Source organism: Amblyomma americanum, chromosome 1 (genome assembly GCF_052857255.1).
Source record: "Amblyomma americanum isolate KBUSLIRL-KWMA chromosome 1, ASM5285725v1, whole genome shotgun sequence".
In the NCBI taxonomy this organism is placed as follows: Eukaryota; Metazoa; Arthropoda; class Arachnida; order Ixodida; family Ixodidae; genus Amblyomma; species Amblyomma americanum.
In genome coordinates, this window is record NC_135497.1 from 213,730,070 (window position 1) to 213,802,158 (window position 72,089).

General features: G+C 46.6%; 1 protein-coding gene and 2 long non-coding RNA genes across 3 annotated transcripts; all 3 read right to left on the reverse strand.

Annotated features, from left to right (window-relative positions):
* Positions 1–14,815: 14,815 nt before the first annotated feature.
* Positions 14,816–17,148, reverse strand: LOC144115675 (uncharacterized). The gene is made up of 2 exons (XM_077650139.1): positions 16,917–17,148; positions 14,816–15,175 (listed from the first exon to the last, which is right to left on the reverse strand). The coding sequence occupies exons 1-2, from the start codon at positions 16,926–16,928 to the stop codon at positions 14,816–14,818; spliced, it is 372 nt and encodes a 123-aa protein (XP_077506265.1). The 5' UTR covers positions 16,929–17,148.
* Positions 17,149–18,729: 1,581 nt separating this feature from the next.
* Positions 18,730–20,746, reverse strand: LOC144095006 (uncharacterized). The gene is made up of 2 exons (XR_013306657.1): positions 20,631–20,746; positions 18,730–19,038 (listed from the first exon to the last, which is right to left on the reverse strand). It is a non-coding gene; the product is annotated as an uncharacterized LOC144095006 (long non-coding RNA).
* Positions 20,747–36,103: 15,357 nt separating this feature from the next.
* LOC144095020 (uncharacterized) lies at positions 36,104–38,197 on the reverse strand. The gene is made up of 2 exons (XR_013306669.1): positions 38,120–38,197; positions 36,104–36,511 (listed from the first exon to the last, which is right to left on the reverse strand). It is a non-coding gene; the product is annotated as an uncharacterized LOC144095020 (long non-coding RNA).
* Positions 38,198–72,089: the final 33,892 nt, after the last annotated feature.

The window sequence follows — 72,089 nt, forward strand, 5'->3', positions numbered from 1 at the left end:
CTGTTAAATTCTTATTTAAATGGTCGTCAACAGTATGTTTACCTCAATGGTTTCTCGTCAATTGTAAAACCAATAACATCAGGAGTACCACAGGAAAGTATACTTGGTCCCTTTTTATTTAATATCTATTTAAATTACACTGTCCATATTGACCCGAGCATTAAATATATAATTTATGCCGATGATACGACTATGCTTTTCTCTGCTGTGTATCCTAATGATTTGATCACTAAAGCAAACGACTCATTAGCACGGCTACATGATTGGGCAAAGGCTAACGCGTTAAAAATAAACACGTCAAGACAAAGGCCATACTTTTTCGTCCCAGAAATAAGAACGTTTTTATTAATACAGATTTGTTGTTAGGGAACTCAAAAATAGAAATACTTCATGCTTTCAAGACTCTTGGTGTAGCTATTAATAAAAACCTGTCGTGGGTTGATCACGTGGAACATGTTGTTTTCAAGCTTTCAAGCATCGTAGAGTTACATACATTAATAAAGAGTTGTTGCCATTAAAGGTTAAGGTCATTCTTTACAATGAATTATTTGACTCTCACATTAATTATTCTCACTTAGTTTGGGAGAGTACTACTGCTACAAATTTGAGAAAAGTCCTTACATTGCAGAAACGAATGTTCCGACACATTTTTGATGTTCCACTGGATCACCCAATTTCACCTTTATACGTAAAATTAGGGATTATAAAAATTACTCAACTCTACTTTTACCGCCTGTGCTTAACTTACAAAAAATGTGTAAAACAAAACAAACTTTCTTTCTTCCTTAGCTTTCTTATCAAAGAGAACGCCTTCGCATGATACACGTTGTCCGGAAATTTGGAACATTGAGAGGTGCAGAACAAACTACGGAAAGCAAAGGATTAAACAAAAACTGCCAGAATTATTGAATATTTGTTATAGACACACCATACATCCCGAAAAAGCATCAATGAAAGACCTAAAATTGTTTTTTTCGGGATTAAATCTATTTTCTTGAAGATCATTTATCTTCATCCTACTATATCTTAATTGATATTTTTTTTATGCCTTTACAATGTTTCCCGTGCTCCTCTTGTATGTAATGGCTTGAAATATACCCCTTTCTACGTGTAAGTATGCATTTGTAGTTTTGTGTATCCTTAGAGCCATGTGAATGCGACATATCTTCAATAGCACTACAATTATCTCAGTATACATGTACAAATAGGCCTCACTGTGTTGTTTCTTTTGTTTCATGATAACTTGTTTTATTACGTGTTATTTTCATTTCTCATGATCGTTATGACTGCTCTTAGTTTTGAAATGTTCTGCCGTCCGCTTAGCTCTGCCTTTGTGGAAGCAATTGTGCATATTATATGGGGGGGGGGGGGGGGCGGGAGCCTGTCAAGCTGTCCAGCTTTTTTCCCCAACCTCCCCCACCTTGTTGATGGAAATAAAGGCTACTACTACTGTTGTTGTTGTTGTTGTTGTTGTTGTTGTTGTTGTTGTTGTACTTAGCTACATAGAATGGCTAAATGGGGAGACTTTTTGATTCGGAAGGTGACGTCAGCGAATCAATTTTGGCCAGTAACCCGATGCTTGTCTGGGAAGTTTCTTCTACGTGCCAACAGATAAGAGGAACCGCTTGGAGAATCATAACTGTAATGTTTTAATTTCCAGAAAGGGCTACAAGCTTTTTTTCTTTCTGAGGAAGCAATTTTTATTAACAGATAAGCGGTAGCGAGGCAACAACAGCTGGTTTAAACGTCCAATTTAGAAATTTAACCCACCTGTAATCGCATTTTCATGCTGAAAAGAACCGCGCAACATTTCTGATATCGTACTGGCAAACGCTCTGTTAAAACGGCAAGAAAAAGGCACAATACGAGAATGCAGCAGGCTAGAACTTCGTTCCGCGGTTGCCTAGCCTCTCTTAACTGAAACGTGATCATGGTTGCATGGCTAAATCCTGAATTATTTCACAACTGCAACGTTAAACTGAACGCAGCGCATGCACTTATGGGTGTTTTTTTTTTTGACCCAGCCGTCTATCACACTTTTAATATTTACTGGAATAATCGCTCAATTATGTTTTTAGGGTATTAGAAGCTTGCCCGTCATTTTTTGTCAACCTTCCATGCCTCGTGAAAAAAAAATACTAAAAAAATTCTTTCATCTGTATTTGTTTATTCCCGATCCCTCCCATCACTGCAATTTCCTTCCCGTTGGAAAAATGAGCGTCTTCACTCGGTTCATTTTATTGTATTTTACTGAAAATTATGCGTTAGCTCTATTATTATGCATCATTCAAAATTAAGCTAAAGGAAGGTACTATTTTAGAGTTTGCATATCAGATATAAATATTTGGCACTGTGTCGAAATTTTATTTCCACAATACAAGCTTTCATTGAAATTATGGTAAATTGTTAAAACACTACCTTTACACCACGAAAAATAAATATATGTAGAAATTTTTCAAAAAATCAAAATCTGGTTGTTTTGTTGGATAAATAACCTTCAAATTTCTGTGCTCTGTCTTACCAGTATTTTGAGCTATATGTTGGAAGCGTTGTACAAGCATTTTTATTAATTCCAAAGTGTTAGTTATAAAATCATAGAAAATACAAACAAGTCCACTAAAGTAAATGTGCTCCTAAATGATAGACGTGTAAACAGCAAATGATTGCAATACGCAAAAAAAGTAAAATACAACAATTTAGTGAAGACAAAACTAGAGCTTCAAAATATGCGCGAGTATCATAACAGAAAAAAGGATGCCAGATATGTATCAGATGCACAAAATATTTCGAATTAAAGCTGTTTAAGGCTATGTATAAAATCGAGTTTCGCTTCAACATTGAGAACATTCACTGACCAAGGGTCACATATGGCATTAAGCGAAGCAGGTCTTTAATGCTTAAAAACACGCATAAAGCCACCATCATGCACCAAACAGCAATAACATTTCTTGCGAGCTGGAATCAGAGTCAGCATAGATGGCAGTCGTAGGAGCTCGATGGTGTCCTTGCAAATAAACGAGGCGCTGGATGACCCGCCACTGCGCTTGCGACCATTTTTATGGATCATCTGCTTTAGCTCAAAGCTGCTTGCTCAGCATGAGCGTCCAGACATACTTGTTCGTGGAGATTGAAATCATATTGCCTCTAATAAGAAAAACAGCCTTAAAACATGGCTTCTTTTGTCACCAGTGTGACTTCCCTGAATGGTACCATTGGCTTCACTGCACAGCGCCATGCCATGAGGCAGGCAGCAATCACGTATCTCGGGCAAAACGGCTGTCTCTGTAGAGATGGCGGGAAGAAATCCGGGCCACATATGGCTTACACGTGGCAACAAAGGGTCATAATACTGCGAACAGGCGGGGAAAAACGCAGTTAACCAGCAGCAGGCACAAATCAAAACTTCCCGGTTGGCCGCGCTTAATATAGTGTGCTCCTTTCCTGAGGCTATTCATAGCCCTATACTATCAGACATCACTCTGAGGCTCACTGCTACTGGTACCATTGAAAAGCATCACGGCACCGAAGTCGTTTTCAACAGGATGCGTCTATCAGGGAGTTGCTCGCTAAAGAAATTTGCGTGACGCGCTCTTCAATAATAGACGAAAACTCGGCGCTTCGTAACGAAGTTTAAACGTAGCGAAAAGAGCTAACCATTTTGCGCGCTGCGCAATTTTCTTTTTTCTTTTTTTGCAGGCCTTCGCCATCCCTTAAGCCTGTATGTGTTTTCCGCACTTGCAGCACGACTGGCGACGTAATCTGTAGCATCATTAAAGAATAAACCCTGAAGGGCCAGTCTTGCGTGGTACGTGGGGTGATAGAAACCGCCTGCTTGCCTCAACTTATTCGCCTTGGCTTAGCTGACGACATTAACTACTTGTTTTGGGCAGTACACTCGAGCCAACAAGAAAAAAAAATTACGCGATGTGTTATCACGTCAAGCAAGTTTCTAACGCATTCCCGCTTGCACAACCAGGGGCAGCTTTAGTTATCTTTCATAAAACCTAATGAAATGAAAGGGCTGGAGCACGGCTAAATTCCGCAGTAGCGCCTTGTGTAGCTTATTCTACAACATACAGCCACAATCAGGTTCACTTGAGCGTCCCTTTATGATAAGCGCGACACCAATCGTCTCGGCGCCCGTAATTGCGACCGCATTTAAAAGCGGTGGGGGGGGGGGGGGGGGGGGAAGGGGGGGCAATGGTGAATTTCAGCGAGGTGTAGTGCGACAAGGTCATTTTCAGATGTAACTAACAACGCTCCAATAGCGCGAGGTAACGAGCTGTAGTCTTTCGAGCAGTAAGGCGTGCATAAATGTAATCTTTTTCTGTACATATATTTTTTCTTGTTAGCTTGTCCTGGCTATGATAACGCATTGCGGGTTTTCCCGTCCTAAAGTGACCCAGGCTATAAGGGACGTCGTAGCGGAGGACTCCTGAAATTTCGACCACCTGGGGTTCTTTAACGTGCACTGACATCGCACAGTACACGGGCCTCTAGAATTTCGCCTCCATCGAAATGCGACCGCCGCGGCCGGAATCGAGCCCCCGTCTTCCGGGTCGGCAGCCGAGCACCATAACCACTGAGCCACCGCAGCCGCTTGTAATAGTTCAGTATGTACTGTATGCATACCATTCAATGTATACGTATATCTCGTATGTCAGCGGTTTAGGGCACACTAAAGTTTTTGCCTTCAAGCTAGTGGCTTTTATATTTATGATTCCCACGTGAAGGATGAAGAGGAGAAGGAAAGGCGGGAGGTTAACCGTGACAAGAAACCGACTTGCTACCCTGCACTGGAGAAAGCAATGAGATGTTATAAAGGTGAAGGAGAAAAAAGACAAAACAAGAAAATGAAGTCTGAAAGCGATTAGCGGGCGGCAAGGTCAAAGCATATTTAATGCAGACCTTACGAACTCAAGAAACAAGCATTGCCTGGCAGGCCTTCACCGCCGACGATTGCCGCAGCCATTGTCTGAGAATCTTCATCTCCGTCAGCGGGCGTGGATCAAGCACTCCAGTTCTCGGCGTAGAGACTGTCGTAATTTCATCCCTGTGTGCAAGGCATGCGCAAAGAACGTGTGCTATGGTTTCGTCGCGCCTGCAGACCGCGCATGAAGGGACAAAAAAGGAACAGGGATTAGTCATTCCGGCATCAAGGCACAGGCGGCAAAAGCTTCATATCGTGGTAGGCAGGGTGGATGTCGGAGCTCCACATCAGGGTCCAGTTATTGTAGACGTGGGTTCCAAAACTGGCCGGAATATCACACGATTTCGAAACCTACCGGCTGCGTTCGCTCTCAGAATTGGGATGACACACAGTCTCTGTCGGGGTGGGCAGTTCGCGACCCCGTCGGTACGATAGCTGCCTGCAACGCCAATGTGTCTTGGAAGCGAATAAAAGTGCCTGTGTTAACGCTATATGTAGATCTCTATTTCTACGGCGCCGTCATCTTGGCAACGTAACACCATCAGTTGTCTGGGACCATTCCGGATGTCTTAAATCGAGCACCTGTAAGGCTTTATAATGTCGTATTTTTGCACGTGTATTACCTGAAGGTAGGTTGTACTACGATAACAACCGTTTTATTTAATTATCGCAGCCTGTGGCCTGCCTTCTCCGGCAAACGATGAAGCTTGCAGGAAAGCCATCTAGCGCTGCAAGTTTTACTTTGGGAAATTACCTTCCGTTCGTACTAATGAGATAAAGCAGGTGGCTGCAAATGGGTTTCTTATTGGGAACTCAAATCGCAAGTAGCGTTCAAGCACAGATTACTTTATGTAATTCTAAAGTCCAGGCACGTAGCCAGAAATCGGTGACGTCTTGGCCAAAGATTGCCAGACGTATAAGCCACTGGCCAGGAAACAAGGTACACTTCCCTGTCAAGCGCGAGGTGTCACGAGCGAGCTTGATGGTAGTGCGCCCCCCTTAGCAATGCGCGGGCTGACGGGTCAGAAACTGTGAATATTTGCTCGCAGAAAGAAGGAAGGTGATTGCAAAGAAAAAGCCCGTAGCTAGAAATTCGGTCACGTGGGCACTGGTTTTTCCAAAGATGTGCAAGCTGTGTCGAACTGAGGTGCAATAAATCCCCCATGATATCTTCAACCACCCCGACAGTTCGTTTGGAAATGCTGCGGCACAGAACTCAGCGATGCTTAAAGCGAAAAACACCTAGACCTGCAAGACATGAAAATACCATCCCAAAAAATTCGCAATGATTGCATATGAAAGCCCGTGTATTCTGTCGAGGCTACCTTTTTGTCCTTCTACTATTTTTGTTCATTTTCTAATGCTAAGATTTCTTGAATACCATGGATAACCTATCGTCTTACCTACGCAGCCAGCTATGCAGTATACGCCACACGTGGCCATGTGTACAGTGCACACTGATTAAGGCTTGTGGTCTTATTTGTGCAACATGAACTGGTGGGAGAGTAGGTCAGACATAATTCTGAGTGAACCAGCGCAGTGGCACGAGGCCATAAGGAGCATACGGGACGCGACAGAGCGTTGTGCCTCGTTCTGTCTGCTTTTTTTGGCCTCGTGCCGTTGTTGTTGTTCACTGAAAAAATGGTCTTATTTGTTTTCAGGTTAGCTTAGACCTGTACTTTTATCCGGGTGAACGCTTAAATGCGAGCACAAAATTTAGTCCTTGGTAGCCTGGCCTACAGGCCCTAAGTTGCAGTTCTTCATAATACTGTCTCAGGTAGCACCGAACATCGGAATAAGATCATGAAATTTTTGTGTAATTTGCAGTAACGTTACAATAGAACGTTATGTTAATGATAAAAAGTTACAACTTTAAATATCTGGCGGTAAACAGTACCTTAACGTTCAAAACAAACATCATGCTAACGCTGTGTTAAATATGTAACTTTAAGTTGAAGTCATAATTATAACGCACCGTTGGAAATTCTAATTTTTTGTAATGTTCAAGTTACAACTATAAAGCAACACTGCTAATATTTTCAAGCATTTTGTCTCAAAATTTTTCTCACTGTTTGTGCAGCAATGATGTTTTTGAATAGCAGAGCTTTGCATTTAAATATCACAGATGGAGCCTTAGATTGCATGCATAACCCCCAGTCCGCAGTCCCGCACTGACCGACTGTGCACATACGTTTGACGTCATGCTATGCGAAATAAGGTTAGTGTGTGAGTTGCATGTATTGGTAGGGGTGCATTGTAGTGCGAGTAGTCCTTGTTTCCCCTTCTTACATGCAAAGTACCGATTGAGATTGTAGCGGATAGCAATTGGCAGGTCTTGGTCATGCAGGGTTATTTTATCTATTTAACGAAAGTTTCAATGATGTTGTTTGAAAGGTTAACGTTTTAAAAAGGTTATTCCAACGTATATTTTGTAACGCTTCTCATGCATGAGCAAAAAGCACTTTGAAAACAATGCATTAACGTTTGACCAAAACAATAAAGTAATTTAAACGTTTCGGTGCTAGCTGGACCACCGCGAAGCAAAAAAAAAATACTTGATATTTGTCATGTGCACCCACAAAAATGAGGTAACACTTTTCAGAGTGAGGAATGACGTAACTTCCTTCTGTTAAACTTTCAGGGCAGCTGTCAAAAATGGGGCAATAATTTTATAGATCACTTATTGTGTTACCGACCAGCAGCGCTGTTATCAGCCAAAGCGACAGGTCTGGTCTAAATCTATACGCATTTTTGCGTACGCTACAATAGCTGTAAGAGGAGAATATATTTTTGTATGAATAATACGAAACAATGGAGTTGTGACTTTCCCTTCCCTCTCTCTTGGTGTTATTGAGGGGGTGATAAGGTTGATAATGATAAATAATGCAGAACGGCTTCCAGGTTCGAGTTGCGCAACTCGAACCTCGAACTTCGGGGCAGTTAACTATGTACACTAAAAAAACAAATAAAACAACAAAAGAACAACAAGGATAAAACTATATACAGATTATGCAGTTGAGTAAAACGAGCTTTTGGGCTAGTTGGTCGCATTCTTGTATCATAACTGCAGCGAATAAACACGTTCACATAGAGATGGAACACGTCCGTGCGTTTTGTGTTTCTTCTCTGTGTGAATGTACGTGTTTCTTTGCTGCAGTTGTGAGACATTGTATACAGATGACTTCCTCGCAGATACACCTGACGAAACCAGCCCGCGGTTCGCCCCAAACCACCTCTTTTATATATCAACCAGTTTGGTAAATACCAAAATACTCGATAAATCCAAGCTTGGGGAAACGACGAAAGGGCAAATAGAAGATAAGGGGAAGAAAAGTATTTCCCATCCAATACTACGCAAGTAATTTCAATCTCTACAAGCTTAGCGAAACAGCTTCACTTTCCCACGCTTCGGCATAATTACGCTCATAAAAAACAAACATGGTATGTACAGTTTCGTCGAAAACCCGTCAGCGAGGCAGGCCTATTAAATTGTCATTACTCCAAATCTCAAGGACACTTGCGTGCACAGTCGGCGGGCGAGCAACCTGTCCCGCAAAGCGCGTCTCTCGTGTCTCTACTGCCTGTGCGTCCAAATTCAGATGACATGCGCCAACGAGCGGTCATTCACCTGCGAAGCTGTCATAGGAACCGACTTGTTGACGATACTCCATACCGGAACGCCGCGAAAAACAACAACCGCGTGGAGGCGGCACCGTCGAGTAGGGACAAAAGGGCGCAACGCGAATGACCAGTTGCTTCCCGCGCGCGGCAGAGCTTGCGGAGGAGACGTTAGAGAGATTTAGCGTAGCGGAGATGTACTCGCGTAGACCTATACCTGTTTTACGTACGGGAGCTGCTCATGCGTAGTGGCAAGCTTGCAGCCGGGTAAGACCACTGCGCGTGCGCGACAGGCGTACACGCTAGTACGTCTGCGGTATGCTAAGTCTTCCTATTAACGAAGTGTGCCTTCTCCCGGTTTCGTGGCGTAGTGCGCTCCTCTAAGGCGTCTTCATACACCACCGCGCGCACTGAGCATCATTGTCCTCAGCAGCGGCTGCGATTCGTTTCCTTGTTCTGCTGTGCTCAGTTCAGCCGCGGAATCCGCTCCGTCCGTCAGTACTCGGGGCTCAAGGGGGGATCTAGCTGCGTGTACGACAGCTTCCTTCCAAGTGTGCTGCAGAACGTCTTGGAATGAAACACATACACAGCGGTCGCCACAGTTGTAAATGGGGTGCCCTGAATGACGCGCACGACAAACGGCAAATCCTACAATACCGTAATCAACTGCACGATATGTCCTGCCACAAGGCAACTGTGTCATACATTGCAACTTTTCCAATAACGATAAGAAATAAATGCTTGGAAACCGTTGACTACCAAGGAATAGGCGAGAAAAATCAGCAGCCCTGGCGGATTACTCGAGGCAGTTATCATAATCAGGGACTTGATAAGCTCTCGAAATACAAAAAAAAAAGAAACAAGTATCGCGCCGACCTTACAAAAGCCGGCACATTTTATTAGGTATGAAGAGGTTTACAGCTACTATAAACAGTGAGAAGAAAACATAAAGATAATATATATAACCACCTACTTCTAAAATTAGGATCTTCCTGCAGAGACGTGGGTCATAAATGGGCACTTATTCTGTTGTTGTTTCAGTCATTACTCTCAGACCGATTCATGACAGCCTTTTTATAAATATCGTGGGCGCTTTTTTTCCGCACAGTGAGACAGCTTAACTAGCCAGATATGTATAAAAACTATTTGCTTTCGAAAGTTTCAAAATGTCTCGCCTAATAGAGAAAACTGGAAATAAACGGCGCCAATTTAACTCTCTCGACAAGGCAAACGCGAAATTCAGTTAGTGAAACACCGAAATTAGGTTAACCGTTCTATATATAACCTAATTCGCAGACCCTGGCAATGTCAAGAACCCCACGTCTCATTCACGTGCCCGATCGGGCGCACGAGCGTCTATACTGAACGCTCAACAACGCTTAACCTTTAGTGAATTAAACAACGATGTGCAGATTTCATTCGTAACGACCTTCTACCTCATCAAAAATGCACTGCGTATACCGTAGGTTAAGGATCATAGACCACACTGGGTGTACAGTCCGCAGTGTTCAATTCTCTTTAAAAAACAATTACTTCAATATAATGTCCGCAGCCGATACGCAATCCGCAGGAGCGCGTGTACAGTCTACGAACTCGTAAGGTCGGCGAAGTGTCAGCGTGTTTATTTCCAGTTTCTTTTCAGAGTGCACGTTTTTTTTTCTTTCCAGCGCGCCACAAAAAAACTGTCTCAGAACTTCTCCCAGTCAACATTATCCAGGTTGTTGCTGTAAACAAGGTCTATCATTTTTGATGTCGACAAAAGGTTTGACTTCGCTGTCTTCTTGGCTCTCATTATCACCCTCGATAGCAGGCATCTGCACACTTGACTTGACCCTCTTTCTTCATGCGAGGCGAAGCGCACAGCAGCACACTGCTTACAGGCAGTTTGTGACGCCGGCAAGGCTGTGCGGGCTCCTTGTGAAGTTAGGCGCCGGTTACAAGCCACGAATTATTTTGCACTCTGGTCAGTATGGAGAACACGAGCGAAATTTTTTGAATGTAGACTGCTGCTGCGGTCAGTAATCATGCGTAAACCAAAAAAAATTCACAATTTCATGGAAACAAACAGAGCGCAAGTATAGTAGTAAAAAACCTCGTGATAGTGAAATTTACGTTATGCATAGCACTTTCCTTTACGAGAACAAAATAAGAACAAGCTCTTGTATAGTCCACACAGCGCAAACTTTTAACATATAAACATGCCTAGTCTGCCGGCTATATACCGCAAATTACGGAACTCGTGCGGTTTTCATCGCCCGCCGGTGTCGATTAGGTTCTCGTCACAACAGGTGTCATTGTCGTGAGCCTGAGGGCCCACATATTGAGAAACGCCATTTATTAGCGGCGCACTTTTCTACCCATCATTTGTTTCTCAGTCATTTGCGTATCGCGACCGGTAACGCTGTTTATGCCGATTTCGGAGCGATTTCGCGTGGTGCCGAGAGAATGGACGGAGTTTTGCTCCCGTTGTTTCGTCGTACCCTGCCGATGCAAGTGAAATCTCACCTCAGGAATCAGCACCACTCAGCCGCGCTTGGGTGCGCAATGTAATCGATTCATTCGCATTTACCAATAATCTTCCGCCCAGATCTCGAGCTTGCGGCGTTGAAATCTCTTTTCTTTAGAGGGTGCGGCAAGAATTGGAATAATGGGCTCATTGCCCTAGCCGACTTTATCAGCATACCGAAGGCAGAGCCGCCACATTAAACTCCAAAGGGGTTACATTACCAATTAACTTGGGAGTGTTAAGTTTATAACGGTGCCGACGGCTAAAATTTGTGCGACAAGAGTCCCGAACGCTTCAAATGAAAGCCTTTCAGAAACTGATCTCTTGTTCGGGCATACAAAACGTTTGTTGAGCATTTGTCCGTGTTTTTTTTTCGGACACCGAAAAAAACTACCTATTTTTTGCGGGGGCCAGATTCCTGCGATTTCCACGGGTGACCTACCAGCGGGACGCCGATTTTTTCACCGATCTAAACCCAGTAAAAGCCCTGTTTCGGGGGTTCTGACATTATGACAACGTTCTGCCATTAAAAACATTTAGCGTCGCGTATACTGTCAACCGTCACCGCTTGCCGCGACCTCCAACCGCCAACGCGTATGAGTAGATGGCCTGCGCCTGGTCTAAAGCCGCCATCTGCGCATTCTCATTATAAGCTGGGTGTAGACGTCAGCGGTGGCTATAGACAGTATACACGATCCTAAAACTTTCTATTGTCTAGAGAGAAATAGCCATCATTGAGGGCTATATGAGCAGTTTTAATGGCACGTTTATGCACGAGTTATCAAAACTGAGCTGGTTTTCATGCATCAACATTAGAAGCCCCATCGTGAAGAAAAAGTGTCTGACGTCTTCCGGCGTCCAGCATCATTGCCACGAATTCGGGACAAGTGTTTCTAGTTCCTTTGGCTACCAGCACGTGGCGCATGGCTTAGAAATTTGAAAAACAGCACTTTTACGTCATCCGTGTCTTAAGAAAGAAAGAGAATGATCGAGTGGCTGCAGAACAGATAGTGATAGGCTGCTAATCATAGCAGCACTGGCTGACCGCTGTCCCCTATTGCTGGCAATGAGGGTTGTGCACATTTGCCACCTGCCGCGGTTGGCAGGGGGCAAAGTGGGGAGGGAGAAATCTCCCTCATCACTTCTAGTAGAGAGGAGAGAGCGCTGCGAGGTGGCTGCCACGGGAAGAACCCCCAAAAATGACTAAAGTTGATAATGACACGAGTAATAATACCACGAATGACTCAGAAAACGTGAAAATGACTAATAACGGCTCAACAGAAATGAAAATGACTAAGCATGAAGCAAAAAAATTGAAAACATGACTACGAATTACTCAGCACAGAGCCCAGCAGAGTACCTCAGAAATTTCCAGAAGACATAGATGGCAAAGAGAAGTACACGTGGAAAAGTGTATAAGAAAATATTAAGAAAGCCTAAAAAGTACAAGTGAAGCCATTAAAATCAGGGACAAGACCTAATACTAACGCAGTGTCATCGCCTGGTGATAATAATTATAAACGCCCCCGTACTTTTATTCGGTTGTTACGTGTCTCCGTACGGACGTACACGTTAAGTTCATCGCGTACACCTTAAGCAGGTACACCTTATTCATCGCACAGGCTCGTACGACAATCTTGATATCCGAGCTGCGCTACCCCTTCTTCATGCAATCTTCCGCACACGTGGCATACCAGCAAGCTGGCTCTTAACGTAGAGGTCATCTGTCTTTGAGAGCTGGTGCGCTGCTTGCCAAATTTTGTGCCTACGAATTATTCCAAATTTCTTAGATGGCCTAAAATCTTTAAAAAAAGAAGAGCCTTTCGAGTAAAATGCAGCTAGCAGTAGATTGGCATGACCTTTGGCGGCTGAACCTGCAGACGTGGGATCAAGTCTCGGCTGATAAAGACGAAACGCAGAAGACCCGCTTGTGCTATGCGAAGTCGGCACATGTTAAAGTGCAGCAGGTCGAGACTAATCTGAAGGCTTTCACTTCGGCGCCACTTTATCTCTTCCCCCTCCCCCTTCTTCCGCTCCCTCCTTCATCACTTCCGTCATAGCGCGGTTTAAGTGTCCACCGGTGAGTGAGACAGTTACTGCGCTTTTCCTATCCTTGCAGCCAGTTACTATTGTTCACATTGCCTTCGTTCGATAAACACGCGACAAAGCGCAAAACATCCATCGCCAACATTCTTTCCGTCCGAACTCGTGTTTTCTTTTATCACTTCGTAATGACCAGCTCATGACTATGACTCGCCCCGCAATAACCAGCGCGTGCAATTATATACCTGTTTGAAGAACTGCTTGCCGACAGCGCTACTGTTAATCGACATAAATACACTGAATGAATATACTGACTACAACAAGATCATGTAGTTCAAGTTCGCGCAACACTGCCGCTTCTTAATTGCAAGAACTTACTAGAATAGAAAGAATGCAAAACAGAGGAACTCTCGTCGTTTGTAGGAAGTAGAGATGGCTACCAAGTATACTGGTTTTGCTCAAGCAGCAGTCACTCTCGCACGAATAGAGCAAAACCCGGAAGCAATAAACACAGAAATCGGCAACCGTGAGCGGCACGAGGCTTAAGGAAACCACTCTTGTGCATATCCTTTGCACCACCGAGTGAGATCTGATGCGATAGTTGTCGCCTTAAGCACTCTGCAGGAGAAATCCACTTCTGTAATACGCGTGAAGCCTCGCTATCATGCCGACGTCATTTTTACTTTGGCGCGAAAGTCGTTGTAGGTTGCCTCTTTCAATGCGTGTCAGTGGCGCAGGACCCATGGCGTGACCGCCCTGCTGGTTATTTTTATGTCTGTGTGTGTGCTTGGAGTACCGATGTGAGGCGGATAGTTCCAACCCAGCCAATTCGCCCTCCGTGTGAGTCGTTTTCTTTTTCTTCAAGGCGGCAAGAGGAAGAACAGAATATGCTGGCTGCAGGCGCTGTTAGCCTTACGGAGACTGCCGGCAAATGCCCCACCCGGCTGTGTGTGTACGCAGGCGGCAGTGCACGTAGGCATGTACGCGCGTCTGTTAGAGGAAATTGAAGGAACAACGGCGCAACTACAACGGCACAGTAAAAGGACAACACATGCGTGCACTACCATCTTTTGTCCTTTACTTTTTGTGCTGTCCTTTTCTTGTGCCGTTGTCGTTGTGCCGCCGTTCATTACATCATGCACCAACTCGCCCCACAGGCCGTTAATCTTTGTTAGAGTGTACGCTTGCATTCTTCTTTCACCATTTCTTCCCCCGTCACCGATATGATCTAAAATTTTCTCTCTTTCTCTAGAATATCTCACCGTAATGACATTCATATTACCGATCAAAATTTTATATCTTCCGCCACGCACGGTGTGTAAGGCATCATGACAAAAACGGCCCCGAAGGATATGGCTATTAAGCCCTTATTATACTTATTATGAGCGTTGTCTAGCTAGTGTGGTCTTTTTCGAAGGTCCGCAATTGGAAGCAGTGAAATATTTTTTTTGCGCGTGCAGTGCTGTATAGCTAAGAAAAATATAAATGGAAGGGATATTCTAACCTAGTGTCCGCGCATGCTTTTTGCGAAGGCAGCGTCTTGGAGACATCTTGTAGGGGTAGCGCAAGCATAGTGTTGAACAATAAAAACTCCGAGGGCCGATATTGTGCGGAACAGGACATTTATTGTTACTGTTCTTTCACACTGGTTTATTGTAGTGATATGATATGGGAATGAAAAGTTCAATGAATGGCGGGATACTCTGGCTCGGTGTTCATCAATATTTTCCATAACCACCGTAGCCACCATACCCACCGTAGCCACCGTATCCACCATAGCCACCATAGCCGCCATAACCTCCATAGCCTCCATAGCCTCCATAGCCTCCATAGCCTCCATATCCACCATATCCTCCATAGCCAATTCCAATTATCTTGCCAAATCCGCCTCCGTATCCTCCAAAGCCTCCATAGCCTCCATATCCTCCGTATCCGAGGCCACGTCCGTAGCCGCCGTATCCATAGCCGCCGCCGTAGCCGCCGCCGTAGCCGCCGCCGTAGCCGCCGTAGCCTCCATAGCCGCCCACGAAGCCAGCATTAACAGCCGCGGCCAGAAGCAAGATGCTTGCGAAGATTGCCTGAAAAAAAAAAACAGTACCGCTGACGCTACACAGCTTTCACGTTTTTTTTCTGCGCTTTGCCTTCTGTTTGTTATCGTATAAATGATGTATAAAAGAGCTATGGTATAAATGATGCGAGGTCACGTTGAAAAACTGCGATTAGACTGGACGCAGGAAGAAACCGAAGCAGTATCCGCGTTTGTGTAGAGTTTCGCGATCCTTCGCACGTCCTGTGTTTCCAGGCTGTTTTCTTAAATAAAAAAACGAAACTCAGTTTGCAGTAACCGGTTTTATGAAATCTCTACCGGCCGGGAAATACAGAAGCGAGACCTGTTTGTACATAAATAGATCATAACCACTGACGTATATAAAGTCTGCGAGAACATGACGTGCTTGACTGCTTAAAAAAGTATATAGTGAAGTATACGCTTCGTTAAAGGAAACATTTTTATTTGACTCAACGTTTGGACCGGGGGACCAGATCGCTCCTCCAATCGTAGGCATTGCACAATTTTTAAAAATAGGCTTTTTGAGTTAGAAGAGCTCTTTTTTCGGCATAGCATTGTCAGTGGTGTAGTACATCAGAATACAACTGAGACGTGCTAACTGGCAGGTTGGTTAACTAATATTGAATAGATAACCTTTAACTAAGACTGTTAGGCTCCTTGATTATTGAGAGGCGTGTACCACGCCGCAATTAATATCCATATCAGGTTTTAGAATTTCGAAAGCCCGGTTACCCTCGGCGCTATGGCCCAAAACATTTTGGCTATTTCGACGAGTTACGTATACTGCAGAGGTTGCTTTGCCTGCAAGCTTCTCGAAAGCGTGTGTATTTTGGCGCGATACAGCCAAAATTTGTTGGGCCACGGCGTCAAAGGTAACCGCGTTTTCGAAATTCCAAAAACTGTTAAGGGGAATTGCTTACGGTGGGCTACACGCCTCTCAACAATTAAGAACCCTAACCGTAATAGTTAAAAGTTAACTATTCAATATTAGTTAACCATCCTGCTAGTTAGCATGTCTTAGCCATATTCTCATACATGTATTATACCGCTGACAATGCTATGTCGAAAAAAGCGCTCATCTAACTCAAAAAGCCTATTCCTGAATAACGTGCAAACTCTCAGGTGAAACACCCAGTATACATAGCTTTCCCAAGAGGATCATATCGACCTATATGTTTGTCGGTTGTATTTACAAATACTTCAACGAGACGAAGGTATACCGCAGTGTTCAAGCTGCTGAGTTGGTGCAATTGTCACTTCTTGCGAATACGAATGAGATTTATTTTCGCACCATCGCGATAACATGTGAAGCTGAGATTCGCGAAATGAGAGGTGAAGCTTGCACGGCATTCATGAATATGGGGGATTTTTGGCGGAAAAGCATGAGCGTTAGCAGCATTACGCTGAGGTCTCATAAGGTTCCAACGCTGAATGGCTTTACGGGATATTTTTTTTTTGCCTATTGTATTGCAAGCGATATTTCGGGACACACGGATTTACGCTCACTTTAGTTCGGACAACTGGGTGTAGCACAGGTAAAAAAGCACAGTAAATCCATGCGGAGCAATTATTGACGTAAAAACTCGGACCGCGTAGATCATACAACCTTTCTGCTCCTGTTAAAAAGTTTCACAGCTGCATGCTTCTCGTGCATGTCTCAAGCCTCCTATTTAGGCGCGGGCGGTAGTCAGGAACACGAAAGCGCTGGACCAGAGCAGTGCTGTGCGCGGCGCTGCCCGCGTGCTACTCACCAGAGTATTCATGGTGCTGCTGCGTTCTTTGCTCGCTGCGAAGCTCAGACGATGTTCTTCGCCGTTGCGGAGTCCCGGCTTTTATAGCCAAGTATCTTCCAGTCTCCTGACACGCTTCCGTTATCGCCCAAGTGCGCACCATGGGCGCGGCGACGGCAAGTTTGAATGTCGCGTTCTCTTTCGGAAGGATTCGGGCCGCAGCGATCGAAAACAGGGGCCCTTACCTGTCGCCGGTGAGTTTTTGTGTTCCCTTTTCTTCTTTCACGTCGGCTTCCTACTTTTGCCCCGCCGGTGGGTCAAAGAACAGCCTCGGGTGGCTACAGGCGCCACCCCTTTGACACAGGACGGGCGCCGGCCGCCGCTCCTAATTGGCCCGCGTGGCCGGGCTCGCGCTCGCTCCCCCTTCTTCCCGGCTACGTGCGCGCACGCGTAAGGGATATTTTGTAACGGTGCTGTCGCTACTTTCGCTATAGGGGGCCCGCTGCTCGGGCTGCGTGCAGTGCGCTGGATGAATGACTGCGGCTTTCTAACGCGCAGCACAGAGGGATAGGAGGCGTAGTGACGCTTATTTCGATACGCAGATCTTCCTATGCAAACAGGCTGGACGAAATCGCTCGCTCTGTACACGATGTTTAGCCACTTATGACCCAATGGTGTTCTTCGTAATCACTAGAATATGGTACGCCTTAGAGCCCTAGAATATGCTACGCCTTTCCTGCCGCGCATTTCATGCTTACACCGCCTCTTGACGACGCGACAGTCAGCAATTTTTAAGAGCATTAGCTGTTACTCATCACGCTTCGAGATATCGTGGGGTCTGCTACCACCGTGAGGTCAAAGCGCCATCTGTGGCTGCAACTCGAAAACAGCGCACTTGCCGCGTGCCAATGATGACGTCACGGTCCAATATAGTGGATAGAGGTGGAACAATGTGAGTATGACGTCAGGAGACGAAATGGCGGCATAGTTTCAGTTTCTCGAATCCAACATGGCGGCCATGAAATTGGTTGTTCCCTTTCATCTCTCCCCCCTCACCAAAAATATCCTAAAATGGGTAACGGGACCGCTATACATGTATACATTCATTCCGGTATATAACAGCGTGCACCCATCCGGGGACAGTTGCGCAACCGAATTTGGTAGGCAAATAAAACCCTATGGGTTGTGGTATACAAATAAAACCACAGTTAAATAATAGGTAAACATTGTATACATGCAAATACTAATTGAAGCGTTGCCATATCGCACTGCAAGCCAAATGCTAACCCCACCTTGACCCCCCAAACGAAGCAAATTCCGTTTTGGACGTATCATGAGGGGGCGCAATTCAACAATGGGTAGACGTGCATCGTAATTTCTGTGACAGATGACACTAGGCTGTGATCGTTCCGCTAGGCGGCGTGCGTGCACGCGTAGCCGAGCATGGTGGAAATCCACCCCGTTTCAAGGGGTTTTACATTCCGTTTCTCGAGACGAGCGGCGCGTTCTTCTTCGCTTTCTTCGTCTAGTAAACCAAACAGCTAACGCTCGTTACTTCAACGTCTTTCAGACGGTGGCGACATTTCTGTGGCCAATCGGGTCCCGAACCACGTCCACTATTCACTAACGCCTTGTCACTGCTTTACCGAAGGTGCTTTTCCAAAACGCTGAAAAGTTAACGTCTTGCGCTGTTTTCAACTCATAGCCTAACGATTTAAATTTTGAAGTAGTTAAATAGCGTTCGTCATAGCTGTTTTCTTTATCTAAGCATATACTTTTGCATACTATTTTGTCACTTTCTTCCTTTTTAATCACTGTGAAGCGCAAAGCTTACTCATAACTGTCAACAATATCTTTATTGATGATGGTTCACACTGATCTGTTGGGCTTCTGGTCGGAAATGCCCATGCTTTTAGTCTCTGCTCGCTTTTCTTCAGTACTTGAATCCAAGGCCGCCGTATCCAAGACCGTAGCCGTAGCCCAAACCGTGGCCGTAGCCGAGGCCATAGCCTCCATATCCGAGACCATAGCCGAGGCCATACCCACCGTAGCCCACTCCGTAGCCGAGGCCGTAGCCGCCGTAGCCACCGAAGAAGCCGGCGCTTACGAGTGCGACCAGCGCAGAAAGGGTAACGAGGATGGCCTGGATGGAACAGAAGTCGCATCAGCGCCACTCACAAGGCCACCTTGCAAAGCAAATAACGCGACATAATTGCAAGCACACCGTTCCTGGCACAGCACCTTACTGACCCTCTTGAACTGCTACTGAGTCTGAAATGACTGTTCTCCGCCTGCAAAAGGAGCGTTCTTCTGCTAAGTTGCATCTACGAAGAGCACAAGTGTAGCATCGCCTACTGAGCTTCCTGAGGTTTCGTACAAGTTTCCAGTAATTACATGTGCAGTAGCTGAGCGTTCGGAAATATTGTACCGTATTTGAAAAAACTACAATAGGCTCAGTTACGTGCGCTGTACTGGCACTCGTTTTCATGCGAGAAAATGTAGTGTCAAGTTGAGCAAATACATAAAGCGTCACTTCAGCCGGGCAATGCTACACGCTGAGAGAAAGCGCTATTTGTAGTTCGCGCCAGAAAGCGATAAGTAAAACTGGCGTTACTGAAAGGTCCTTACACTTTGCAGTAGTTCATGACTGATTGTTATGGCTTTTATGCGCGTTTTGAAAGGCTTTTCTTTGTAAATGAGCGCGTTTACCGGAAATGAGCGCATTTACCGCTGTTTTGCCGCATCATGGAATGGAAATGGACAAAACAAGTAACGAACTCACTAAAAATCACTGTCTACGCGCTATGGGCCGGAGTGCCCTGTCAACGTGACGCGAGTAGATTGTTAGCCTCTGCTCTAGCAAATCAATATCATTAATACATGCGTCCTCAATTTTAGTTCTGTGGGACTGTGTTCAGTTGTTTTCTTAAAGCCTTGCCATCGAAGCTAAGTGAAGTGAGTTGACCGAATGCGCTTTCTGGCGGCTGAAGCTGACTGAAGTCTGAGGCGAGCAGCATTGAAGCTTCTGACTGCGACTGGCTGCGAACAATGTCCAGTATCTAACCTTTTTTCGCCCTTATGGAGCTCGGATATGTTCGAACATTGAGGGAAGTGTTGAGAATCAAGGTAAAATATGCTGCTCATACATGAGGACTACTACAGCTCCATGAGGCGTATAACCAGTCACCAGCCCAGTTTGCTTTCCCCCTCAAACTACATCCCTCTGAACGGAACTAACTGAAAATGTCGCTCGCTCCAAATGACTCTCGCTTTTCCGTTTGACCGCCACTAAAGGCTTTGAAGTTCTAAGCATCAATGAGTGTCAGAAATGTAAGTATCAGCAATTAAGGCGCGTTGTTCATCGTCCGCGGTGCTTTCGTGCGGTAAAATAAAATGTTTCTTCAATTCCGAACAGCCCAATGCACTTATTCAACAATGCGGATACACGTTAACCGCAAAATTACGCAAGTTCGTTCCAGGGCTCTGCGCAAAAAGAATGGTTAGCGTGTTTGGTGCCCCACAGTGTTCCTAAACAGCCGACTGGATGTATATGTTAACAAGGAGGTTTTCTAAGCAACAAAATACGCTGAATTTGAGGAGTGGGGAGGAGGCATGAACCTGCTATATACTAACGACCATTTGAAATAGAGCTACGAGCAACTTGCAAAAAAGGCATTCGCTCCGCAATAGAAAACATTGTAACTAACTCTGTGACTGTAGCTTGCGCCTACTCACAATGGTCTTCATGGCGACGGGATTGGCGCTTCAGCTGGTCTCGTGGAACAGTTGAATTATGCTTCCCCTCGGGCACCGCGGGCTTATATAAGCAGCTGAAAGCAGGTGACTTGAAAAGGACTAGGCGTGCCAGCTGCCAAGCGACGCGACAAAGCGGCCAAGATCTATCGCTTTCAGTACGGGTCACCAGCTATGATCCGTGCTCGGCGCACTGAGAAAGATCCCTCGGGGCGATACCACCGGAGGTTGTTCGCTTGCAGTCCTACAGGTTTGGTTTTCAAAACGCCCTAATTTGCTTACTGTTGACATTATCTCAGCTTTCGGGCTTTTGAAAGCTTCTCTCACGAGCAGTCAGTTGAAGGAGAGATTGCTACAGCTTAGGTTTGTTATAGTTAAGCGTGTGTGGCACAATAAAAGCGAACGACAGAGAGCAACCGAAGCATTCAGCTTTCATCACGCGTTAAACTTTGGAGCGAAAGCAAAAAAAAAAAGGCATGCGCCGCGGCGTTGAATAAAACACGCAGAAAATGTAGGCGAGCCTTGCAGCTGATGGTCGCTGCTTTGAGTGGCCTCATTACGTGTGAAAAACCTCAGCAGTTCAAGCAGTGCGATTTGTAAAAAAAGAAAAGGAGCCCAAAAACAATACAGCCACGATTCGTACTGATTTTGTATAGACGTCGAGGACGAGAGAGAACTATTCTTACTCTTTATACGTATAATACTTGCAGAACTGGCATAATCACCCGTATTGTATGTTGGAACTAAGCGTGGGCCTGCAGGCCTGCGAGGATATCTAACTGTGGCCATAAAAGTGGTCAGCTTTGTCAGTTTTTACAGCACTGGGTATAAGGCTGTTCGGATGTGCCGCATTTCATTTCTCTTGGTTATCCACTGATAAGCTTCATGTTGCAACGGCAGTTTCTGGGAGCCTTCTCTTCATAAAGGGACACTGAGGAAAACTTCATCCAATTTTTGTTCCTGGGCTGTTTTTTTTGTGTGTAAGCTTTCGTATGTCCGGCAGCAAAAGACTCGCTTACTGCTGAGAAAACTGCATCTAAGAATTCCTCCCTTACTGGTTTCAAACATGTGACATCAAAAGCGAAAAGGCCTGCGTGGTCGTCGTTTGGGGGTGAATGGCGATGGTTCCTAGCCTCTGGGATCCGTATCCTCAAGAAATGGCGACACCTGTATTTCGTTCTTCTGTTCTCTAGCTTACAAAATCCCCATTTTCAGCGATCCTGGTCTCTGTTATTACAAAGCGGTAGCCTATGTATGCAAGCGAACTCCAATTTGTCCTCAGTGCCCTTTTAACGGTAGTTAGCAATGCACGACAGAGAAAGAAAGCAACAACCGACTAAACGAACGCTTAAACCTGACTTCAGTTCGCGGTTTAAAACAAATCACAGCAAGCATGAGAGTAATGAGAACTTTCGCACTAACGTATATTTCTCAATGTTCGCATATTCTCGGTATATGCTTGAGAAAATTGAACATGCAATGGGTGCAATGAAAAGAAAAGATCATGCTTTCGAAACCAATGTTATTCAGCCGAAATTCGTGTGAGAACCTTCAAGGTCGTTTTTACCGCGTCATTCAGGCGGCGCGCAGAGACGGCTCATGACGGCATGTAGAAATCCTTGGATAAGTGGTGACATTAGACAGTTTTAGCTGTGCGTACGCAAGTGCTTGCGTACGCAAAGAGCTACGGCGCTGCGTGCGTTACGCTGTCCGCTCCGAAGTATAGTTTTAGCTGACCGTGCCGTAGCGTCCCTCAGGCACACGTGGCGCCATCTAGTGACAAGAAGTCAAACCACATCAACGCTCGGTTGAAGAAAATTTCATCCGTGATTACTGATAACTACTGTGAGTGCATTGGGAGCCTTTTTTGTTCCAAGAAGAAAAACTATGAAAACCGAAGAAAATGCAAGATCTGGCTAAAAGTTAGAAAACTGCTTCGCCAGGTGTCGTTGCTACGAGGAAAACACACCGAATATAGTTAGGCCTAGGAGCTTGAAGATCGCCAAATTATCTGAAAAACAGGGGCTAGTTATCGCTTATACCGCTACGTGTGGGCAAGATTAGGCGAAATAAAAGCGAACCGCTACCATTTTGGCGAGCTATTGCGTCGGAGAATCCAGCGGCGACATGTATTTATTCCGAAGCGGGCGAGCAGGGCGCCGCCATCTTGTCAATGTTAGCGTACGCAAGCCACGCAAGCGCCGCAACGCAAACTCCGCTGGCTAGCGTACGCAAGGCTACCGTACGCAAGACGCAAGGCTTGCGCTTGCGTTCTGCGCATGCGCACTACCGTCCCCGCAAACTCCTCGCGTACGCTAACTCTTTGCGTACGCACAGCTAAAACTGTCTATTGCATCGCTACTGGTTGCGGTTATACCGAAAATTGTTGCGTTTTGCGAACGGAGACATATCAAACTTTCATTTTCACTGTATCCTCTTGCATGTCTAATATATAGTATATGTATAGGAATAGGTTAACCGCTTCCTCCCTGTTGCTACGGGGTGTGCTATGCCTGCTTAAGAGTGCGAGAAGGTCGGTTGGCTGCATTATTAAAAAGAACTTTTAATTCGCTATTTCTTACCCAAGTGGCATGAAGATTCGTAAAACAAAATTCTATTTATGAGTAGAAAAACCACGTGAGTATTATTCAAGTAAATCTGGTTTTCGCAAGTTCTTTTTAGCAAACAATCCGTGGTTTTCAGTGTTTCATACTTTCAATAATATTCGTCCAATTGGTCAAGAAGATTGCAGAAAACAGAGTTGTCCGAAAAAATTAGTATTCCCTCCTCGTAATCGATTTGCCTCCAGCCCGTTTGTGTAATTTAATAGACCATCACAAATTTAGTGGAAGTTCACAATAGTGTTTCACGCGGCTGAAGTGTTCAGTGTTTTAATTTATCTAATCACTTGTTTTCCACGGATTAATCTCAAGTTTCATGTTATATCCGCTTTGGCGGACTCAAAGCAAGAAACTATCCTTTTGCATTGAAGTAATTTCAGCAGGCCAGCGTAACGCCTTAAACTTTACGCTTGCCTGTTGAATACGACTTGACGGTCTTCTTGATGCACTACAGTTGAAAATATATCCGAGCAGAAATCTGTTTTCTCGCAGTCCAGGCTTGAAACACACGAAACCGCTGCACACACGTTCCCCTCTGAGAGTGCCCGTCACCATGACAGTTTGTAATAGGTGAAGTAAGAATTAATTACCTTGGTTGGTACTTACGTCCGGCATGCGCAAGTTAAAGCTTGCCCCGAAGAGTTCTCGCCCCAGGAGTCCTGAGGGGACTTTGTCGCCGAGTAGAAGTACGTCGCAGCCCACATCTTGGCAGCAGCTGTTTCGGAGCGTCGAGAGCATTGCAAGTACTCGGGTGACTGTGAGAGTCACTGCACGCAGCTGCTTCCTCAAGGGGGCTCGAAGCCACCTAGCGTGAAAGTATTCGTTTCCTTCTTGCTGCGAAGCAGCATCAGAGAGCTTCTACTATCGTCATTGCCAGTCCTTTAACATAAATTTTCAACCTTTGCCTTAATACCGGTGCCTTTCCTCTCAAGTTGCAGATATCTAAAGTCAATACAATTTATGAGAAGGGAGACAGAAACAGCCTAGACAACTACAGGCCCATATAAATACCACCTGTTTTCTCAAATGTCTTAGAAATTCTATTCACTCACGCTTTGTGTCATTTACAAGTAACCATAACGTATTCACAGATTAGGAACTTTCTTCCAGAAAAAATAGTTTAAGCAAGCTTGCCTTAATTACTAAAAAAAACATATCCTGAAGAATTTAAAAAATTTGAATTGGGAATAGTTCTCGACCATCTTTGATTCCTTAACTCAAAACTTACTCCTGAAAATTTATAATTATATGATATATGTGGTGTTGTGCTTAGTATGATGAATTCTTATCTTGCAAACCATCAGCAGTATGTATTGTTAAACAATTTATTGTCAATAACTAAAACAACATCAATTAGTGAACCACAAGGCAGTATTCTGGGGACTTATCTCTAATATTTTCAGAAATGACTCGGCACAAATAGATATTTCTGTAAAATACATAATCTGAGCTGACTACACCAGCTTGCTTACTGCAGATAATGATATCGAGGCTTTTTTTCGGCGTGGAAATCAATCTCTTTAAGGTTAACTGATCAGACAGGAATGGTCTGACTGTAAACGGCAAGAAAACAAAAGCCGTCAGGAAAACAAAAGGAAAGCATATCGAACAAGGACACACTCATTTTTATTGGAACGTACTTGAATACATATTGTAAATAATTTCAGAACATTACCAATAATATTTTCCTAACATATGATATGAGATTTACAGTTCGATTTCGTAAGAGACAAACCAGCTCGCACTACAGGTCTACTTTATAGCCACCACGATTTACTTCCCTTATCAATTATAATTCTGTTTTACTACTAAATTTCTTGTCAACTTTACACTGCTGCTTCCTCGCATGGGGTAATCTCATAACATTTTGACGTATTTAGAAAAAAAATTGTCAGAATTTTCAGAAACTCACCCACACAATGCTCAATTTACACGATCCTGAAAGAGCTTACCTTTGTGAACGCGGGACACTTATGAATTATGTTTGTGTAACGCCTTAATTAAGGACAAAAAGCCAAATAACTTCATCTTAAATCTAACTAAAATAGGCAAAAACTACCACCCATATCATACGCGGTACATGGAAAACTGAGAAGTTTCATCATCAAGAACTAATAACGGAACCCAAATGCTTTTTAGCATAGTTCCAAGACTGCTGATTAACCGTCACGAATATGTCACATTGCATGGATACATTAAGAACCTTGATATGTTATATACTTAATTTTTCATTACTGCGTATGTATATATCTTCGTTTCTAGGTTTTATTGTAGAATGTGTTCTAAAATATGTGTAATTTTGATATTTCTTAACACCAGTACAAGAATGTGTTGCTTCTTTTTCCTTTGCGAATTATTGTAATATATGTATTTGCAGATTATATGGAATTGCTATGATATTTACGTACCGTTTGTAAGGTGTCTGCCGCTGTCCCTATGTAGTAGGGGGTGCGAGCTTGTCAAGCCGTCCATAAGAAAGCTTTTCTCACTTAAACCCTAATGTCTCTCAGAACATGAAAACTCTTTCAGCTAGAGGCCTGGTCTCGATATGGAAATTATCGGCAAGTTATGTGATGTCAGTGGCTTGATGAAGCTAATCAAAGTTCTAAAGACGTGGTTTTCTGCGTTTACAGAGTTCAACACTCTTAAGGAAGCCTTCACTTGATCATCACTTCAGAACTTCCCTTTTTTTAGTTTTTTGTTGTTGACATGTGATTAGGTGTTCCGAAAACAATCGCTTTATTCGCTGACGATGATGTACTAGAATCTAAGCAGTGCAGAATGCCACAGCCCCGCAGTGTGACATTTCATTTAACTAGGCTGCAGCTAGAAATGGCGAATCGGTTCACATGCAGCAAAGTCTAACGCACGGTTTAACGAGAACGTGCTTGTACTGTTGCTGAATACTTTCAGACCACTGAAACAATTTTCATGACAGAAGATGAAAAATTCTTGAGGGCCCCATTCTCTTCAAACTGAAAAAGAAATGAACATGCTAAAATCGGATCGCATATTTCAGGCTGTGTAAACAAATTTGAAAAAAAGCCCGTCAATCTCTTGACGAAACTTAATTCTCGTTTCCAAAACTCATCCAATCCTTAAAACTTAGGATCCTCGGCTTGAAGTGCTAATAGGCAAACTATATATTATAGAACAGGGACAGACTAAAGACAACACTGGGAAAGGATGGTTTCGGGAGGGGGTCTGTTCGTTTTACCCATTGTATTGTTGAAACTTCACCGAAACATAAAAAAAGACCAATGTTATTTTTCTATTGAAAAATAATCTTAACCCGCCCATTAAATAGAAGCGTTCTAAACTGACCTACTCATTTTTCCGTCAATGCGTATCGTCTAAGGAACAATTACTGAGGCTAGTTGTTGCTTAAATACCATCATGACTGGCAAGTGGCGCAACTCAGAAATAATTTTTTTCCGCAAATCCGCACCTCGCAAACTTTTGTCCATAATTGTACATGACCGTTCATTTGCCTGTCAGTTGCGTTTCCCTTCATACTGGGTGCCATTTTCGTACTTCACAGCGCATATAGCTTTCTCTGGGTAAATCTACGCTCTAGAACTTCTCATTTTGTCTGAAAAAAAGTATGCCATGTTGCAAAAATTCTGGGGCTGAACCGAGTCCCGACCAGGTTCGGAACGGTTCCTTTGAATCGTTCCGGTTCGGGTTCAGTTCTAAGACGGCGAAACAATACGGGTTCGGTTCCAGTTTCGGGTTCAGGTTCGTTTCCGGTTCAACACTCTGGTTCTAACGTCCACTTATTTCCTCAACATCGCTGCAACAAATACTTCATCTGAGTTAGCCGCAGGGTTTTCCGATCCTCAACTGTCGTGTTTGTTGCGGACGAAGCAACCGTCCCTTCAGGAAAAATATTTGGTCGGTTTCAATCGGAACGAACGGGATAACCTTCAAATCACACTAGACTGCACTTTTTTCTTGACACGCACCCTGTGTACAGGGCCCTTTAATGATGCACCGTTAACACCGGCCCCCGCTTATGCCGAAATTCGGAGACAGAAAGGATTCCTTCGATGTTCAGTAAATTAGTATAGACAAATCTGCTTATAACGAATTTTTCTTGACAATTTGCTGCTCTTCAGTTTGCTCCGTTGGGCAAAATGAAACCCCCAAAGTATTGTATAACGATTATTTTCAGGATCCATTCTTCTGGCTCGTTGCCTTTGGTAAGCCCCACCTTTAATAATGGTGTCAGCCAGTGACACCATGCACTGAATATCAGCGTTGACTTCGCAGGTGACAGTTATCGCTAGTGAGGAAACGAAATTATGAGAAATTACAGAATGCTACCCCAAATTAGAAGCGCTGAGCAGTATAAACCGCGACTATCAATGGGGACATGCACGTTAGCGTCCATCATACAATTTTGTGATTTTAGAAGACGGAAGACGCCATATGTGCAGGTGATATTAAGGATCCAAATCAAAGTCCCAGCAGTTTTTTTTTTCGGTTGATAAAAATTATTCGTAAGTGAAGTTACAGATTGAAGTTTCAGTGCGCAAGGGTCAACGAAGATCTCCCGTACCGTAGTCGCCAAACAAGCAAACTATTCACACTGCAGTGCGAGTAATTATTTATTTATTTATTTGAATTGTTGCGAACAGCAAGACAGGTTTTTTTCAGGGTGGAAAAGAACGCCAGCAAAGACAAGGAAAAAAAAGAAATGCTAAAACATAAGCAACATCATTCATTTAATCATAAAGCAATTGATTCGTGCCAAAAATGTGCTAAGTTTGCGAGCCATACAGTATAAAAGTCAAAATATAGAAACATACAAAATGTTTTATGGGGGGGTTTAACGTCCTTGATCGACTCAGGCTATGAGGGACGCCGTGGGGAAGCGCTCGGAAAATTTCGACCACCTGGGGCTCTTTAACGTGCACTGACATCGCACAATACACGGGCCTATAGAACTTCGCATCCATCAAAATGCGACCGTCGCGGCCGGGATCGAACCCGCGCCTTTTGTGTCAGCAGCCGACAGCCACAACCGCAGAGCCACCGCGGCGGCACAACTGTACAAAATGTACAAGTGAAAGAATACAGATATTGACCTCAAGAAAGCAGGCAAAAGGGGTTCACGCTAGCCATCTAAAATATAGTGTTCAGAATTATATCACCGGAGAATAGGCGATAAATTATTTAAGGTCAGAACATTAAAGAATTTTTTTTGGACGCCGATTCTATCTTTGTATGAAGTCCAAATATTGGCAACTAGCTTAAAGCACGGATTCTTTCTTGAACCTCAAGTTATCGGGACAAAGTCAATAATGGCCGAGTTACTGATCATGTGAGCGATCATGTGACCTGAGCTGAAAACAATAATGAAGCCACGAGCTAGGGTGGTACCGACCATGATAAAGGACATGGAGGTTAGAACTCGCCCTCAAGAAGCCACAGACTATATCGACGCTACCTCCGAAGAGTTTGCTGGCCGGGAAGCTAGAGGATTCCTTAAAGCAATTCGAGCGTTATTTAGGGCAAGAGCAGATTTGCACAATTCGGAGTTGGCGCACACCGTCATCAACGAAGTGGCCCGTGTGCAGCATGAATTCATGCGAGCGCAAAGTAGCCTTGATTAAAACTGTGTGCTGGATATCCGCCTTGGCCAGTCGCATGCGTTACATTTTTTTTTCTTTAGTTTTTTTTTCGTGGTAATCTTAGGCAGCAAAGCCCAATAGCGCCTACGTCGCTACTTGTACAGTGACAGCCGCGGAGGAGGAGCAGAAATGTGTGTCGTGCTTGTGGTGCTGCCTGCTTGGATGCACCGTAAGTTAAACGCGTTCTAGAAGCTGTCTCTTAACTGCACCGCAGCCATAAATACGGATTCAAACTCGGCCAAGAACCTCTTAAACTGCGGAGGTTACAGCTGCCTGGGTCTTACTAGGGCCGTTATAGATGAACAACTCAATGCATCAAACACTGGCCGCGACGCACTGCAGTGTCAATACTCGAAGTGGAGAATTCACTCACGCTCGATGCCACTCGACCCTGCATGTGGAAGGAGGGAGAAAAGAAAACAGAGCGGTGGGAGAAAGAAGCACTTCCATTCAGCTGCTATCTGATCAAACAACGCAACGGTCGAGACAGCGGAAGGAAGTAACTGAGCAGCTCTCACTAGGCCTTTTGCCCTACTTATTTTTGCGCTTTTCCGGAGAAAGCAAGTCCACTATATTCCTGTGAGACCACACTGGAACACTGGTGCACGTGCTTACGAAACAATCGCGTCATTCTCCGGTCTTTTTTTTATATATATGTGTGTGTATATAACTGCGCCCGACTAGATCTGCCTTTCAGAGGCCGTTGCATGCGGGCAAAAGTGACAAAAATAATACTATTAAAGTGCAAAAACGGTTTTTCGAAACCCAACCTCCTGCCGTATCAACCTAAGCGAGCTGAGATTATGCGGCTGCCGACCAGAATGCAAATGCGCACGAAGAAAAGGTTTAGCTCCGCCGTCTGCGCTCGACCGCGTGGCAACGCCGAAACGCGGTCGTACGGCAGCCGCAGTATACTTGTCAGGACTCGGTTCATTTAAGAGAAGGGACATTCTGCAGGGCGATAGGGAAGGGGAGTTTTTGCTTCGATCGATCCTTGCAATAAGGTAAACACGGCCAAGCAGTTCTGAGAACTGACACGTCAGAGAGTTCCGCTTCGCTCCAGCTGTTTCATTTCATTTCTTTTAATTTATTGAATCCTCAGGGCCAGAGGCATTAAAGATGGGAGTGGATACAAAAAATACATAGACAAGAAAATGAGTATTACAGAAAATTTCTGCTATTTACAGAATGTTAGCGTTCCATTCACGTGAAGCACGAGGCAAGAAGGAATGAAATGCTAATAAGGTGTGAAATGTTGAAATTCCAACCTTGTGGCGACGATCGGTGCGGCTTAAAACATAGTGGGGAGGAGCAATGAGTGTGGTCCGTAGAGTGGAATGATGGTGCAATTAATGAAAATGGCTGAGACGAATTATTTTTCTGTGGCATGCTAAAGGCTGTAAAGAGAGGTAAGTTTTCATGCTGGCTACGCTTGCGCCTCGATTAAAGTTAGGTAAAATGAAACGCGCGGCATTATTTTAGACCATCTCCAACAAAGTTGTAAGTTTTTCGTAGTGGGGATCCCATACAGCAGCTGCATATTTCAGTTTTGAACGAATCAACGTTTTGTAAAGCATTAATTTAAGAGAAGACGGGGTTCTCGTTAAGTTTTGGCGTACATAGCCCAAGGTGCGGTTAGAGTTGTTAATAATGTACTCGATGTGATGTGACCAGGAGAGGTCTGCAGAAATGTGGACGCTCAAGTATATATATGTAGTGACAGATTCTAAGTGGACGTTATTTAAGGAGCACCTGGAAGGGGTGTTAGCATGTCAGGATATTCGCATAACTTTACATTTGTCAGTTTTTAGGTCCATGAGCCAATCATTGCACCATGTAGAAATATAGGTAAGATCGGTCTGAAGAAAGTTAGCGTCTTCGGATGATGTTATTTCGCGATAAACAACGCAGTCGTCAGCAAAGAGATGAATGTTATATGCTACTTTGGAAGGAAGATCATTGATGTGAGAAACAGAAGCGGTCTAATGACTGACCATTGAGGCACTCCCGAGTAAACGTCACTGAAAGGTGAATCGTAGTTGTTAGCGGAAACAAATTGTGATCGGTTATGAAGAAAGTATTCGATCCATTTCAAAACGTTATGATCAATGTTCAGTTGATTAAGTTTAAAAAGTAGTAAACGGTGACATGCCTTGTCGAAAGCTTTAGAAAAGTCGAGGAAAATGCAGTCTGCCTCTGAGGCGCTGTCTAAAATAAGGTGGAGCTTGTTAGTAAAGCAGACAAGTTGGCTTTCACATGAATATGATTTTCGAAAACCGTGCTGTGTAGGCGTGAAGAAAGAATTAGTCTCGAGAAAATTAACAAGGTTTGTGAAAATTACGCATTCTAATAATTTGCAGCATGTGCTGGTCAGCGAGATGGGACGATAATTTGCAGGCGACGTTTTAACTCCTGATTTGAAGAATGTAACCACGTTCCCGATTTTCCAGTGTGTGGGCAAAGTTGACACATTGCCCACACACTGGAAAATCACACAACATATCCCAGCTGGCTTGTACAGATCGATAATCAAAATTCTTGAAGAAGAGTTCTATAAATGCTGGTAATTCGTTATTAATTGCATCAAAGTTAGCTCTGTTATAGTCGTGAATGATCTTTTTCTTTTTGGCGGGCTTAGGACCAGCCGCCTTAATGTTGAAATTCAGCCAAGAGGGATTACTAATGCTGGACAAATAAGTAATGGCGGAAGCAATTGTCGGGCCGATATGTTAGAATCAAATCCAAGATGTTGGCGGTATTAGCGGATGATCTGGTAGCTTGGGCGACTAATTGTGGAAGTGAGAAAATGGAGCGTAAATCTAGAAATTCACTGGCATCGCAAGAAAAGAGAGATACGGTAGGAGGCTCGGAATCCGATCTTATGTTAGGAAGATTAAAATCTCCGAGTAAAATCAATGTAGCTGAGGGAAATATAGGGCTTATGATGTTAATTTCATCGTGAAGGTCACTATTGAACGAGCGCTCAGTAGAGGGAGGACGATAACATGCTACGATCATAACTTTCTTACGGCTACTGATCCGGAGTTCCCGGGTTCGAAACCGGCGGCGGCGGCTGCGTTTTTATGGAGGCAAAACGCTAAGGCGCCCGTGTGCTGTGCGATGTCAGCGCACGATAAAATCCCCAGGTGGTCGAAATAGTTCCGGAGCCCTCCGCTACGGCACCTCTTTGTTCCTTTCTTCTTTCACTCCCTCCTTTATCCATTCCCCTACGGCGCGGTTCAGGTGTCCAACGATATATGAGACAGATACTGCGCCATTTCCTTTCCCTCAAAACCAATTAATATTATTATGGTAAAGAGTAGTCAAAGCCCAAACAGTTTCTAAAACGATGTTAGTATCGACGCAAGATGGCGGTATGTTTTTCGATATAGCTAGAAGAACGCTCCTTCCGCGTCTGTAAGTGCGATCACATCGATATATTGCAAACTGGTTAGCGTTATGAAAGACTTCGTCATCACGAACCTGTGACGAGAGCCAAGTTTCAGTTAGTGCAATAATTTGCGCAGAGCAGGTGTCGATTGCCGGGGAAAGAGTCGTTTGCTTTTTTGAGATACTTCTGATGTTAGTCTACAGAATGGATACGCCAAATGATGAGATAAGACCACTGCCCCTCACGGCCCCCTAGGGTGTAGCATGTGGCGCTGAATCAAATGCATGCTTAATGCGATCGCTTTGTGGTGCGGTTTCTTCGACACAGTCTGCAGTTGAATTGTGCATGAAGGATTTTTTGTTTAAAACTAACTTATTTTACCGGAGACAAAATTTGGGTGATCCTGGCTGACTCTTGCCGGACTCAATAAGTTTCCTGCGGGCGAGTCGAGTGGAGGGCGAGAAATCTTCATTACTGTAACTTCATATTCTTGGAAGTGACTGCGATGCGATGGAGATTACTTCTTTAATTTTATAGCTGCTGAATTTCTGAATTTAGCTATTATGGGTCTGTTGTTTTCAGCGGAAAGGGTGCCTAGACGATGGACACGCTGAATTGTGTTGTTAGGAAGTGCGTCAACAACTTTGGTTAGAAGGGTCTTCAGTGTGGTTTCCGTTTGTTCACATGTTTCTGCAGAGTCTGGCAAGCCATGTAGTCTGTTGATGTGCCATGTGGGCATTAAAGCTCCGATTGGAGCTACACTTGGGCTACGACAGACGCCGCAGTGAAAGGCTCCGGATGTATTTCAACACCCTGCGGCTCTTTCGCGAGTACTGACATCGCACAGGACAAGCGGACGTTTTCGTATTGCGCCTGCAGCGAAACGCGGCCGCCGAGGCCGAGTTTAGATCCCGAGGCATTGTTGTCAGCAGCCGAACGCCGTGCCCACTGAGCTGTCCTGACGAGCATCACCTCCAACTCCTTGCAACGACCAGTTTATTATCACAAAGAAATTTAAGGCGGTATTACCTTTTTAAATAGTGTGCTTTTGGTGACAATGAAACTTGTATGGATATTCGTGTTCTGCGTAATCCTGTAGTTTCACTGCGTTGTGTGTCATAGTCTTGTGTATCTCGTGACTACAGAGCTCGCGATTAGGAGACCACGGTTTCCCTTAAAACCAGCTAACTTCATCTGCTCTCAATAACGAACGATATGCGGCAACTGGCCAAGACCCCAAAAGTTTCTCTTCTTTTCTTCTTTATGGCTGGTGACCAGCGACTCGCAAGAGGGTTTTTTCGCCGACTGTGAACCAAGTCGCAAAACTTTTTCTTTGTTAGCTTTTATTCAGTCATATTTTTATTCGATCAGTCTCGCCAGGCGGACTTAAAACTCTCACTGCGTGCATCTAATTTCACCCATCGTAGCTCTACTCCTATTTCTAGAATTTTGTTTCTCTTTCATCACTTTTATTGCCTGTAATGCATCATAATAAGGCTGACAGTTTTAAATTCTTATATTTCACAACTTAGGTGACTTACTTTTCTCCTTTTAATTCGTGGCAAGGGCTGAAGACGCTTTGTTTTTGCTTTTATTTTTGTTTAGTCTATGGCATAGACTCTCTCGCTCACAGTTTGCCTATCTGAACTAATGAAGCTAGTGAGCCGCATTCGTAAGTTCACAAGGAAGGTCAGCATTACCACCATTGCCATCATTGCCAAATGTAGAAAAGAACTGCGCTTTGTTCAGTTTTTCTTGTGGCGGTTTGCTGTACAACACAGGCAGTGAAGACGCATCTGCACAGCAGTATAGTAATTTTTCTTTTAATGAAATCTTACTCAGCACACATGCCTGCTCCTCCATTGTTGTTGTTTCAAACAAACTATTGCACTGTGTTTTCACTCAACACACCCCATTAAAGTTTGATTCATTCAATGATCAGTCTTATTCTGGACAATATAAAATAAAGAAGAGGGCATTACCGCAGAAATTAAAGCAAAAATTATTGCAGAACAGTAGCACTGTGTTAATCACAATTGTGCTCTGAGTCGGCACAGAAGAGATTACCAGCCCACCAACTTCAGTAAGGAAGACTAAAAGTGAAGAAGTTTTCTACTATCCGTGCTGTCAGTACGTGGTCATATTGCCTAACTTTTTACCTTTTTGTCTGATTACAGTGCCAGCGTTCCCGGGCCCATTTTACTGTGCGAAACTTTTATTATGTAAATATGGACAAAAGTAACAGCTGTCAAATTTTGCCGGCGTTCATTTACGCCAAAGGAAGCTGTGGCAGACCGGCACACATGAACACGCCAATGGCACAATGTATAGGGGAAAAATTTGCCGTGTCATTGTTGTAAGGATATTTATTTGCCTCACGGTACATGTAAAGCAAGCTGAACACTAGTGAAGCAAACCTATTATATTGTACCTGCTGTTCCTGCGCCACACTCCAGTGTGCAAGAGACGGGCCATCGTGCAATGCGCCAGTGGATCGCCAGTCGCTATGATGGGAACAATCTCGTCCGGACAGAAGCTAAATTTGCACAAATGTTCCGTCGCAGACATTCATCCACCTCTCGGGATCAAGTTTCGAGTGAGCAGTAGATGTTTCTGGGCTTCTTGATTCATCACTATTCAATAAACAAGAGCCGAGCCGAAGTGTGAACCTAAGACAAGGGCGTAAAGAAGAGGATGACACATGTCTTGCCTTCACTGAGTTCAGCTCTTCGGTTTGCAGCGTCCGTCCTGCTTCTCGTGCATGCCAGCTGCCCGCACTCTGGCGTCATGCCGTGCGCTGCAGCGAGCCACGTGGTACAACCCAACAATCAAAATGGCCGACTGCGTCGTTTAGCGTGCCGCTTGGACTGCTGTGGTGCCACGAAGCCTTTTGCACAGACCACGACTGGGCGTCGCATTTAAGGCCTGCGAATCCACGCCATCCACCAGCTCCCCGGACCTGCGTGAGTATGTTTTGCGCTTGCTCAAAATCCGCGGGCGAATGGGAAACGTAAGCCGCTGCCTTGCCTCGCTTGGACGTCCGGGCTCTGACTGTGGACGTAGTAGTACGAAGCCCGCGATGAGGATCTACAAATACATGTCAACTCATCTGCTCGGCCTACTAATGCACTTCGGAACTTTATTAGCGGCTTCCAGTAAGCGCGCTAGTAGCCAGCTAGTGTCATGCATTCGAATTCATCTTCACTGAAAACCAACGTGACCTTTCTTGTCTCCCTTCGCCAACACCCATTAAAGAGTTGTAGGTTAAAGCAATCTGTCTCATGCCGACCTCTATTCCTTTCAATGTTATTCTTTTCCTCAGCTCACGCTAGGCGTATTTATTTACACGGAGCTGGATTTATGTAACTACAAGGTCTTTGTGCGCTGCTTGTTGTCTTTCCACATTCCTTGTTTTGAAAAAGTGAACTGACCCCCTTTGAATGCAACCTCTCAGTGCTACTGCACCTACCGTTCAAAGTTGATCAACAAAGCTGTGCGCACGTGTTGTTAATCGTGGGCGTGTTCTTCCAAAACCTCCAGGGAGCAGTCCTTTGTGACAGAAAATATGATTTTCCAAGTTCTCCTTTCAGTTAATCTATATTTTGATTTTGGCAACTCAAAACAGTACTCACACAAAACAAGTAGTTTGGGTGGAGGACGTTCGGATTGCGCACTGTCGGTTTGAAGGCAGATTTTGTAGCTGAACTGTGACAACCCAGATACAGCTAGGAATAAGCAGGATTCCTGCTCATTTGTAGCTTTTCTCAAACAGCACTTACGCCAAGGTAGTAAGTGATTTAAAGTATTGCACACTAAAGACGCTGATTTATTTCACATCTTTATTACCCGTCTTCGAGCTTCACTGATATCATTGGCATTTTTTGCGATGGCAACACCGGAGCAAGCGCACGCATTTTCCTTCTTTCAACCACGCTGCATTCTTCCTCAGCCCTTGTAGCCCAGACCGTAGCCGCCATAACCTCCGTAGCCGCCATAACCTCCGTAGCCGCCATAGCCGCCATAACCTCCGTAGCCGCCATAACCTCCGTAGCCTCCATAACCTCCATAACCGCCATAACCGCCGTAACCGCGGCCGTATCCACCGAATCCGAGGCCACCATAGCCGCCGCCGTAGCCCAAGCCGTATCCGCCGTAGCCTCCGAGGTAGCCAGCGCTGGCGAGGACGAGAAGGGCCGCAAGGGTGGCGAGGAGGGCCTGCGGGAAAGAGGCACAACCGCGCCCGATTGACGAATGTGTTGGAAATGACGCGTCACAGTGTCGCACAGTGAAGCGCTTGGCGGGCGGGTGCCCACGCTTTGAAACCGCTTCCCAAAAAACAATGTCATCATGTGTCGAATCTTAAAGCCACCGTGAATAGCTGTGGGTAAAGATCTTCATAAATTAATAAATGAGTCAGGCAGTCTTTTCATTAGGCCTGCTTTCTGTTTTTTGCACACGTCTAGTGTGCTTTAAGTCACTGTGAAAGGTTCTAAAACACAGGTCTACAGATTAGGTAGTTAAAGGTGGTCATCTGGAGCTTTGTTTATACATCATGTAATTGCCACAAATTTTAACTGAATTCATCCCTCTGATTAGGATAGGAGCCCGGTGTTCGTTATGCGTTGATCGTCACAATGATTGAACTCGTAGTCGCATGAACACGCGAGAACTCCTCTGCTTAATAAAGGAAATGAAATTTAGGTGTCAAAGGAACGAAAACGCCTTCAGCTGTCATCACCGCTACCTAGTGCACTTAGAAGGGATCACGTTAAAAAAAAGCGAAGTTGGGTAAGATCTAAGTTTCTATTCGCGAACGTGTTCAAATATTCTACTATGCTCTTAATGACATGTCAGTGAAGGCGGTGAAAACAATTACTTATATCCTGCATTCTATAGCAAGCGTTCAGCGAGTAGTTTGAAATCCAGTGAGCATGCTGCAGTTAGCTTTTTTTTTCTGCAGAAAATATAAAAGCATCTTCCCCTCACTTGCGACGTCCTTCTTAAATGAAAATCGACACTCTGCGTGGTTTTAAATAATTCCCAAAACACTTCAAGGTCTCGCCGAGAAGCTGCGGGAAAAAAAAAAATTCTCCGAACACTAGTGCTATGGTGAACTGCAATTAATTTCGGGTATCAGCACATGATGGCGCTTCCTTTCAAGCGGCTTCCGGCTTTCCCTTCACCCGCAGCTGTTATATCCAAAACCTCAGCCGCCACTGAAACTCCACACCCATGCACAGTAAGCTTGCTCTTAGTATGACGACTGAAAGCAGTCTACATTTTCAAGAGAAGCCTGGGTTGTTTGTGCAAGTGCTAAAATGGCCAGCGTTGTACTTGCATTGTTCCCCGCTTTCTCTTGGCTGTATTGGTCTAGTTAGAAATATTCCATATCAAGTAGAAAGAGCCTCCGTTGTAAACGTTGACAATCAGGGACATTGCAAATATTTTAAAGTTTGTTTACTTTACGAAAGAAAATTTGCAGCTGTAGCGTACTGAACAAAAACATTGCTGGTTTGGTTATTTCACCAGTCGCAGCAGCAATGCCATCACCTGTGCTCTAGTATGTATTCCAGAGGGGGATCAGAGGAGTCCTTAAATCATCTATACTCCATGCAAAAACCTTTTTCATTACGAAACATCCAAGCTCAGAGAAAAATATTCATGCATTCGCCTCTACCGCTTTTGCGTGCACGCATTTAAGGCATTTCAAAACCTTCTAATAGAGCGCTGGTGTCTCACGAATGTTTTGCAGAGTAAGGGGGATCATGGCTTTGCAAGTCTCCGAGTCTTTCCCACAAACCTGCCCCACAACAGCTCACTTACGACAGTTTTCATGACGACTGGAGGTTTGCTGCTGGGGCTGCTAGTAGTTCGCGGTGGATGCTGTCTGCAGTGGATGCTCTTCGCAGTGTTGGGCTGCTGCTTATATACTGTCGTCGGCCGTCAAAGCTGTCCCCTGCTATCTCCATCCAACGGGGTGGCAAAGGCGTGCCGCACGCAGACAAAGCGGCCGGGTTCGGTAAGCTGTCGTTGGCTGGGCATATCATCCGTGCATTGACAACTAGGTGAGATGGCTGTCCGATACGGGGAACCGGTGAAAGCTCTGAGGTGGAGTACCGCGCGTTGCAAATCCCTTTGTTTTTATGGGAGCCCCCGCCCGAGGTAGGCAGCGCGCTCGGACACGCGAGGAGCTTAGCACCTGATAAACTGCCAGTTGGTGGCAGTAGGTCAGCGGAGGGGGCGCACGGCCAAGATTATAGCAGCTGCGCAGGACCAGGAGGGGGGGGGGAGGCAGGTTTAACGTTGTGAAAGTTGAAAACAGGCGGGGAAAGAACCTCTAGAAGATAGTTCGGTCTTTCTAATGCCTGCGCTCGTGGGATTCGCTTTCCGCAGTCTGAAGTGTGACAAATGCGGCAGTGGCAGCGAACTAGAACACTAAGGATAGTTGCCGGGCCAGTTGGTACATGATCTCACCGAAAAAACAGCGCGCTTACACGGGACAGCGCTGTGCGTGTGCGTGTCTTCTTTCTATGTCTCGTGTAAGCGCGCTGTTTTTCGGTGATAATTAAAACACGCCAGGGCCTTCTACAGAGTTGTGCTTAACTTGTCACAAGTAATTCAATACTTGCAGTCACATTTTCTTGTAATTTTGTAATTAATCGATTACTTTTTGCAAACGATAACGTTCTGGGTAATCCAGTTACTTTTTTTTGTAAGTGATCACTGGTAATCAGCTACTTTTTTCCGAAAGCAAGTTGCATAACCAGTGGTGCAGCTTTGGGAACCCCAACCTGACGGCAAACACTGGTGCTGGCAGGGACGCTTCCTTTGTGACGGAGTGACAACGGACCGGCTGAGGAGAAGCATCACGCGGTGTCATGTCCGCATCGCAATCGGGTCATCGCCGTCTTCTACTGTAGTTCTCGTTCCAAGAAATATTACGTGACTGCTCTGTAGGGAACCCCGAGTACTGTACTGTCAGATGGAGCCGCAACTCACCTCCCACTACACCCAACGTTGAAGCTTCCACACAAAGCACGAAGCAACAAAGAAGCGCGGCGCTTAATAGAGGACTTAGGCGCGCATCGAACCAGAGCGCAACGAGCTATTGCGCTTGGTCTTCATTGGTTATAATATTCCCCTGCCCTTCAGCGCATGCATTTAGAGTGTTCGGTGTAGCTGCTCACCTCTTTACGGGGAAGTATGAGAAAAATAGCGACCAAAACTTTTAAAAACAACACGTTTTTGAAAAGTAACAAGTTGTAAGAAAATATCAAGCCAAGCCGCAGTAGTTCATTGTAAGTCTGAGAGAATTTTATTATGACAGTAAAAGTTGGATGGAAAATAACGCATTGGTAATCGAACAATTTCCTGCAATTGCTCGGTTACCTTTATCGGGCTGTAATTGACCAGCGTAATCAAATATTTTCTGATAGAGTAATTGTAATTTCTGTTGTTTTAATTGGTTACTTATTTTCTGTGAAGTGTACAAGACCAGCCTTCTATAAATACGACACTTTCAACTGCCTGCACCCGTTCGTTTTTTTGTAGCGATAGCTACATTACGGTAGCATTTCGAGCCTTCAGCGTGGCGGCGCCGCCACGCTGTCACGTGGTTGGTCACGTGGTGCGCAGCAGCTGCCGGCGGCGCGACGCCGTGGCTGATCACGTGGTTCGTCCTGTGGTTGGTCACATGACCAAGTTCCACTCAGCCAGCTGTCGCTATCGCGTCACTCCAGGTTTAACCAGAGCTAAACCACCACCATTTTTTTTCATTCGTGAATATGAAAAGGCTAACACTTAGACTCCATCCCATAACGAACTTGCAGCACTACCAAAGGCAGAGACTTCGTCAGCCAGTCATAATAGCGCGTTAAATGTGTTCATCCGCGCCTGCCGTCAGCTCGAGCGTACAGAGATATTGTTAGAAAAGAGTATAAATCGACGCTGTCAACGTACCATAAGCTTATGTACGCTTACTAATGCTAAACGCAAACATTTTGCTTGGCTTTACGTCATTTATCACATTCGCACTTTTAGTTAAGCGTACGCAAACAGAGGCGCAACGATAAGTCCGGCCTAGTGGCACTATCTACTTTTAAAACGGGAAGCATCTTTGTCAAGAAACCGACGTTCCTCTTTAGGATACAAGCGGCAGAATCAGTACTCTAATTTAAAAATAACGCGAATTTATCGCTCATGCGTTTTGTTATAAGCTAGGTGAGACGAAGCGAATGCCGGATGCCACATTTATGGTCGGTGAACGTACTGAAAACGACAGTAACAATGAAGAATTCAGTTCGAGGCGAGGGGTCCTGCTTCGAAGGGCGCCGCCATTTTAAAAAAAAAAACGTTTAAGAGCACACAAGAGTTACGCACGATAAACTCGGGGACCAGCGTACGTAACGCCAGCGTACGTTAAGGTTCGATATGAAATAGCATTTGGCGTATGCGCACTGTGAAGCACGCTGTCCCATATACCCGTATGCTTATTTTATACTGGCACTTCATCCCGCAACGCCAGAACGTTGCCTGTGCACTCATCGCAGCTTTGGTAATGCTGCAAGGAACTGCTGGGATGGAGCATAAAAATGTGTTCGTGCTTTGATATTATCCTGCTGGTGTTTGTTACAAACTTTCAAAGTACTCAAAGTGAAGTCAGTTTTGCATTTCCAGTCATCACGTACATTCTTTTATGAAGTCATGCGCTGCAAGATTGCTTCGCGTGTGAAGTATAAAATACCCAGACTTCTGCATCGCATGGCGAAGCTGTCGAGTGGCACAACCGCCCCGATTTAGTTCCAGACCATGGCAAGATTCAAGAATATACTTTAGTCGCAGCACGTAGCGGCGTGCTCATTTGCTGCATCTGGCACCACAGTAAAAACTTCCATACACACTTTGCCACAATTTGTGCCAACTGATCGTCTCCACTCCAAAGAACATTCATCGCACTTGAACCTGCAGTACGTTTAGTTTGCTCTCTGCATACCCTTTCCCGAGCAGTAACGAGGCTGGAGCAGTGCCGAATGCAAAACTGAGCTCAACTGTCTGCTTTTTCTTTACTACCTTTTCTCTAAAGGAACGAATCAATAAGCAATTCCACGTTACTCTTTTGTAACTCTTTTAAAAGCAAAAGGAATTAAAGTTCCCATCTGAGCGCCTACAGATGCGTTTTCTTTCAGGGCCTTTACAATAACTGAGGACGCTGCAACCCGTTGCGTGGTTTCAGCAAGTTTTCATTTTCTGCCTTTGTTCTGTACACAACAGCGTTGTCCAGGCTTGGCGCGAGAATAGCGCTGTAGAATTGCGTCGTACTCGTAGATATTTGTTTCTGCTTGGTCAATAGAAAGCAGCGAGAGGCTAGCTTTAACAGAAATGAGCAGAAACAGACACAGAGATGCGCGCGTATTGTGCAGTCCATTCACTCTTTTTATTTCAAGCTGTTTCACCAGTGAACTACGCAATTCTGCCTGCACTGACAACATACGCTTCTCAGGCTTGTCGTTTGGATTGCCTGTTTAGCGCTACGTCAGTATAGTTCACAGAACGAAAGCTAGAGCGAAAAAAAAAACAATTGCAGTTCTGTGCACCTTTTACATCGAGAGTCCTCTATGCTGTACATGACAAGAGTCCTATTGAGGTCACACAAAGTGACCTTTCATTTAGACTTTCACTTCCAGTTCTTTTATCATCAAACTTACATTTCTTTGCATTCCATAAGAGGCCCAACGTAATAAGGAAAGGTAGGGTGGCTAACCAGGAGAGTAGCCTTGTTGGTCACCCTGCGCAGCAAAAATCGGGGAGAAAGAATCGAAGGAAGTTGTTGAACGTAAAAAAAAAAAAAACAGATGCAAGAAGTTTGTGGCGCTCTCGGTAAGACATATCCCAACTCCAGCGCAGAGATTAAATTGCAGGATACATACACACAACTGTAGGTTTATGGGGGGTTTAACGTCCCAAAGCGACTCAGGCTATGAGAGACGCCGTAGTGGAGGGCTCCGGAAATTTCCACCTCCTGGGGTTCTTTGACGTGCACTGACATCGCACTATACACGGGCCTCTGCAATTTTGCCTCAATCGAAATTCGACCGCCGCGGCCGGGATCGAACCGGCGTCTTCAGGGTGAGCAGCCATAACCGCCATAACCACTCCACCACCGCGGTGGCGTTCCGCACAACTATAGACTAACTAGCAATTTAGGGTCACCCAAAATGCCCGAAAAAGAAATGTGTATTGATACTCTTCGACGTGCAAAGCACTGGGGGCAAGATGATTCCATAAATAATGTCGTAAGTGAGAATGATGACATTTGGTATAGGGCGCGTTAGAACACCGCCCCGGCGCAGCTAGGCAAACATGAAGCATGAAGAGCGAGGTAGAAGCAATAAATCTGGAGCACTTCTCCACATTTATTTAGCCTTCGTTTTTTTTTGTCATAAAAGCACGGAATAATTAATGATGTGCTAATGTCATTCATTTACCAGAAAAGTGTTAAGGTCCGCTTTCCTCAGTAAACCGCTCTAGAGTGGGGCCACAGATGTGTGATGTTGTTTTGACAGTACTTGCATGTACGTGTTGACCGCCTTGCAGAACTAAGCGAATAAAATGAAGTGGGTGGCATGGCAATGCTGCCATATTCATCTGATCAAAGCGAGAAAAAAGACAGCAGCGGATAAGACCAAAGCGCCGGCCGCGGATGCAGACCTAAATTCGAAATGTCGGCGGCTGGTAAATCTCCCCAGTGATGCTACTTGGTCTTCTACTTGGGCTACGATCTGGCAGTTTATCAGTTGGGCTATAAGCTACTTGTGTTCAAACACAATCCTTTTACGTGAATCAAAAACAAAAGGCAGACGTGGACGGTATTAGGGCACTTGCATTAGCGCGAATTACAATTTTGTTGCATGCACTCCACTACTTCGCATGTTTCACGCCTCGCATGTCGAAACGGTGCGCCACCGCACGCCGCTTGCGCGACGTCTGTGCTTCCGATCCAACAGAGCAGTGACTTCATAGCGCGCTTTTTATCGCGGCGCTGCAGTGAGCACTGTGGCGAGTTAAAAGCACTAGCCCAAGTGACCGACGATTGGCGCGGCAGAAACAAGAAAGAAATATAGAAATATTTGCCGACGATGACCTTCTGCTGAATCTTCCGCGAAACTGAAGAGTGGAGATGGCCTGGCACTACAGTTATAAGAGTTCTCGGCAACTGCAGCGCGTGAATTGACAATACACGGTGGTGATCGGTCACTTGTACATTTAACCATCCCCGATTTCCGCCAGCCCTCCCTCCACGAAAAAGTTAAATCTATTCCAATCAAGAATGCAGCCATGTGTCGACATTTGTGGCACGTCGCAGTTCCGTTTGGCGCCGTTTTATCTACTATCAACATTCGATGCAAACAACTCTTCGTATCCTGGCGCCTGAGGGAAAAAATGACACCGGCCCGTCTTCAGCACTAGCAAAAAGGGTGTACTCTCGCTAAGAATATCCAATAACTTTATGGGACGATTACACATCGATAGGCGCGCCTGCGCTCCTCTTTTTATTTTTTTAGTATCTTTTGTGGCATCTACTGAAAAAAAAAGGAAAACAATATTCCTAAGCTTTTCCTGCAGTGGGAAATTCCCTCACGTGTCGTACACGGTGTACCTGACCTCGGTTCGATAATTCCGCGCAGTACAACACATGCTTACGCGCACGCGAAGAACGAGATAACGGATATTCCCGGCGAGGATTATCGGCCTCTCATCTCCGGTCGAAGTAAAGAAGGCACCGAAGCTGGCGATAATACAACCGCTTCTGCCCACCTTCCGCGGAGCGCTCACGCGTTGCTCGGCATACTGAAGCCGCAGGCAGCGGTCTATCCGAGATGCTGGCGCTTCATAATAGGCTTCGAAATTGAAGGGAGGAGTGTGTCACTAGATCAAGGTGACCGCAAGTACTGCAACTTTCACTGGGCGGGTAAAGGCAGTTAAGCCGAAGTGAAGGCTGGCCTCTAAAATAAAGTGGTCAAAGCTGACTCGCTCCTTGACCCGCTTGCGCAGCAGCAGGTTCATTGCTTCTCAATGCCGGGCAATGCCTTTGGGCGAGTGATGAGCAACTTCCGCTCGACAAGCGTCACCAGCGAGGTGACGAGACCATCCGTCCCGGGTCGCTTCCGTGCATCTAGCTCCTTTTCGTCGCATCACTGAGAAGAAACGAAAATGAAGCAGCATGAAATGGATGTCTCGAATGCAAGGCCATTTACAGTTTCTGCTCACTAGTGAAAGTACCACATTTTCTTTGAACACTCAATAAATACATAGGCATTTCGCACTGTGTATCAAGTTGCAAGTACACACACACAAAAAGAGCCGACCCTCCCCCACCTCTCCCTAAACTTCCATGTACAGGAGGGGAGAAAGAGCAAACTTAGTAAGCGACGGCTCTCTGGAGCGCTCACCGGAGGAGCTCACTTCAAGATCGCCTCGATTTATTAAAATTAGAGGCACTGCCTAAGGTTCCCTTCACTTCAGCTGCGCATAAACTTGCCTGCTGCACAAGCCCACCCACCAGGGTAACAAGGAGCACCGCAGTGGCAGCGTAGTACTTTGAGCATTCGTCTCGTGTGCGGGAAATTCGGGGTTTGATCCCCAATGTCTCCGGGTACCCACTGATTTTCCAAGAGTTGCAAGCTTTCCTCTGACCTGGTGCTCGGCTTATGCGGGGTGAAGTGCTTGAAAGTGGGCTTTTTTAGAAAATGGGCAGCGAGGAAATATTAAACTGGAAAATGAAAAATGGACAGACCGAACCGCTACCCGTGATGCTCTTTGGTGAAGTTGCGATTGCGCCATTAAAATCAAATCATCAGTCATAAAAACCAACTCTGCCACCACGACATCGATGCAAACACGCACAGAAATAGCGGTGAAGTAAACTTGAGTTCAACGTTACGAAAACAAACTGCAACAGTGCACACCACATGCCTAATGCAAATGTTTATATTCTACGTTTGCAAAATTTCTGCAACATTACAACAACGCCATTCACTAATGGAGCATTCCAATGGGCGAACAGGAGCAGTGAATAGCACTCCTAAACGTGCTCCCGCTTGAGCGGACGCCTTCCAGTGGGCGAACGGCCCTTTTAACAATGGTTTATAGACAGTTCATAGACTTCTTGTAGACTCTATTGCCTTCTTATGGATATTGCTTTACATCTATTCATAGTCTATAGACTGTATATAGACAAAAGTCTACTAAAAGTGTATGGCCATAAGTCTATAGACTGTTTATAGACTATCTATAGGATTTGTATTACCTATAGACTGTTCTCTAGGGTTTGTCTATAGACTTTATAGACATAAGTCTATGGACAGTCTGTAGGCTGTCTACAGAAATTTTTGTAAGGGGGGAGTCGGATCACAGGAGCACAGGAGGGCGAGACAGGGGCACCCAGTCTGCCGAGGAATGTTTTAAGCGGCCAGCAGCCATCGTCACCGTCGTTTGTGGATAACGAACTAGCCTGTTTCTATTAATGCGAATGACCACTGACCATATCTCTGGACAAAGTTATTTAAAATGAAGTACTGGCTCCATCGCTGAGAGCAGGGACATTTGGCGTGAAACGCCGGTCTTGCGCGATGTCAGAAACCCGCTGTCAAATGTTTCGTAAACGGGCGACGACATCGACGCTTCCAACAGGATTGTCACACTGCTTAAGCAAAATAGATCATTTAACCTAAGTAAAATGCACCTATCGTTTTTAGCTGTTTGCACACAGTAACACAACTATGTAAACAAGAGCTAGTACTGGTGCAGTCGTCGTCATTGACGCATCCCTGGGTGAATTTCGCGCCCACGCGGTAAATTCTGCACAGCGTACTCTAATCCTGAGGCACTCATTTAGCGAGCAGCTATTTGCCAACAGAAACAAGCGAGCAGCAGATGTCGAAATCAGCAGTCACAGAGCCGAAACAGTCGCGCAGCTCGGCTGTGGGCGGGGCGAAGCGATGGCAACGGCTATTGGTCGATGCGGAGCCTGTGTTCGCATTGGAAGGCATAGCAAATTATTTTGCTGTCTTCGTGGTACTCCGTTGACTCGGATGTAATCTGAACTGAATGTCGTTGAAAAACTTCATGTAGCAGCGCAAGTTGGGCACTCAAGTCGAATGACTTTCCGTTCGAAGGCATTCGAAACGACTAGGACGCATGCAGAGAATAGTGGGGAAGCAAGCGTCGTCGCGTGGTATACCCTGCTCTCGGAGATCAGTGGCCGTTCCAGTGGTAGCACGAGTGATCTTTTTCCTGGCGTGCTACCGCTCTACTCCTCCCTACTCGGCACCCCTGCTCCTGTCCGTCTACTGGAAAAAACTACTCGGGTGGAAAACCTTTTTTAAAATTGCCGCTGAATAGAACGTGGTGTGCAACTTTTGGACACAACAGAACATGCACCACGAATTCGTTAGAACCAGCGATCCTGTTCGCCTGGATAGTTTAAGGTGCACATGATATATTACATAAGAATTTAAACGCTGCAACGTTTATTGATTCTAGTAATGATACTAATCAGTCACGCACAACTCAGTATGCTTTCTCTGGGTTAAATGACAAAAGTATGGCGTTCATGACATCACGTGGAGTCTCACTGAAAAAAAAATTGAAAATTGGTTTTGAGGAAAGGAAAGCACATAGTAACTGTCTCACATATCTCAGTGGACACCCGAATCGCGCCGTAAGGAAGGGATAAAAGAGGGAGTGAAAGAAGAAAATAAGAAAGAGATGCCGTAGTGGAGAGGGAATCTTTAACGTGCACTGACATCGCACAGCACACTGCGGGCGCCTTTTGCGTTTCGCCTCCATCGAAACGCGGCCGTTGAGGTCGGTTTCAAATCCGGGTACCCCGGCTCAGTAGACGAGCGCCTTAACCACTGAGCCACCACTACGGGTGAGTCTCACTAGAAGTTATTTTTGCAACCGAAAACATGTCTGTGAAAATACTGCTACTTCCTTCAGCCTCGTTATGAGACAGGGTGCACTTTCAGGTTCATCGTTGATTTCACAGCCTCACACGAGGCTGCAGTATATATCTATAAATTAATTAATTTGTTAAATACATTTCGAACGTACCAGGATTACTTGAGTCAGTTATCTATGCAAATGATGGAAACGTTCATTTATTGCTTGTTGTGTGCAAGAGTTAGAGGTTACGGCGAACTGTTGCTGAAAAGACCACAGCTGGCGCTGAGCTAATAAACAGAGTTTACCACCCGGAAAATCAATTATAATACATTGATACATATAACGCAACTATACAAGATATGACTGATAAGCAGCACGAAAAAGTAAGAAGTCAAAAGTAACAAAAATTACTCGCCTTTTGGTGTGATCAGAATATTTCATACACTGTTCATATATGTAAGTTCACTACATCCTTAAGGAAAACTTCGGGCTGCTGTCTAATTATGAAGTTATAAACCCTTTTTTGCTCGAGTTGCATCACTATTATGCACCATCTTACTCTTAAATGTCATATTGCCTAGGGGTATGGAGAAACGCATCGTCCGATAATTATCAAAAATTTATTCAAAATAGTTCTAAATGCATCTGAGGGCTATTGTGACAGACCGGCAACTTTTCCTACACCTTTATTTGTTTTCGAATTGCAACATGTTGCCATCTGAACAATTCCACTCCTTTCGCCAGCGCATACATCACAATCGTTTGTATAAGCTAACTGTGAACAGGACTAACAGCAGATATGCCCACCAGAAAGCTATAAATTCCAAAAACACATGAACTGTGCAAAGCAGAAGCCTAAATTTCAAGAATATACCCCTCTTGATTTGCTTCTGTTGCATCGCCACGGCCGCCCCAGAGGCGCGTCAAAGAGCTGAAGCCGAGCCGGTCAGCATGAGAGCAGAACCGCGCTTTATTTTCCAAGCTACGCTCGCTTTTACAGGCGGGCCTCACGTGAGAAAGGGAGGGGGGAAAGAGGGAGAGAGAGAGCGGTGATAGCGGCTGCAGCGATGAAACGAAAGAATGTCTGCGTATGACGCGCGCAAAACGCAATGGTTAGTGAACAGAATATGCCACAGTTTCGTTTTGGAATTAAATTGAGCCCCAACATGAAAGCATATAAGCGTAAAATTAGGCGGCATTTAGTAAATACTGATCTTAAGTTATCGTGGTATACCTTTAGACACTTTTTTTGTGAGTATTTATCCTCCATAGTCCCCTATGAGCATGCTTTCGGGCTTTTAATTGGAGACGCGGTGGTGAATAACTTGTATTTCTGATTCCATAAAAAGTAGGAATTGCATTTTTTTCTGGTCAGCAGTTCCAAACATCCAGAATGTTCATTTTGATTGTTAAAAGTGTCTGAGTGTGCTCTTGGAGTGTTGTGGTGTTGCCATTTGTAGTGGGAGCTGAGGTTTTGTATCGGCTTCCATTTTCTTTGGAAAGAAAATAAACTGAAATTTCGTACAAAGCACAACATACATACATGCCAGCCCCACTATCAACCTTGTCAGCCATTTTTTTCTCTTTACGTGAGGCTAGAACACATTTGTTTCAAGCAGTGATAAATGTGAAATAATGGACATTCGCACCCTCTGAAATCGTACCCAGCTTTCATGGACATTCAGCAACTAACGCCATCTGTTGGCCTCCAGTAGCGAACGCCGTGTGACTGAATTTAGAGGTTGCTTTGCCAGCAAGGTTCTCGTAAGCGCATGTGTTCTGGTGCGATGCAGGCAAAATTTGTTGGGCCGCAGCGCAGAGGGTAAGCCCGTTTTCGAAATTCTAAAAACTTGCATGTATATTACGGTTGGCTGCACGCTTCTCAATAATTAAGGAGCTGGACAGTAATAGTTGAAAGCCGCCGCGGTGGCTGAGTGGTTATGGCGCTCGGCTGCTGGCCCGAAAGACGCGGGTTCGATCCCGGCCGCGGCGGTAGAATTTCGATGGAGGCGAAATTCTAGAGGCCCGTGTGCTGTGCGATGTCAGTGCACGTTAAAGAACCCCAGGTGGCCGAAATTTCCGGAGCCCTTCACTACGGCGTCTCTCATAGCCTTAGTCGCTTTGGGACGTTAAACTCCCATAAACCAGTAATAGTTGAAAAGTTAACCATTTATTATTATATAACCAGCCTGATGGTTAGCCGTCTTACCTGTATTCTGATGCGCTATGCTGCTTACAATGCTATGCCGATAAAAACGCTCTTATAATTCAAAAACGCTATTTTTTAAAATTGTGTGAAATCTTAGTTGCAACACTCTGTATAACAGCATAGGCATCCCGGCGTTTTCTTCGTGTCCGGATTCTTTTCTTTTTCTGTTTTTTTTTTGGGGGGGGACGGGGGGGGGGAAGAGGCGAGTTAATTTTGTTGTCTAAGGGGGAGGAGAAAGGTCAGCTTGAGATCAGGAGCTCACCCCCCCCCCCAACCTTCCCAGCCCGTGGAAGGCGCCTGGACCCATGCACTTCCATGCAGCGTTCCTTCGCTTCGACCATGGGCGTGCCAAAAATGAACCAATCCATTTTCCTTTCCGGCCTATGCCAGTGCCGTCTAACTAGGGCCAAGTGAATGCCGAGCAATTACAGTACTGCTCGGCTTCGCAAATTGCCGGCTACGATTTACGCGAAGGGCACAGCCGGAGCCCATGGGAGAAGCTTGGCACGCGTCGACGCTTCCGCTGCGGAGCGTATTTTACGACCGTCGCAAAGCTACAACGTTTACATTGCATGGAAATGCGGTAGCACAGTGGCGGCCTGGCGTAACGCAAGACGCCGTCCCGTGAGAGCCTCTAATCGCGTAATCGAAGCGCGAGTCACTGCGCGCTCGCGGTGATAGGAAGCTCTTATTCCGCGACCTTATTTGCATTCGGCACGACCACGTGCGTGTACGAGCGCGCCCCTGCACTCTCTGGTGGCAGCGGCTGCGATCCGAAAAAAAGTAAAACGTGCGTTGCCCGTGTACTTGCGTAACCAGGAAGTCCAGGCAGGCTACCGGATCGCAGCATTTCCCTCGGCGGGTTACCGGCTTCGCTTTGTTATTCGGGCGCTGACATCCCAACCTTCTTCCAGCTGCTTCTCTCCTTTTTGCACTTAAACCCTGTCACGCAGAATATTCCAGTAACCAAAGATATTTGTTCATGTGGTCGTTAAGTGCTTTTTTCTAACCTGCATATTGCTCATAGGAAGAACTTGCCTGTGAAAGCCTTTTTATGCAACGTATACGGGAAGAAGTTCTCCAAAGTTGGAGAAAGTTGTCGAGAGAGGAAACTAACTGTAATTGTTTTTAGGCTGTACGCTCAGTCTGAATTTATTCAGGTCATATTGTGCCTCCACACAGCATAGCAGGCTAAGTTCAAATGCATCTCTGCACAAGACATCTGCTGCCCGTTTCGGGCGAGTGTCGTTACGAGAATTCGGGAGCTCTTCTAGACCTAAGCATTGCGGCCTATGGCACTTTAATTGAAAAGTCAGGTTTTTTGCAATAACTGTAATCGAACAGACAACGAACTACTTTTCCACAGGAGTTTCCTTCTACGTGACCGCCCGTACACAGCACTGGCATCGGTGCCTCGCTCCTCGCCAAACACATGTTCCAAAAGCATTTGACGTTTAAGTAATGGCATTCTGTGTAAGCGGTTAAAATTAGGCGCCAATCTGGCGGACAAAAGCACGATTATTGAACAATCTACAGCTGCAGTCGCTTTATTTTTTTCCAGCTACTGCAAATACAAGAGGGCCCGAGCTTTTCTCGGGTCAAGGCAATGTTTGTAGAAATATCAGGAGAAGGAGAATCAGGAAAAGATGTTTCTGTTCAGTCTTTACAATCAATTACCATCAATTCGGAGCAAGCGCTTCTAGTTTTCTTGGCTGTCATCACGTGGCGCATGGCTTTGAACATTCAAAAATAGCGCGTTGACATCATGCGTGACGTAAGAATGAAAGGTAATGACCGAGTGGCAGCACACCAGAGCGTGATGGGCCGCTTGGCTCAGCGGCACTGGCTGTGAACTGTCCCGATTCGATGGTGATGTCGACACACTAGATTTTGAAGCACCTGCTTGTACCGTGATGGAATTGCCTGCATTAAGTGTGATTCACAAAACCATGAGACAGAACACCTTAGAGACGACCGAGTTCGATCTCGTACCAATCGCGCATTTAACTGCGAGCACCCGACGCGACAAGCATTGCTTGACTTGCATTGCTGGCGATTCCGAAGGGTATGTCGACTGAAACCTCGGTGACGGACTAGTCATTTCAGAACTGTAATGCGTTGTTTAGAGCTGCTCCTGCTGTCCATGACGTCAAACTTTAAACGCATTTTGCGCCTATTGTGATGTCTTGATCCGAAAGCGAGTGTGTGGCCAAAAGTGTCGCTTTTCGCAGCAGGGGATAGAACTATAGATATTCATCGGTTACCTCTGCTCCAAATGCTAGGTCCTATTCGAATTCCATGTGAGTTTCACAAAACATCTAATTCTGTTTTCAGTCCCCTTACACTGTAAATTTCACAGTAAGTTTGATATTCTCCAATCCTTTGAAAAACAGCACCATTTCACTTCCAAATAGTACTGGGAAAGACAACCTGCGCTCTTCGGAAGCTTACAGGCCCGTTATATGGGCTAATGTTGGCTACAAAAATTTTGCGAAAGTATTGTCGAATTGCCTGAAGCATGCACTCGGTTTGGTTTGGTTTATGGGGGTTTAACGTCCCAAAGCGGCTCACGCTATGAAATACGCCGTAGTGAAGGGCTTCTTTAACGTGCACTGACCTCGCACAGTACACGGGCTTCTAGAATTGCGCCTCCATCGAAATTCTACCCCCGCGGCCGGGATCGAACCCGCGTCTTTCGGGCCAGCAACCGAGCACCATAACCACTCATCCACCGCGGCGACGCATGCACTCGGTTCTTAATGGTCCTCACTATACGTTTTGTTTATTAGGTAGCTTTATACAAACCAGTGCATCGCCAGTCCATTGCCCAATACACTGCCCGCACGATTCTCGAATCTTGCTCCAACTCCCATGTGGTACACCGTGTTTTGTTTCATGTAGAACTTGCAAAGGGGCTCGGTCATGCCTGCCATAGATTTTTCTCTTTTATCTTCTCGTGCCTGCACATGTTGGATCTGTTGTCTTTGTATGTGTTATCACAAGTGGTCGGCCCTCTTGACTGCCAATGGGCGCCTCTCAGCACCTGTGCCAATCCGCTCTACCGTAGAGCATGGCCGCCTGATGTTCCCGCTACTCTCTTCTCTTTACCTGGAGCCGCTTTGCTTCAGCGTCCTTCATAGCAGTATACGTCATGGCTTCTATTTTGGTTCAGCAGGTCAGAGTGCTAACGTATGCCGATAAACTTGCTTTTTTTAGGTACTGACAACCCTTAAATCTTGAAAACCGTCTTGGGCGCACAGGTGGATCCCTCTGAAAGTGCATCTCTGTGGTTTCGTTCATGAGTTGTATGTACACCAGAAGGGTCTCATGCGCCGCCTAGTTACCAAGGTGATCCACTTGGCACATAAGAGTTAAATGTACATTACTCGAGAGAGCGGGTGGCCCTTCAGAGATATTCTCGGACTTTTTCTCGTAGAGCTTTTCAATTTCCGGTAGAGCCCAAGCTGTGGTGTGCTCTTGGCAACAAAATATTTCTATGTATTGCAGCATCACTGGGCTAGACATTCCCTCCAACGTTTTTATCGAAATATTGCTATTGACTTTCTTCTGGTTTTCCGTTTTTCAGCCAGTGCGGCGCTACAAACTTTTAGGTCCGTCTGTGCTGGGTGTTGGGTCTGGTGTATCTCGATGCAGTTACTTAATCGCTTTTTGTTATTTCGCTAACGTTTTCTGATTATCCGAGCGCTCTCCAAGGTATACTTAGGGGTTTCTTGAATTTTTTTTTCAGCACGGCCGTGCTTATTAAGGTTTTTGCAATGTTTCAGGTATTTATGTTTCAGGAGGGGGGGGGGGGGGTGCAGGTAGTGACCGCAGATCCGAATCACGAAAGCGAAATAACTAGAAGAATAATATTGGAGTGGAGCGCATTTGGCAGGTTCTCTGAGTTTCTCATATCGTGAATGGCAGATTACCAATATCCCTCAAGAGAAAAATATATAACAGCTGTATCTTACCGATACTCACCTATGCGGTAGAAAAGTGGAGGCTTACGAAAAGAGTTCAACTTAAGTTAAGGACTGCGCAGCGAGCTATGGGAAGAAAAATGATTGGTGTAACGTTAAGAGACCCGAAGAGGGCAGAGTGGGTCAGGGATCAAACATGGGTTAATGACATTCTAATAGAAATCGAGAGGAACAAATGGGCTTGGGCAGGACATGTGACGCGAAGGCAAGATAACCGATGCTCCTTAAGGGTAACGGAGTGGATTCCACGAGAAGGCAAGAGTAGCGGGGGCAGCAGAAAGTTAGGTGGACGGTTGAGATTAAGGAGTTTGCGGGGATACTATGGCCGCAGCTGGCACAGGACAGGATTAATTGGAGAGACATGGGAGAGGCCTTTGTCTTGCAGTGGGCGCTGTCAGTCTGATAGTGGTGGCGATTATGATGATGATGATGATGATGATGATGATGATTACAAGGTTCATTGTGTTTTTTAGCAGTTCGCTTTTCTATGAGACTGCCTCTGCTCTGTTTCGTACAAAAAGCTTCACAAAGTATTGGTATTAATGCTCTTTGCGCCTCCACTCTCCGCCCCCTCTACTTTGGTATTAAAGGACATGATGCGAAATCCTCCCAGACAGCAATAATCATGGCGGAAATGCATCAAGCGCCGACTAGTCGCACAGACTGACATTGTTATATCTGTGCGGATATATGTTTCGCACCACTGCGCATATATTCGTAAATCTCGTACCATTGCACAGGTATACATGTATATATGTGCAGCAGGCAGACGTGGGTACAGGTACGCGCGGCATTTTTCTTATTATTATGCAAGTAAACAATAACGCAGGCATGGTCAACTTTCCTGAGTGAATTTCTTTTAGCCTATTTCTTTGCCTTCTAGCAAGGCATTTTTGAAAAGGTGCTCATTTCAAACGACGCTGTAGCCTGACCCAGAGGCGGTATTAACCTGCGAAGCTATAATTGAGGTACAGTGCCTACGTGTACCAAAATGGCATAGACGGTTGAGGAACACCCTACACTGTTCCTCATCAGATTAGGCGTGTATTTATTCAGAGTGGGCCACATTGCGTTACTGCAACTAGCAGCCTCAACCCGCGCGCCCGAAACCAGGCGGCGTTCCGGTTGGCTCATGCAGAACAATGCTTTAGGGCTCGCGCGCACTCCAAAGATGAAGCAACTGATTAGCGGGGGGGGGGGGGGGGGGGGCAATAACTCCGATAGCGCCACTCGGCAACGGGGCCCCACGCGGCGACGGGCGGGCCCACTTTCCGAGCACCGGCACGAAGTAGCCTTGAAGAAAAGTGTCTCCTTGTCCGACATGACGGGGAACCCAAGGCTCCCCCCTCCGCCTGTAAAAGCATTTGGCTGACTCTGTAGCGAGAACCTAATAGCTGCTTCCTCCCCACCTCCTCTACCCCCCCCCCCCCTTTCTGAGAAAACAAAACGGCATTATATCGCGGTATTCGAAAGCAGTGGCCGACCGACCTGTCGACGTGCTTTTGAGTGTCGTTGTCGCAAGCCTGCCTTGCTGCGACCAAAGTTGGGCGGCCGCATGAGCCGCCGGTTACAGGGGCCGCACTCTCTGATCAGCTTTCCTTCCTCCTATCTCTGAGTGCCATGGGCGTGAAGTTTTCGACGATGAATAGGAAACGGCTCAGGAATGCTTACATCACGCGCTCCTTCTGACCTAGTCACTCCGATTTTACAACCCTGCACCGCACTCTTGTCTTCTACGTTCTCTTGTTCACGTTGGGCTGCACACAGTATACTATGCGAAGCTCGCCAAGGTCCACAGCAAATCATAATTCCAGCAGAAGATGTACCACTACCCACGGGCCAAAGATCGAGCCCTACGGGAGAGTTCTCACGGATGCGGTCGACAAAAAACGTGGTGATTAATAGCACAGTGAAAATGTTTTGTTTCAGGGAACCTTTTTTGAAGAATTGGGACGGCTTTTGTGGCATAGTAATACCAGTGTTGACGGACATCTGAAAAAAGGTGAACCATGGTAACCGTAAGCTGGTTAAATATTTTTTCTTGTTAACTTTTTAACTGTTACAGTTAAGCGCATAGCTGCCATTAGAGATTTGCAGCCGGTCGTTACCAATAGCCATATCAGTTTTTAGAACTTCGAAAGCACGATTACCCTAGGCGCTGTGGCTCAACAAATTTTGGCTATTACGTGCCACAAAACGCGCGCTTCTCACTGGGCGCGCAGCTTTCATCGTCGATGAAGCCGACCATGGCTTGTCTCTCAGGGGAGATATTCTTGTCTGTTAGAGCATATACCCCCCCCCCTTTTTTTCAACTCAAAGGCACAATTTCTGCGCCAACAGACCACATCCGCTGAACGACAAACCTGACCGATACCATTGGCTGTTCTTGCACCACCACTACCGCGTACAACCGATACTTACTTAGCCTCCTACTCAAGCATTTCTCAGGTTTCCTGAGGGCCAGACACCTGAACAATGGAAAAGCCCGGTATCATTACTACCTGATCAATGTCTCCAAGCCCTGCTACCATTTGCTTCGGCCACCATGGCATGCCCGCAGGAGGCCGTAGATTCACACAGGAGGCCGTAGATCTACAAGGTAGCATGCCTTGTGGAAAGGGTCCTGCGATTTCAGTTTTTATTTTTGAAGATTTTGGTAGTTGTTTCGCTTTCCGTGTCCAAGTGAAATTTGCGGTTTTAATTCTTTGTAATGTGCTTTTTCCTGCACGAACATCCAGAGGTGGTATATACGCAGTCTCCACTGTAAATAAAACAAAAATTGTTATGATTATTTCACTGAATGAAACCATAATATGCACGGACCCCAGTCCTCTTATCTTGCACCTTAGCGGTAAGATGATGGGCTAAAATGAAGCCCTGGAGCAACGCTCCCTGGACGAAGTGCAGAAGCGTGTCCATCGCCATCTCACTCAATGCAGGTTTTCCCGTTAAATGCGTCCATCTTCAGAAAAATGCGAGTGCTGTTCATTGGGGTGATTAAAGAGAACTCGATAGCGAACAGCACTGTCGCCTGGACCAGTGGTGTAAATCCACGCAAATTTCAGGGGGGTACACGGCTCTCTACCCCCCCCCCCCCCCCGACCTGACAAGTCTCAGATGCGGGTATAGCCCGAAGTACCGACAGAGCCACCGCCGTCAGTAGAATGGCATCTTCCCCTGCCTTCCTGACCAAAGGAAAACCGACTTTTGAAGACATTTTGTATTTTCGGGCAACCTTTGCCTAACCCATGCGGATGTGGTCCGTGGGGTTGCGAATCCCTCTCTTGGCATCTGTAGAGTGTTTGGACTTCATAAATCTACCAGCCCTGCTCGAAGGGGAGCTCTCTCCTTATTTGAAAACGATATGATTTGATATTTCTCCCTGCTGTGCAAAGTCTCCTCGCCATCTAAGTGAAGCTAAGTTCGCAAAAATGCGCTCATAGTGCGCTAGGACGCAAAGCATCCTAGTTCACTCACAAGAGGAACAGGCTACGCTTGCGCTAAAGCCGTTGTTTTTAGAAATTTCCCTCCTAAAGTGTTGCCTCACGAGCCTCTGAAAAGGATGGCATTAAGTGGAAAAGCTTAACCGTATTTATAATCGCACCTTTTCCCAAATTAAGGCTGCTGTATGATCCAGTACATTATATTTTATTCGCACATCAATTTGCGAATCGGTAAGTATAGAACTAAACGCTTCTCTTCTTTCACTCCTTCCTTTATCCCTTCCCTTACGGCGCGGTTCAGGTGTCCAACGATATATGAGACAGATACTGCGCCATTTCCTTTCCACCAAAAACCAATTATTATTATTATTATTATTATTATTATTATTATTATTATTATTATTATTATTATTATTATTATTATTATTGTTGTTGTTGTTATCGTCACTACGTCACTCCTGATCTTGAAAAAACAACGTGACACGCGCTAATACAAACATTCAAAACGACCGACTCTTAGAGGATATCGCTCTTGACCCACATCCTTAGCACATGCGAGCTGCCCGCAGTACCGCATTCATATAACCTCAGGAGCGGACGATTCCTCCTTTTTTCTGCTTGGTATCCCTGAGCGTAACCGCCCATCTTGACATATCGACGCTCCTCCCAATTAAAAAAAAAATTGCTTCATTCAACGAATTCAATTACGGCTAAGATGCACGACCAAATCTTTGATGAGCGGGCCTAAAACTTATCACCTTCACCCCGAGAACAGCATACATCAATGTTTCGTCGCAAGTGCGTGGGCATTAGTGCTTCTACGTGCGCGCACTTATAACTACCACTGCCCATACTCGTCGTCTTCGGCGCATTATGTCGTTTGAATGTTTTGAGCAAAACTTTCGGCCATCGCGGTGTCAGAAAGTGTGGGGGAATCATCGCGCCTCTACTTGAGCAAGTCTCATTGGCAAGGCTGGTGCCTCGATGCGCGCGTGCATCCCAAAGTGCCCCTATTCCGCCCCAGCGAAAGTGCTACTCGCTTAGAAATGGGAGCCAGTAGGCCTGTAGAGCAAGCAAACGAGGTTTTCTTCGCATCGCCCTGGACCCGCTCACATCGTTCGGATTATTTCGTTGTTTCCATCGCATGCGTTTTGATTATGGTAAGATTAATAATCGGCAGGAAGCGTGTCATGCGTCCGAATGGATGTATTTAATGTCCAGCTTACATGTTTTCGTGACAACGGTATTCCTAACTCGGCCTTTTCCCTCGAACGAAATTTAGGTGCCATAGGAGCTCAGTGTCATGCGACTATATAAGCGGAGGGCCCACACTTTAGATGCGGGTAACACCGAAAGATACTGTCAATAATCAAATTTTCCGATTGGCTTCTCATCGATGACGATCTCCTCCGGCCCACGGGAGGAATCTCGGTGCTTCGGCTCAGATTTCCAAGTACGCTTTTATCTCGACCGCCTGACACGCGCGTGGCGCAAGCGCCGCAGTAGCCGGGGCCGTTTTTGTTTCTCCACCGCTGACCCACGCAAGGAAACCGGCAGCGGTTCGAAGACAAGCGTCGGCTGGCTCCGCCGCACAGCTGCGCCCGCTTATCGCGAAGCGCTTTACTCCAGCTGTCCGAAACGTGAGGCGACAAAACATGCCAGCGGGGCATGGAAGGAGGGAGAGCGGGAGGGGCGCGGCTGCCGATATCGAGCAGGGCATCGCCACACTGCGCGCGCCTCGCCGCGCAATCCCCGATTAGCGCGCGTCGACGCTAGACAGCTTGGCACCACGCGAGCAGGGAAAAAAAAACGCCCGCGGGCCACAAACACGAGCGCAAAAACGGCGCCTAGGGCGAGCGTCGAAGGACGCGCGTCGGCGAAAAGGCGCTGGCCGATAGCGGCGCTGATAAGCGGCGCTCCGCGACGACTGCGGCGTCCCGGCGCGGTGGCAGGGCGCGATTGCTGCGGCCGATCCCGGCGGGGGCACGCGGGAAGCGCACCGCCATCGTTCCTCTCGGCGCGACTACGCTGGCGCGTAGCCGGGCAGCGTTCGGCTCGAAACTGGCAGTGGTTCGAACGGGCCGCGCGCCCCACATCTGCGCCCCCACCCGGTCCTCTCGAATTGCAGGAGAGATAGGGGGAAGGGTGTTGTACTCTCGAAATCGGTTGCACGAAATCGGTTGCACGAACTTCGGCTTGAATACTTGCCCTCGAGCCGAGCACTTCGTGCGGAAACGGGCATTCTCGATTCCTATCGATCAAAAAAGACGAAGCGCTTTTTGCTAGAATCAGCGGTAACAGCATGGACTGGATGGAGGGAAATGGACTGTCTGGCAGTGCCAAAAGCAGAGAAAATTCAGCAGGTAAACGCTTCCTGCTTCTCGGCGTTAGTGTACCACAGCGTACCATCAATGTGGATGCTATAAGCTTTTCAGTTCTTTCGTGCTCGCTTATGAAATTGTTTCGATATGCCTGGACACAACCTTTATGAACCATGCGCGGGCGTTGTGCACCATTCAATTCAATCAACTCAGATGCTGCTTGCATCGTTTGTTCTGGATGTATTGTTTTATTCAACAAAAGTATGCTGCTTTTTGGTAGCCTTGGAAGTGTCTCGCATACCAGCCTAGCGTTCCAACCTGCGCTGTCGAGTAATTTCAGTGTAGACTGTGAGTCGCTGAAGATTACGCGCATACGCGGATCTCACGTCGATTATATTAACTGCAGGTCAAAATAAATCATTCTCCCTGACGCGGTCAATAGCTGCAACGATGATACTTCACGACATCCAGCTGGCTTGTTCATATGTTGCATAACTGAAAATGTTTTTATAGATAAAAAACTATGCTTGAAATAGACAAGTGTCATCAAATATGCGGTAATCTCATCCTAGCAAAATGCATAATTTCTTCATTTTTTTCCTATGCCGCATTTTGCGCGGAGAGCTTTACACGCTAGTAACACAGAGCCAGCTACAATAGTCGGTCATGCTACTCGACTTTTCCCACTGTTATAACAGGACGTAGAGCTTATTATGCACTTACGCTACCTTCGGGGCGCCGCCGTTCGGGTGTCTCCAAGGGCGCCCAGGTTTCTGTTGCCGTCTGTTTATGCTTTGTGGCACTTTACCCAAGCTTGGGGCTTCTTTCCGGGGAACTGCTGTTCCTGCTTCTTTCTTTCCTTGTTTCTTTACATCCTCCCCTCCCCCCCCCCCCAAAAAAAATGAGTATAAACTCATTTTATGTTCGTTTCTAATGGATAGAGGAGCTGTACCGGTCGTCTTATGATGACCCCGGACGGCATCTTGACGGTGCATGATCGGATATGTCCATCTCGCCCTTTAAACACCTCCACAACTCGAGCACGGTCTGCCACATATGCCCCGGCGCATTTTCTTTGTGCACGATCACCAAGTCGTCCACGGCTATGCCACTCGCAGGGCTTGAAGAGGCGAAGTGGGCTGACCGTAACTGAAGGATGTACTCCTTCAATCATCGCTTCCAAAATGAATTCATTATAGTTTTCCGGTATTTCCATCTCGACCTATGTCTGTTGCAGTGGCCGAAGATATGGACGCTGTCCTTGCTTCGGGCAAAGCGATCAGCCGTTTGCCCGTGATGAGATGGGAAGGCGTCAGGACCGATGATTCCCTTGGGTCTGCGGAGGCGTATGCCAGTGGCCGGGAACTAATCGTTGCCTCTACGTCTGCCAGCACTGTGGCTAGCTCTTCGAATGAGAGGCTTTGATGTCCGAGGATTTTCCGCAGCGTTTCTTTAACTGTCTTCACCATTCGTTCCCACCAGCCTCCTCACCATGCTGCTTTTTCTACGATGAACTTCCAAGATAGCTGCTGAGAAGTGATGTAATCTTGCGTTTCGCGGCTGCGAAGAATATTCCACAGCATCTGCAGGTCTTTGGAAGCCTTCTTAAACGTCAGAGCGTTGTCGCTGTATATAGTCGAAGGCAGTCCCCGGCGCGCGACGAAGCGTCGTAAAGCCAGCAAAATACATTCAGTAGTTAAATTAGACTAGCTCCAGGTGAATTGCTCTTGTTGTTACGCAGATGAATAGGGCAATGTAACTTTTGGAGCTGCCATCCTTCCTTCTTGTGTACAATGGGCCGGCAAAATCAATGCCCACAACTTCAAAAGCCTGATTGCCGCTCACTCTGTCGCAAGGAAGAGGTGCCATAAGTGCTGTTGCCGCCTTAAGTCGTTGTCGGCAGCACACAGGGCAGGAGGCTATGATTTTCTTTAGTTGTTGCCGTGCGCTAGGAATCCAGAACGACTCGCGAAGTTCCGTCATACTTGACTGCACCCCCCCCCACCCCCCCCCCCACCCCCCGTGTAAGGTGCGGCGGTGTGCTGCATTCATCACCAGGTTTGCAACAGCGTTATCCTTCGGGAGGAGAATAGGGTGCTTCACGTCTTCTGGCAGCGTTGCAAATTGTAGTCTTCCTGTGACCCGGAGCAACGCCTCGGTATCCAAAAAGAGCTGAAGCTGAGCAGCTTGCGAGTTAGGTAGCGTTTCTCCACGGGATAGCTTCATAATTTCATGCCCGAAGCCTTCTCTTTGGGCACATCTAATCCAGAAGTTGCGGGCTGTGTCAATCTCCTCCGCGGTAAGGAACTCCTCAGCAACAGCACTTCTTCTCCGGCAGTTGCTCAGAAATCTCCTTATCCAAGCTGTCACTCTCAGCAAGCGAGTAAGGCTGCTATAATTTTCTGCTCGCAGCAATGGAGTGTTGGCCTCAGAGACGAAAAGTTGATTTGTTTGTCTCTTTCTTTCTTCTGCAACGACCTCAGGGCTGCACGGCAGAGCAGACTGAGTCTTAGGCCACGAACTTGCGCTCTTTTCCAGCCATTCTGGGCCATGCCACCAAATTTTGCTGTTGCGGAGGCTCTCTGCTTTCATACCTCTCGTGAGGCAGTATGCTGGATTATGGGATCCAGGGCAATGTCGCCAACTCTCCGGGTTGCTTGCGCTCTGTATTTCTGTTACTCTGTTGTCACTGAGTTCTTGCGATCAGTCTTTCCATGGCAGTGCAACTTCATAACGCTGACCTTTCTTTTCCAATTGTATTTTGTCTAGTGGTCGTGCGTTCGGCGTCTCTGGAAAATCTTTTATGCCAATGGCGTCTAACTCCCAGAAGTTCTGCAGCGTAATGTGGACTTTTTCAGCCGTCTCCAAACCTATTCGTAATATGCAAACATTGTTTGCTAGTATGAGGTTGGAGGTCACACAGAACGGCCCCTGGATGGTCCAACCAAGCCTGGTGTTAACGGCTGCCAACCCTTCGTTTTCGTCGCTTCGCTGCACTTCACCAGTTTGGAATTTCGAGAGGCGATCGGCGCCAATTAATAATCCAATTCCTGGGACCGATGCCAAGCCGGGATAGAGAAATTTGTCTGCGATTAATGCACCTCCGAGTTCCATCTTTTGCACAAAACTGTGATCTGCGGGCACCTGCCGGACATCCTTGCATATAAAGGGCACCTCAATAGCCTCTACTCAGGTTTCTTGGCCGCTATACTGGCTCCGAAGGCGAAGTTCTACGAACCGGCATCATTGCAACTGCGTGGCAGGCTTCCCAAAGGTGTTCAGATGGAATTCGCTCTCTCCTAACGTCTTCAAACCAAGTGTTTTTGAGATGTCTTCTCGAATGAACGTTTTCTGGCTTCCACCGTCCATTACGGCCCGAATGTAGCCGCATTTAGTGTCCCCCACAGCAAAGGCGCGAAAAGTCTGCAGCGCTGTCTCTTGAGTCTCTTTTCTGTTAGCGGCTGCATGCACGTTCGTGGCAGTGACCTCCGTTGGCCCGTCGGTTTTGTCTATCGTCCAATTTGGATTGCACATTGAGGTGGCGTGTCTTTCGCAATGCTCGCAGCTTACCTTTCTCCTGCAATCTTTAGATCTGTGCCCCCAGTTCGTGCATTATAAGCACCTTTTTGTCTTGGTTAACTTCTCTGTCTTTTCTTTGTTTGTCAGCGCAGCTGTGCAAAACTCTGTGCCGTGCTTGCTTGAATCACAGAAGGTACATTTCTCAGCCTTTTCCGGTTGCGTAGAAAGCACAGCGGCACTGGCAGTATGCTGATTCGGTCGTTTTCCGAAGCGGTTCATGTGATATGGCTTCTTCTCTGCCTCAGTGACAGGATCTTGTTTGCACCGCTCTCGGCACTCGGTATCCACTAGCAGAAACTCTAATATCTCATTTAACCTGCCATCAGATCTGTCTGCTCTGTGCGTAGAGGCGGACTGCTGCGCTGGCGAGGCGGGGCTGCTATCGGCTCACGACAACGCATCTGTCTTTGTAGCTCGGCTGGTCAGTCGATGAAACTCTACTAACATGTCTCGCGGCAGCGCTGTTAGTACGATGTCACAAAGCATTGCAGAGTAAGCATGCGTGGTCACTCCCAGTCCCGCGAGTCCGCAAATGTGTGCTTGCACATGGTCGTAAAGCCGGCAGAGTCCCCTCACATCTCCTGAAGACGATACAGACGGCAGCATCCGTAACTTGGCAAGGTGTTCCTGCTCTATTCGTCCCTTGTCGCCGAAACGGCGCTGCAGTATCTGTACTGCGTCGTCATAGCAGGCCTCTGTTGCCTGCAATCCTCTTACTGCCGACGAAGCGGGCCCGGTAAGGAGGCTCTTTAAGTAATGGAACTTCTCCGCTTTCGACAAGCTCCGATTTTCATGCACCGTCTCGCGGAAGCATTCCCAAAAAGTCTGCCAGTTGGCAAGCTCACCGTTGAAGGATTCAAGATCACAAACCGACCTTTACCTTCCCTTTCGATGTCCTTACCTTTACGGCTCCTTTCCGGGTTTCAGAAACCAACCTTACCCTTAAACTGCACCTTTAGCCGCCCTTTCGGCCTCGGAAAGGGCGCGTTCGCAAAGGTAGCCCCTGGCCTGCCTTTAGCAGCTCCTTTCGTCAATTCAACATGGAAACCCGAGTACGATCGACGACCGCTTTTCTGATTTATCAAGTTCACGGAGTTAATGGAAGAAATCGATCAGGCGCCCCATCGTGCGAAGCCGGCAAGGCGAGTGCTCAGGGATCGCCAGTACCCGATGGAGCTGTTCGACGATGAGCTTCTCGCGAGGTACCGCTTTTCGAAGCCTGCCGTGCTGGAACTCTTGTCTGTGCTGCCGCTGCACCACTGCCCTAACGGACGAGGTTGCCCCGTGCCGCTGTTGCTGCGACTGCTTACCACCCTTCGCTTTTACGGTGCGGGAACTTTCCAAGTTGTTGCCGGCTACCCTGTCGATGTATCCTTACCGGTGGTATCGATTGTATCCGCCGTAATCGTAGCAACATTGTTTCCGGCACTGGTCAAGTTTTCCTAAACCGAAGATATGCAAAAACTAAAGCAGGAGAGACATGTGCGAAAACTTCGCCGGTGCGCCGCGCTTGTCGCCGCTTGCGAAGTGCCGCCCACTGCAAGCAGGGAAACACCGATCGGCAAGCATCGATGCGCAGCTCGGCTCAAGCGCCGCTCACGGCCGGTGTCCCGCTTTGAAGTTCGCACCAGAACAGACCAAAACATCTATGTTATCAGCAAAACTGCCTGCTATCATCGAGCAGCGACAAAGCATGCCTGAGTAAGTAGCCAGCTTTCGGCTACAGCACCACCCGCGGGCACGCCGCGCTACGAACTGCGCCCGACTGCCCTGATCGCCGCTAGGCCTATAGCCTGTTTCGCATCGATGCAGCAGCGCACAGCGCTTCAGTCGCATGCGCTGTAATAATGGCGCACTATTGATAACACTGTGCTGTCAACAGCTACATCTCGCAATGAACTAAAAATATGGTCATTTTGCACGACGCCTTCGGCACCGGAGCTGCAGGACGCCAAGCGAACCGGACCGCAACGGCGGGCCAACGGAAGCTGCGAGGCGGTTCTCGCAAGAAATTTGCTCGCATCACAGTTGTCACTTTTACCAGCAACTCAGTATTGCCCAGTACTCCACAAAAATGATACATTGTTGACATTTTTATATTCCATTTTGTATTATTTGCGCCAAGAACAGCTCATTTTTTGACGCAGCGCACGGGATTCAGCTAGGCCGGCCGGCCAGCCGGCTTGGTGTACTTCACTTTCACACCAGAAAACAACAAAACAGCCATGCTATCAGAAAGTCTGTCTGCAATATTCGAGCAATGACAGCATGCCTGCGCAAGAGCCCACCTTCCGGCAGCGACACCGCCTGCGGGCGCGCCGGGCGACGGACTACGCTGCTTCCTGACTGCCCTGCTCGTCGCTAAGCCTAGCTAGTTGCACATCGATGCCGCAGCCGAGGGCGCTTCGGAACAGGCCAGCGCTATAATAAAAATACTACTGTCGTCATCTCCTTCACTGTGAGCCTGTCTTATAATAAAATAAAGATATGCCCGATTTCCGCGACGCCTTCAGCAGTGGATCTTGCGAAAGCCAAGGCCGAGCCGCACAAGGCAACAGCAGCAAAGCAGCTATGGGATGAAATTTCCTTGTATCGCAGTTGTCTCTTCTACCAGCATCTCCGCATTGGTCAACAATCCTCAGAAAAGGTACACTCTTGACGTTCAGCGCAAAACAACAAACAACACACACCACGATAGAGGCACACGAAAGTAAACAAACACCGACGTCGACTCAACAAAGCTTCTTGTAGCGATGGCTGCCTATCACTCTGGCTAGACCAAGAGGAAAGATGCGTAAAAATTTGAGCCAGGCTAGTTAATTTCGTCTACTGAATGATTATGACAGCTCCAGTATAAGTTTAACTGCTTTCTATAGTATACAAAACAAGTTACCAGTACATCCACTGATGCGACAAACATTAATATTTCTTTAGCCTCGTTACCATACGTCTTACTTCTGTGGGTAAGGGCGCTTTCCGTAAGGCTGCCGAAAGGTGGATTTCTGAAACACAGCTTGGCCTTTCCCTTACCTTTCACTTTCAGTGACCTTTCTGAAAGTCGCCCTTCGCGTTAAAGTAAGGTAAAGGTAAGGCCAATTTGTGAATACGGGGGTAGATGCAGCTTCGGGAGCTTTATGCCACTGTGCCTTGGTGTCGGCAGCGACGCTTGCATGGATTCGGCGCTGTGTACTGCAGGCGTTGTCGGTTGCGAAGCTGCTATCCGAGCCTTGAGTAGACCGATTGTGTTCATGGCCCGGTCTTCGTATTCGATGGCCTCGGTGAATTCGGTCTCGAAAGCTTCCTCCGGTAGATGGTCCTCCATGTCGTCGTTTAACTTCCGCAGTTCATCGTTGCTTACTTGTAATCTGTGCAGCAGCGCTGTCAGTTGATGAACGTCGGCTGTCGGCAGCACTGCTGTGGCCTCGTTGATTATGATGGTGTTCTGCCCTCGTCGACTTCTCCGCTTGGCCTTGAGCTTTTCCATGTTTTCGTTTCTTCAGCTCAGTCTTTGCAGTCCCTCGTGGTCCGTTCGGATTTTACCGCTGTCTTCTCATCCCGGGTTTCGGCACCATGTTATGTATATCTAGTAGCTTCTTCTAAATCTAGCGATAATGCTACAACTCTGAACATTAAACTTTTGGGGTTCGAATAATAGCGGAAAAATCACACAGGGGCAAACTGTTTAACGATAACAAAAACATTGTCTATATTCAAGAGGCATTACGCACGTCTTCTTCCGACGACTCTTCTTTCCGCACTGGCCCCATCCCAACGCTTTTTCACCCTCAATGTCCACGAGGCACTCTTTCTTCCTCACCCGCACGTGCACATGGTTTGGTGGTCGCGTCCCCACCCCCACACTTGCGCCGTGTTTGGCATCTGGAGTTCATTCAGGAAGGAGACCGCTTGCGGGCGTGTAGCTGAAGCGCCGTCTGTAGCCGACCGCGCGGCTCTCCCTAATGTCGCTGCCCATTAAAGGCGCCAGGCTGTTGGTGGTCTTTTGTCCGCTCTCTTCGGGGCGCCGCCGTTCGGGTGTCTCCAAGGGCGCCCAGGTTTCTGTTGCCGTCTGTTTCTGCTTTGTGGCACTTTACCCAAGCTAGGCGCTTCTTTCCGGGGAACTGCTGTTTCTGCTTCTTCGTTTCCATGTTTCTTTACAGCGTATGCGGGCCACGCAGCCGCAAGCAAAATGGTCCGGTTACGAGGGCGTCCGCTTCTCAACGAATAATTGTGAACAGTCGTGCGGCACGCGACGATCTCTGCAGAGACATGGACCGCTCCATTTTACATCTGCCGGAAACAGTATATTTGGTAGCTATATTTTGCACCCATTTAACATAAATATACCGTCATCAAGCTGGAGATACTATGTAACCTGCTCTAAATGGATACGGGAGAGGGAATTGCTGGGTTATGCCCAGGCATCGCGTGTACAGGGCGCTTGCACTCCTGGTGAAAAGAGGCAACGCCGACATGAGGTACCGAGTTGTGCACTGTTACGGTTGGCATCTAGCACCACGTGCAGAAAGGAATTTCACCTGACCTCTTACCATGCCTCGTCGAAATGAGGCGTGACTTCTTTCCGCCAATCAGACTCTGTGCCTGTCGCGTGACGTCGACGGAAGCAACATCCCTCCACATAATGTAGAGAGCCTATTTAAGGGGCTCCTATATGTACTTTTAGGAAATTCATTCTCTTCTCTTTATCTTTCACCAACCTTGGAATAAACAGTGCAAGTTTCGCACTCGAAATCGTCTCGTCCTTGCTCGGTCGAAATGCTCTACCGTATGCCTGCAGCCCGCCGACGACGCCACGCTACCCAATAGTAACGTCTGTCGAGCCTCAATAGGCATGCGTCGCAACAGCACTTATCATTTCGTGAGGGGGTAGGAGGAGGGAGTGAGGAATGACTCTGGGGAGTAGTCTAGACAGGAAGGTGACGATGGTTATGTCTGCAATTGCATACTGCTCGTGTCAAGAGCACTATTTAACGCGGTGAGTGCAACTGCACCGCTTTACCTGCCCGTGTTACATGCAGTTGTGGGCCAAGCTGACCCCTCCGTTCCACAGCCGGCAGCCAAGACGCGTTAAGCCCATAACCAGTTTCCGACGTTTCCGGCCGTATCGAATGTATAGCCCACAATGCGCATGTTCCATTTCTATAACTTTCAGCCTCATGCTAAGATTGTAAAGGCGACGACAGTGAATAAGCGTAGATAGGCCACTTTTTAAGTGCTTAGAAACCCGCTTGATATTCAGTATATACGCGAGAAAAGCGTTGTTGGGAAGGCATAGTCGTATCAAGCAACATAGCATACAATGACGAATTGCAGTCTTGAGCAGCGCGTAACCGCGCGAAATGTGCAGTTAAGTACAAAATGGTGAGAGTAGCCAACGAATTAATGAAGGAATGTCTAACTTTTTCCTTTCTATTTTTGTAATATACACGACATTCTGATTCTCTTAAAAGCTAGCTATCTTTTGTTACGTTTTCCCACCGCTGTGTTCTTATTCGCGTATAGCCGCGAGATGAAAATTTAAAGGTAACTTTTGTAATTAACTATTTAATAGCAATCATCAGTATTTTACAAGCAGCCGCGAAGCCCATAAATGCGGCACAAGAAAAATGTTCTCCATTCAGCTTCCTTTAACATGTTTTTGACGGCCTACAGAGCAGGAGAATGCCGCGTCGAGTAAATGAAAAAGTCGCGTTCAGCGTTCGGGAGATCTCCAGCCACGCATGGTAAGCGTGAGAGCTGAAAGCGCACCAAGCCTAAAACAAGCGTGCAAAAAATTGCCGCCAATCACGCTTGGCTAGCGTTGCTTCCTCTGTGAGTCATGCTTGGTAAGCGTGATTTCTCAATCGACACTCACACTTACTAAGCGTGAAAAGGCATCACGCTTAGAATAAGCGTGCAAAAAGTCATCGACACTCACGCTTGGGAAGCGTGAAAAATTTTGGAGTTTAGCTGGCCGCACAGAAAAATATTAGCTGGGAGTACGGCTCGGGCCTCCACCCAAGCTGGCAGGTACACTTGGAGAGACTAAGGCTGACAGAGCAGGCACATTTACTGTCGGCTCGCTTGGTGCATTATCGGACTCATCAGCCTCAGGCACCGGTTCTTCCACACATACACTCTGAGACACAGAGGAACTACCCGTAACAGCGTCAGTGTCCGAAACGCCGGGCTCCTTGATGGCTTCAACGACTGCCTGTGTGGCCGGTGGAGGTAAATGTCGGGAAGCAGCCGCAGAGTACGAGGGCTTGATCGCGCATGCCACGGTATCGTGTGGATCACCACAACGTCGACACGACAGCACACAACCTTGGCCTTGGTGCCCAAAGACGCCGCAGCGCGCGCAGAACAGAGCCGTGCACTGTGCTCTCAAGTGTGCAGTCGACCCACAAGGCCGACAAACAAGCTGCATGCCTTTGTAATCATATCTCACGTGGTGGCCAGCGACCTTGACGTAGTTAGGCACGGGCGACCCCGGCTTCATGTTGATTCGGACGCACCACGTCCCGGTGATGACAGTGGGTCGCGACTTATGTGCAGCACCTTTCCATAAAGGGCAAGAGCCTTTGCAAGGGCATCACTTGGTACGCAGGCGGACAGAAAAATAACAGTCACCTGAGTCACCTGAGGGCTCAGGGGGACGACGGCGAAGCGTTCCTTGCCGATGATGAGACAGGACGCATGAGATGGTGATGAGATGATGACGCCGATGATGAGATAGGACAGGATGCCATGGCGGCTTCTTTCGTCACGGTTACTTAATAAGGGCGTCCACCAAAGTGCTGGGCCACCCAATTAGCAAACACAGGCCTCCATTGCTCTCCCCAATAAATCGGAACTCCTCCAGCTCAAACTCCTGCCCAGTGACGACCCCCCACATTGAATTGCACATGTACGGGAATCCAGTGCCCACTCTGTCTCAGGTGAGGATTCTCGGCCTTCTCATTAACAACAAACTCGATGCTACCGCCACCCTTCAGCACTTGCAAAGACAAACCAAACAGGTGGCTGCACTAATAAAGCGGGTGGCAGCACGCAATCATGGGCTGTCTGAACGCGAGACCATCAATATGACAAATGCATTAATCATCAGCCGCATTACATTCAACTTCCATACCACATACTTACTCAGCGCCAAACACAACAGGCAGACATCCTAATACGCACGGCGGTCACCTCCGCCCTACGTCTTCCACGGACGGTTAGCACGAAACGCCTCCTGGCCACTGGTACCCACAATACCGTGATTGAATTAATAGAGGATCAACGCACCAACCAATTAGTCCGCCTGAGTCGCACGGAAACAGGACAATGCCTACTGCGACAGCTCCGTCTGAACCCACACATTCCCACCCCAACAAGTCCTACACCTTACATGATTTCTCTGCGCACGCAGGATCACATATCAAAAGCCTCTACCGCGCAATATGAGCGCTAGCCTCCATCAGGGCAGGCGGCAGGCTCGAGCGAGCTATTGCACCAAAACATACAGCAACCGCTCCGATATCCTTTTTGTCGACGTGGCAGAAAATTTTAAAGAAGGATTCTTCATGGCAGTCGAAGCCCATGGAGACTGCACTGTGGGGGCCGCTGCCACTATCCGGACTAATTCACCTGCAGAGGCGGAAGGAACCACCATCGCACTTGCGCTGGCCCACTCCACCGTTGACAAAAAACATAACCGAAATTTGCACAGATTCCCAGGCCGCATACCGCCACTAACTTAAGGGCTTGGCGACGCCGGCCACACACCGTATTCTTGCCACAGCCACCTCTCCCGACCGAACGGTTATTTTGTCCTGGATCCCTGGGCATGCCTCGATCCCCTGTAATGAGCGCGTTCATGCGCTGGACCGAGAACTCTCCTTCAGGACCCCGGACGATCAGACACCCGGCCCTGCGCAAGAGGCCCCATCGGTCCTTTATACATATCAAATAACCGACTTCCACAAACTCAGCCGCATGACATGACCACCACCCCACAGTACTTTGTCGCCTGTATCCAGCGCCACATGGCGGCAATAACAGATGGGCTGCTTTATTTAACCCTACCGTCTCTCATGCTTTCACCCCACCTTTCCTCCTCATTGTAACGCCTGTGGTGTGCCCAGATTCACACTTTCCACTACCTATGGCAGGCTCTCCTGCGTGTGAGATGTGTGGGTGCGATGAAACTATAGAACACCTTCTTTATAACTGCCCTCGGTTTCAGCGTGAGCGTGCACTCCTGGCTGCCACACTCCGCCATTTAGATCCTCTGCCCCTTACTGAAGCCAAGATTCTGGGTCCTTGCAGTAAGCCTTCATGGCAGAGGACAGCTTTGGAGGCACTCAGGACTGAGTGCAAGATTGTGAACAATCAGTGTGTGCCCTGTGTACCCTGCAAGTAACGGCCAACGGACAAGTGGAGAAGGGATCATATCCCTTTGTTCTCTCCCTTTTCTGTCTCTCCCTGCGTTCCCCTTCCCATGTGTAGGGTAGCATACCGGGCGCTGCCTAGTTACCCTCCATACCTTTCCGTCTTTTTCTCTCTCTCTATTGGGAATGTCCTACACCACAGGCAGTACCCCCCATCCCCAGTCCCACTCATTCTTCCTGGGAGGCTACTTTACGGACCGCTCAGACCGCCGGCCAGAAATGGCTGCTGGATCGAGCCTTATGTGAGGCACAAGCCCGTGGACTCCTGGACCAGTAGGAGAACACACTGGAAGATTTTTTTCTTTCCTTTTTTGTAATAAAAGTTGGTTCCATCCATCCATCCAACTGTACACGTTCAAGCAATGAGTGCTTGGAAACGACGAAAACAAGAATCGTAAATACTTAGTGTTTATTTAGGTGTACACGGACGCGTTCGAAGTGTTTAGTAGTTAGCTCAAAGGTGATAGCTACATTTTATCTTCATGCAGTACTACCGAACGGTCGTACAAGCACTCGTTTGTTCTTAAGCTTTGCCTTCTAGAATTGCGCAATATCATTCCAATATCAGCGCACACCGCATAGCCCGCAATTTTTCCGCTTTCTTGCGAAATCCTTTAACCCAAATTTATTTTCTCAGAGTTGCATGACGGATAAGCTTATTTTCTGCCCCCTTTCATTACCTTCATTGCACCTGTGGGGTGTCTACCATGCGGCTGACTGTTGTGCGTTGCATCCTTTATAATAATTTATAATAATTCGTTTTGGGGGAAAGGAAATGGTGCAGTATCTGTCTCATGTATCGTTAGACACCTGAACCACGCCGTAAGAAAGGAATAAAGGAGGGAGTGAAAGATGAAAGGAAGAGGATGGTGCCGTTGCG